A 69595-nucleotide genomic window follows, 5' to 3' on the forward strand; every position below is an offset into this window, starting at 1 on the left:
CTAACCCTAACCCTAACCCTAACCCTAACCCTAACCCTAACCCTAACCCTAACCCTAACCCTAACCCTAACCCTAACCCTAACCCTAACCCTAACCCTAACCCTAACCCTAACCCTAACCCTAACCCTAACCCTAACCCTAACCCTAACCCTAACCCTAACCCTAACCCTAACCCTAACCCTAACCCTAACCCTAACCCTAACCCTAACCCTAACCCTAACCCTAACCCTAACCCTAACCCTAACCCTAACCCTAACCCTAACCCTAACCCTAACCCTAACCCTAACCCTAACCCTAACCCTAACCCTAACCCTAACCCTAACCCTAACCCTAACCCTAACCCTAACCCTAACCCTAACCCTAACCCTAACCCTAACCCTAACCCTAACCCTAACCCTAACCCTAACCCTAACCCTAACCCTAACCCTAACCCTAACCCTAACCCTAACCCTAACCCTAACCCTAACCCTAACCCTAACCCTAACCCTAACCCTAACCCTAACCCTAACCCTAACCCTAACCCTAACCCTAACCCTAACCCTAACCCTAACCCTAACCCTAACCCTAACCCTAACCCTAACCCTAACCCTAACCCTAACCCTAACCCTAACCCTAACCCTAACCCTAACCCTAACCCTAACCCTAACCCTAACCCTAACCCTAACCCTAACCCTAACCCTAACCCTAACCCTAACCCTAACCCTAACCCTAACCCTAACCCTAACCCTAACCCTAACCCTAACCCTAACCCTAACCCTAACCCTAACCCTAACCCTAACCCTAACCCTAACCCTAACCCTAACCCTAACCCTAACCCTAACCCTAACCCTAACCCTAACCCTAACCCTAACCCTAACCCTAACCCTAACCCTAACCCTAACCCTAACCCTAACCCTAACCCTAACCCTAACCCTAACCCTAACCCTAACCCTAACCCTAACCCTAACCCTAACCCTAACCCTAACCCTAACCCTAACCCTAACCCTAACCCTAACCCTAACCCTAACCCTAACCCTAACCCTAACCCTAACCCTAACCCTAACCCTAACCCTAACCCTAACCCTAACCCTAACCCTAACCCTAACCCTAACCCTAACCCTAACCCTAACCCTAACCCTAACCCTAACCCTAACCCTAACCCTAACCCTAACCCTAACCCTAACCCTAACCCTAACCCTAACCCTAACCCTCACCCTCCGTATCAAAATTTTGTTTATGCTAACTTGGCGTTTCAAAAATTTTTCTTACCTGCTGTATCAAAGTTGCATGCCAACTCACACGGCGTTTCAAAAATGTAATACTGTTTACCCGGCGGAACAAAGTTGTCTACTTAACTCTAATTCAACTTGCTTTCATCCAGGACACGATGACACTCTCGTGATCCCAACGTTTTTCCAAACTCTACAGATAGGATTTAAATTTAGCAAGGACAAGCAGAGCACGGGGATAAGCAATTTCAACCCTAACCCTATCATCCTGACAAAATATTGTGAACTACATACAACAAAAAGTGGTAAAGCAAATATAACAACTGTTGTCTACTGGAGAGATTTTTAGAACAAAATTTACCTCTACACCATTTTGTTAAGAGAATTTTTTTATGAGATAGATTTTAAGGTTAATGTGTGGCCTGGAAACCCTTCAAGTTTGTTAATGTTAACTTCCAAATAAGCACTGTACTGCCCATAACAATTTAGTCACTTATTACTTATAGTACTATGAAGAAAATTTTTATAATTGGCAAATACTTGAAGAATGGAGGCCTAATGGTTTTTATTTTACCGGTGGCATACAAAAGGCACCAAGGTGGTACGCAAGAGCATTTGCCTAAAATGTTTTGCGCAGGAAAACTTACCTATACAATAAAATTTGAAATTATTTAGAATCATACATTTAATGGTTTGAAGGTGGTTTTTCACTTATTTTGCCATAATTGTTTGTCGATGAAATGCAGGTGGTTCGCCATAACTGTGCAGGACTTTTTTGTGGCATGTGATATAATTGGTTGGGAACCACCTATCTATAGCAACTAAACCAATATAGAACCTAAGAATAAAAAGGCTGGCCCATACTGTAAAAAGCTTTGACACATTTTAGTTATTGCAATCGTTTTATGATAAAAGTTGTAAACATTATTAAAACTGATGACAGCTTATAGCCAAAACATTTGAAATCAAATCTGAAAATGCTTATTGCTAAATACTGCTCTTCTGGCAAACTTTATTTTTATCGATGTCTCGGCTGTTATGCAGCAGTCTTCATCAGGAGATATAAAATGTAAATTAAGCAATGTGGACAATGTTGTGGCACATAAACAAACAAAGTTTGCCAGAAGAGCAGTTTTCAGCAATAAAATATGCCTGGCAGCGTCAGTAACAATTTACTGGAAATGTTATATCCCAAATCTTACAAACTACACAATTATGTGACATTTTATATTCATAGTTTGCATAATAACTGTTTGATGTATATTGTTATTGCTATACATGTAGTAGCCCATCAATGCAGAGAACAGCTTAAACATGAAATTTTCCCACATTATTTACGTGCTTAATGTTTACTACACTGACCTCACACAAAAACATTCCCTTTTAAGAATTACAGGTGACGATATGTTGTTTTAACATTTACGAATGGAAAAATCAACAACAGAAAACAGCGGTGATTCAAAACATTTTTTTTTCATATTGCTAATAAATATAAAAATAAATGTATTGATGTCATTTATTCTGTAGATCCTTTTCTGCTAAATGTAAATAAGATGGGGGAATCACCAAGTTTGAAAATGAGGTAATATTTTCCAAACCAATGTACGAAATTGATTGAAGATTTGCCACAAAAAGCAAAGGCCTTTTTCAAAACCTAATAGTTTTAGGTTCAAACGTGCAGGTAAAAACTAAAAAAAATATGTTTTTTCCATCTTACCTGAGACTACCATGTATTAAAATGTAAAATATCAGGAAAGCCATAACTGACAATAAATGTACTTATAAAGATAGGTTTGTTAACTTTGTTTACGTTTGCCTGCCTACGGTTTACAACTTAACATAAATTTTCACTTACACTGGGATTTCTCTAGGCGCCAAATTATCGAATGTTAATTGGTTGTGACGTCACGATTTAATCAAGCGTGTTCAACTGCAAACTATGTTAACTGTTGTTTCAAGTTGCGTTTATATTTATTGTGGATAAAGCAATGACTAATGTTTACTAAACTTTTTGACTACTCTTTTCTGCGATGTTTGAAAATGACGAAAAGTGTGTAGGCACTGTGAAACTTTACATAGTGTCAAGTCTACCAAGCCAATTTATCTTTAATTCTCTCCACATACTTGCACAGTGTAATCATTGGGATTAATCATCTCCCAACTTGAAAAGAAACTACAATGATCTGTGGCTGAAACTGCGCGAAAACTCCATCCACAGATTCTCGGATTTCCAGTTGGATTTCCATTGAAGGAGGGATGTTTGTGTTTTATACCCCGAGTATAAATCTTAAACCCATGAGTGCCACCAAGCGATAGTCACTGTTTCTTATTCATTTGTTATTACACGGTCTGCAGTCGTGCAGTGTGACGTGTGATGGTGCTTCAGGCAGCTCAGTTAAATGTGGTGCCGAACGCCACAAATTAGACCACCTGCCCAAATACTGCTGAGTTCGGCTGCAGGCAAACGCTGTGGAAAGTAATTAATAATTCCACCGAATGCACGTAGCCTGCATGTAAATATATATGTACTCTGTTACTCGCACAGGGCAATATCATGTTTTAAAACAAAGGCTAGAAATTTACTATAGCAGCATCCTCAAACTAAAAATAAGATTTCCACCAGATGGAACCAACATCGACAAATATGGAGAACTTTTAACACCAGGGCCACGGGTGACAAAAGTGCATTACTCCGCCATTACGAAGTACACCACCATCAACAATTCAGCGAAAGACCAAAGCTAGCTGAATGCTACTCTGTGGTGTTTTTACAACATCCGCCCATGGACCAATTGGGCATATACGAGGACAAATGGCACAAACACTTAAACGCAAAAATCAACATTCAAAAATTAATTTTACCGTCAGTTACGTGAGCCCCGCCCATTTTATTTCTTTATTAGAATCTTTTTATCGTTGTTTCACCTGATTAACCAATGTATTCCTGTGGTGATAAAAAAAGTAGGTCACTTGTAACATCTGATCAGAGCGTCGTCCAGTATATTAGCACCAGAGGTTTCTACTGTTCGGCCAGTTTTATTGTTTTATCATTTTTAGCATCTACCTATGTCCTTTATTTTGTTTGTTTGTAGAACTGATGATGCTGTAATAAAAAGCGAAACATGTATTCTAAAACCAGAAGCGTGGGCACAAAGTTGTTCTAGTAACATTTAAAATTGGATTGAAGGTTAACTTGTGTCACGTGAAAGTGCTGCTGGTTAGGTAGATTTCATGTAGTAAAACAATTTATTGCCAGCATCCTCACTTGTTCTAGCTACGAGCCGCCACTGGTGTTGGCAATAATTTAGAAATTCTGCTTTACCAAATGTTTGCAACACACGCCTTCCCTTCGAGCTCCCTGGTGCAACTAATGGCGCAACACACTGAAATGCGGGCAAGGCGGGAATAAAAGAAGAACTGATAAGCCATCGGTCAAACCCTTTTTGTTAAGAACGTCGTTAGTAGAATTAACCAGGTCATTGTCTTGTCCAGTAGTTTCTATAGCAAGTCTTGATGTCCCCCCTCTTTCCACATCACCATGACCGTAAAACATATTTCCATACAGAGGAAGAACGACCATTGCAGTTTCCTCGTCACTATTACACTGGCACGCAAACAAACATTTATAAATTAGTGCAGATTTGTATGAAAGGATTGCTGGCACTTTGAACGTAACGTGCCTCCAGTGTAATTACACCCTTGATGTTCCTGCCTGCGCATTGTTGTATTTTCCAGCTGTTCAGTGAGCAAGCTTTAAGCATGGAAGATTTAACAGCTGATCCAAATGCAGTCAAAGTGTTCAAATTGTGACGGACGACCTTGCTTCATTGAAAGACTTCAAATCCGGATTAACAAACCACGTGCTATACAGAGCTTATTCTCCTCTGACCCGTATGTGGTGGAATATAATGGTTATGACTTCATCGTAACCGCGTCAAAGTCCGGTGTCTGCTGGTCAGTAGACAAACGGCGCAAGTGTGCATGAATAATTCCGTGCTTTAAAACTTATAAACCCGAACCTCAAAGTTTAAATAATACAAATTCTTGCTTTGACTCAGCTTGTAGAGTTTCTCAAACTGTGCGCCGTGAAGGGGGCTGCGGTGTTCCACGAAAAGTTTAATTTCGTCATAGGCCACCATTGTCGTCCATTACAGCACTAGTTACGAGCGAACAACGTTCAGAACCAAAAGCATCCCTGAATTAAATCAATACGTTCACCAAACCAGGGCCACCTGTTGTTTCCTTTTCACCTTCACACTCTCACACGATGTTTCAAAAATTTGTTTTCGCTTACCCGTAACAAATTTCCAACCGTTCAAAGCTGCCTTCATCACGTTCATTTTTCCTATCAATCAATTGGGATCATTGCAGGATATCTGGAAGACCTGTATCTTTAGAAGATTTTTCACGCGTGTTACAGAAATCTTAGACAAAATTTTAAAATGTTTGAATTGCAGACTAGTTTTCCTGGACAACCATCAGCCTTAACCGAAGTGAAAAAATATTCATATTTTTCGATAAAAGTTAAATCCGATCAATCAACTTCCATAGAAGGTTGCAACAAAGCTTTGAACATAACCTATCCTGTTTTCATTTTGGTTTCCTTGTTCCATCTTAGGCCACTTATCCAACGTCCTCGGAATGCGCAATATATTATTGAGAAAATGGCAAATTTTCACAAACATAAACTTTTCCCCAACCCGAATTTTTGACTTTAATGAACGCCACAGACCAACAAACCGTGGATTTTAGCGAATACAGTTGCCTGCAATGGGGCCAGGCTCGAAACAAGCCCTACCAAGTCTTAATATTGTGGGGTCCGACACTGATTTAGAAAATGTTCGGCGCATATTAATTGCCTTCACTTTACTTATAGGAGCCTTGGATGCATCGACAGCAGAAGTCGTGCAACAACTGCCTGCTCATGGGATCCACGTTTGGAATGTTCACATACTTGTGATTTTATGATTGTTCGTCTCTCTGGGATTTTTGCGATTAGAATTGGAATATTTTCAATTAAGATTCCCTTAAAACTATACAGTGGATAATATCATCAGCAACGCCAATTATTCTTGAACGATACTGGTAATAATCTTTGGTAACATTTCTGGGTTATTCATTTTATGCAAACTTCCAAGACTTTTCAATTGAGATTTCCTTAAAACTACAGTGGATAATATCATCAGCAACGCCAATTATTCTTGAACGATACTGGTAATGATCTTTGGTAACATTTCTGGGTTATTCATTTCATGCAAACTTCCAAGACTTTTCAATTGAGATTTCCTTAAAACTACAGTGGATAATATCATCAGCAACGCCAATTATTCTTGAACGATACTGGTAATATTCTTTGGTAACATTTCTGGGTTATTCATTTCATGCAAACTTCCAAAACTTTTCAATGCTTTAACATAGGATGCAAGGCTTATACAGAATAGCGCCGCAACGCATCAGCCTAATACATATACTTTTGGGAATTAACGCTAGGCGGGGATCAAAATTGAGGTAATCTGCAGGATTTCCAGCAAAATAACGGTACCTTAACATTCGGAAGACTTGTCGCTACATTAGACTTTGGTCAGAAGCAGAATTCTGCTGCGATTGTCCATGTACTGGCTGATAGTTGGTGAACGGTTGTTGAGAGGTTGATGGCATTTGTGATCGCTCGGGCACAGTCGCATGTGGAGGAAAAAGCATTTTATCATAAGCCAACTGATTAATTTCATAAGCCAAACATCCAGGCAAAACCTGTTAAGTTATTGACAATGCACGGCCGACAATCCAATGCGTTATAAAGCATGCGTGCGACTGCATGAATTATCATTCACGGCCATACGAGGCCGTACGGACTCCGGTTGTGCACCCCTGGTCTAGACAGAGCACGGGTATTTGGACAACCATTATTTGGTTATTTACCTCTACGTTGCATCCGGAGGCTTTATTAAAAACTATGTAACTGCAACTTGATCAGTTGGACTGCGGTTTGCTGCTAAATTGCCGCTATCTATACTCGTACGTACTTTTCCATCTGTTTATATGATCGGTTTAGTAAGCGTGAGGTTATCTGTAATTTAAATACGTCATCACAAGACGTGACACGCAATCGGCGACACAAATAACACTTACCAGCAGTACAGCCTCATCGCAGCAACATTTTCCCTGGAAGTTTTGGTATTTAAAGCGAGAAAACAATTAAGGCCGCGAAACTGAACATTGCGCAACGCTCCGATTATTTCCTTGCATTCGAAACGAAAAGTTGTAATTTTGTCCAATTTGTCACAAATGTTGATATTATATTTATCTATGTCCATTTAATATTTCTATGTAAGGCCGAAAGGTTTGTCTCCAACTGCTGGGCCTGCGGTTATTTTTGTTCCATTTACTCTACACCCGCCTATGTTTCCGTCGCACAGAATTTGTTTTCACGCTTGCGTCATCGTTTCCACCGTGTTCCATGCATGCAGTGTGGTTGGTGACGTCATTTTTCTTGTTGAGTTGCTTCTGTTCAGTGGAGTTATTTCGATGTCATTGCCAGAAAGAGTTTAAATGGCTTAAATTTTAACCTTTGTACCACAAGAAGCACGTACTGTTTAAAATTTGTACTACATTGATTGATATTCCCTGTTACGTAACTAAACTTCATTGTTTCTGTTTCACACAATGGCAGTTGCGGGAAGTGATGATACCTTAATGCAGTATTTTTCAGCCTTTTTGAGCCACGGAACACTATTTTTATCAAAATAATCTTGAGGAACACCAAATTGTTGGAAGTACTGCGCGGCATTAACCAGCAACAGGCTCGCGCAATTACATTCTCATTATTACAAAACGAGTCTTATTGTTTCACAACAATGGAACATTCAAACTGGTGATAATGGATGATTACTTTAATAAAAAAGCGATTTTCGACCCGTGTTCCCCGGAACATCAGTCAAACTAATAAATTTCTTGCAGAACACCTGAGGATCTTTCACAGAGCACTGGTGTTCCGCGGAACACCGGTTGAAAATCACTGCCTTATGGACCAAATAAAATTTCTGTGTAAACATCAACTGAGCTATCTGCATGATCGTTGTTTCGACCTGCTGGCATAGAAATATAACTTGCGATACCGATCGACAGCCTGTCAGGGTACCTTGGTACCAACAGATCCAAATGTGTTTCACCGGTTTGTCCGATTACTAGTTTTATTTGGTTTTTGTGTTTCATTTGCCAAACCCTAACGGAATTTCGAACCGAATCCGGATTAACCAAAGTATTTCAATTAGTTAACAGTATAAGAGTCAACAAAATCTTCAACAAGATTCCACACTACTGTGGAGGATTGCGATCGAATTGATATATTTTGGAGTAAAGGCAAAATAATACTTCCAGAAATCATGTAAGTGAAATGCAATGTTTGATCTATTTTCAAACAATTGTTGTTCCAAAACTTGTAAACCTTCTAAAATCTGTATCTCTAATACTCAAACCGAGAGAATGCGTAATAACATCAACAGCAACAGATGTCGTTGATCGTGATTCTTCTTTGCTTCCAAGTTTGGGGTTCACTTCAACTAAATCCATTGCACTGAGGCACCCGGTCCTCGCTACTTCCTCACTTACGTACATCGCTTCACGATAAGTCAATCCACCAAGGACTGTCACAAATATAATCATATGTAAATATCGGATTGTGATTTCATATCTGTGATCATTTTACTGAAGAAAGTTTTGACAAATATTTTTAACTTTTCCACTTTATTAAATTTGTAAAAATAAAACATGCTATGCAGTAGGTTTTTGAAAACCTTTTGTTTAAAATTGACAAATTAAGATTTACAGCTTAAATGCTTTTCATGCTATGCAGAATGCTTTTGTCTGCAGTTCCCAATGATCATTATGGCACTTTTGCATATATACGATGTATTTATTTTGCAAAAACTTCTAGCAATCTTAAGTAAGAGTACTAGACCATAAATTATATTCATTTAGGGTCAAACATTGATAACATGCGAACATACCTGGTGTCCCAGTCGATCCACATATACCAGGGTCAACTGCATCTATGTCGTAACTCAAATGGATTGGTCGGTTTCCACTATAAAGCCACAAACTGTTATAACTTCTGTAAGTGATGCAATATGTAGTAGAAATAAGAGTGTGAGAATCACCTTGGGTTAATCATGTCAAGCAACTTTTCCATACAATGAGCGATCCCATTTCGATCAATTTCCCGTATACTGCAGTGAGGTATGTTGAATCGCTTCAGAATTGCACTGAAATATATATTACATTAAACCAACTCAAGCGTGACTATTAAGATAACAAGTGCATTGAATACGGGTAATACCCTAGTTAACAAAACTTATGTTCTTGTTCCAACTTACATCTCGCCAGGATCAATGTCTCTGATTGCAAGAAATCCCACATTCGACGAAGCCACGCTGACAAATAAACCAGTGGTTTACCATAGAGATATTATGTACAGGAAAATAATTTATTTGCTTTCATGTAAAAACTTTGCCGTTGCATAGTTAGCCCTGTTTACATGGACGTCTAAACAAAGTGGGTTCGCGGCCCGCTTCCCACCATTATCGGAAAAAGCGTTACGCATCACAGCCCAAGCTAGTTCGGAAGCGGTTTCGGCGAACTAGCTTAATAGGGTTGATTCAGAAGCTAATTGAGCGAACTAGCTTCTTTTTTGCCTATTATCTGATCGAAAATTATGGCGGCAAAGTCACGTTTGGTTAGATTTCCGTCACGAATGCGAGTTAAATGTGAGTAAAAATGTGCTGCGACTTAGACATTCGGAATGAATCACCTGAAGACAATTGACTGCAAAAGAATGCTGATGCTATGATAGAAAGACTATTTTTATGAAGTGTGTGTTGTTGCTATGTTTTTGTGTTTCACAACTTCTTACCTCTAGCACACATACAAAACAATTCAATTAACATATGTGCAAAAAAGCCATAATATTGCAAAGCTGCAGACAGGGTGTGTACACGCACTGTTTCGACCTGTAAGGTCTCATCAGTGCAGCTGTTGAGTGGCACTGTGCTAGCGAAAGGTACCACAAAGTGGAAACTAGTGTGCCTGCTAGTGTGAAAGCTAGCACAGTGCCACTCAACAGCTGCACTGATGAGACCTTACAGGTCGAAACAGTGCGTGTACACACCCTGTCTGCAATTCAATTAACGTTTTCTGAAATAGTGCTTTTAATTAACTATCATGTATGTCCAAAAGCCAGCAAAAATGAGTAGATGAAAAGTATTGAACAAATCTCTCAGTGACAAATTGCAGTAAATCACCACAACCAGCTTTTAGTTACATATAGCACAGACATGGACTGCGAAAATAATAATTTGATTCACGCATAAATTAGGTTTTGTTTCCTCACAAACAAGCATTAGTTTGAAATTGGCAAATGACCTGATGTAAAACAAAAACTACATATCTGGAAGGGTGCAGTCATTCCAAGCACACAATCACCTTTGCGAAAAGGTCGCCCAAATCTTCGGCTTAGAGAATGCTTTGCACCAGGATGTAACAAAAGCAAATACTTTTCTCAAACCGGCATCGTTTTTAATGATCATGAACTACAACAGTCATTTCACTACAAACCCCATTTTGCAAAAACATCATAGCATGTAAATTGAGGCCCGAAGGTCGCTCGTTGTGGTCTGTTACTTCTTCATGGTTCACTGGCGCAAGCTCGCTCGTAAAACCATTTCATGTAAACAGGGCTAATGACACTTAAACGGATAAAATAAACGTAAATATTAATTGGCCTCCACATCTTTAGGTTTGGTTTGTATCATGGTAAAACTGATTAAAGCAATTACGTATTTTGATGACAAAAAAAGAGTAAACAAGTCCTTACCATGGCTTGCACCAATCAAACTGCGGGGTGTCCAATCTCTGTAAAAGCGAAAACTTCGTGTAACCCAACGCCGAATTGTTAACTGTTCCTAAATATCTACATATTACATTCAAGAAAAGTTACCCGACTTTCAAGGTCATGAATAAGAAAATGTAGCGGCATCCCATGAATGTTCCCTGTTGGTGACGTTTTGTGTGTATTGAGATCAGTATGTGCATCCACCCATAACACGCTTAAATTGGGACGCACTGAAGCGTGACCGGATATTGTCCCGATAGCCATGCTGTGGAAAGTTTACTTTAAATCAGGCGAAGTTAAACAAATGCTTAAACTGACCTGTGGTCGCCGCCCAACGTTACACAAATATCACTTGAGCGCAAAACTTTGGCAACAGACTTTGATATCTAAAGAACGCAACATTTCGTGAGAAAAATGAATGAAACAGACAGGGAAATTTACCTCATAATTAAACTGTGCATTTTCATTTAGGTTTTTCAGGTTAGTTTCTTCCACCGTCGAATACACCTTTGTGTCGGTGCGCTGGAGGTTGACATTTCCCCAATCTTTGACCTTCAAACCTGCCAAATAGTTTGGTTCACTAAAATTGACTCACTGATATAACCACAAGGTACTGACCCTCGTGGCTGTGCAGTTTTTCAAATAAGCCAGCATTTCTAATCGCATCGGGTCCAAATTGTACACCGCCATGTTGCTGTGATAACACACACGTGTTAGCGCCTGTATTAAGTACGTCATGTTTGGTCCAACCTGGCCTAAATGCATTGGAGCTCCGATAACTCCAACTTTTACTTGGTTCCTTCTGTTTGCTGCTGAAAAGTTTCTTACAACATAATTCACATTTCCGGCTGCTGATTTTCCTACAATTCTTATAAATAACTTGGTTTGCATTGATTTGGTTTTATCTGTGGTGATTTGCACCTAAACAATATCCTTGACCAGCATCAAACGCGCAAATAGTCTGAATATTACCAGTAAAAAGCAGGAACTCGTGTCCATACACCATAAACATAATAACTCTTAAAGCACAGAGGAAATGCGTCAACCTCTTGCCAGATCTGTTTACAACATTCACAATGGGCTACACGCCTCTACAACCACGCCCAGTAAATTGACCAATCAAAACACACCGACAAAAAAACACAAAACGGTGCCATTTGTCAGCGCAATTTTGAGAAAAAGGGATTCACGCTGTTTAATCTTATGGTGACGTAACACAGCCCCCATAGTTGGGCAATTGTTACATCATATTGATAAAAGGTCAATACTTTTGTATTGCTTCTGTTATGAAGATATAAATATTTAAGTTGCACAAATTAATCGTTTGTTGGTTTAGCACCGTCGACATCGAATTGTTGGGTTCCTACGATTTTAACCAAGATGCTTATTTTGTTTTCAATTTGCAGCTGTAACATGTTAAAATTAAGGTAATTGATCAGAAAACATAACAAACGGTCTAAAATGCCAAACCTCAAATTCGAATTTAAATATGATGCACAACCGACCTCAACAAACGCACAACCTCAACTGTAGACAATGTTTTGCTACGTCATTGTCCTTTAATCACTCCATCATTTTTTTTCATCAAATTTGATATCATGGGCGTCCACCGTCAAATAAAAGGACTGAAAGGCCAGTGGCGTGGCGATCAGCGACCTCCCGTAACTTGAGACGCACAGACAACGAAACATTACATCATGTCATACAAGGTAGTACAGCGGGTACTCTTTCATTTGTTTCTTAATTCTCTTACAGAATTTCCGTTACGCATGATTTACCAGCAGATAGAAACTCAAAAAGTTACTTCAGACTTTTGCAAATTAAAGTTATTTGAATTTAAACCTCACATTATTCTAACCTTGTGACATCTGTTAATTCAAATTGTTTGTAGAATTGTATGTTATTGAGTAATGAGATCTTGCATGACGACTACAATATCAAAACATCAGTTATTTTTTGTCAGGGAATTGCAACCACAAGGGGTCTAAAAAAAGTGTTCAATAAAACATGGCCGTATTTTGAAACAAGGGATAATTATTAGTTTTCCAAAAAATAAACTCAATGCACATCTAAACTTATTTTCCTCCACACCTCAAACATCGAATTTCTCTTGGTGGCATACTACCATTCGAGTACAACATGTTAAAACAACATTTCGATAGCAGTCGGGCATATTTTACATCATTTTGTTGGCTCCTATAAACGTCGCAGATACAACTTTACGTTACTAACATACTGTTTGAGAAATAATTTATTTTAAAACAATTTGCGCAAAACAATTTTCAAGAGCTGTGATAAAAAAATTTGATACTGATTGTTTTGATTATTATGACTTTCCAAATGAAAAAATTAAGAGGTAAAAATGGTTTCTTCATATTACGGCGAAGAATAAGTTGTAAATCAAACAGTACGCACTGCATTTAAATCTCGTGAACCGTTGTGTGTGTAGTGCCACACAATAGTTGCCATTATTCAAGGTGCAACAAAATGAAAGCTATTTCATTTAAAAATTAAATATCTACACGCTCCAGATAAAAATTCCAGTACAATTCAAACTATGTTGGACTTCATAGAAATAACACAAGATGTGGCAAATCTCGAGCGCCACTAATGGTCAAGAATCCGAAGATTTCCAGACACAATCTTGTTTTCGAGGAAGGCTCCCGAAGGAATATCGATTCTCTCACCGTGATTTGCGATAATTATCACCGTCCCCTGTGTAAACAAAGCGTCATGCATGAATGCTTACACCAGAAGACAAGGCAACATAAAGCACTCATAAAGTTTAAACCCATGTAATTGATAAACTGAAGTGTAATGAATTACAACAATGTCGAAAATATCTCTTGTATTAAAGATAAAACATTTACGCTACTACCTTCAGTGTGACGTTGTTCCCGAAAGTGACGTCACCGCTTACGGTTAAATGGTCGAGCTCCAACATGTCAGGTATGTTTTGAAATCTCCCCATGAACTTGTGAATCTAAAAACAAAATTTAAATTTAGATGAAAAAGGTAATGCTTTTGATATTGTGTTTCAAAATAGAGTTTTCATTATAAAAAACTCATTGATGTTTGTATTTTCTCAGTGCTGATATTGGCTTATTATGTGTGTGGTGCCAAAGCATGAATGCATGTCTCATATCTGCAAAATTTTACCTTTGAGAAATGCTCGTCGCCAAGTTTAATAAGAGGGGTTGTTGGGAATTGTCGCTTGTTACTCATCATCATAGAGCCATGTTTGAGCTCATACAGATTACTCATAACAAGGAGTAAATCTGATGTCTTTTTCACAGGAAGAAATCTGCTTCGTGGGACATTGATTCCTTTGTAAACATAATTGTTTGCAATGTACAATTGTTGGTTTGAGTTTCCCACGTACTTAGCATATAAAACTTTACAGCACATAAGAAATGCTTTAAAATTGCTTACCAACTGCGTTTGCAAAGTTTTTAATTCCGGCACCACAAGCTGTTTCCAGTTGTATGACATTTGTTCCATTTTGTAAACGCTGTTCAAGGTTTTGAATTACATGATATTTACAAACAAACCAAGCTTCACTCTCACCTTGTTGTTAATGATCACCTCCATGTTCATTTGGCCCTCATTGACAAGGCTTGCAACAGTTGGCATATGCATCCATAAATTATTTGTGTTAAATATTTTAAACTTAGACACACTTTTGAACTCATCAACATTTTCTTTTGGCACTTGTGCAATTTCAAGTAGTCTTAACTTCCCATTGTAATCAATCAAAGTTCCACCCTGTTATACAACATTGTCATCACAATCCAAAAGTTTAAAAGTAAAAGTTTTCAAACCTTGACATCAGCTCTCGTCTTGTCTGTGACTTCCATCACAAAATCACATGGTTTGCTACCAGGTGCTGGGTTAACCAGCATGTTCAGTATATCTGATGTTTGCAGTCATGGAAATATGCCAGTAACATAAAACCACCATCTAAGTTTGCCTGCTTACTTAAAATGTGCATGGCAACTAGGCAAAATGGTTGAATAGTAATTTAATTTTTAAAAAAATATTAATAGCTGAAAAAAACTGCTTGCTCTGATCAACACATAGAAATAAAACTTCAGAAACATAAAAATAAAAAGGATACGAAGGTCCACTGTAGCCCCGAGATTGTCGATGTTTGATACAAACATGAATTCTTTTCCTTGTTTGACAAATTTATCAAGAAGGCCCGATTTAACAATGCACTCATATACATCACCATGACCTGGTGGGTACCAAGTTTCAAGAGGGTCGTCACATGTTTGTGGAATTGGAAGAAGTGTCTCTTTGTTGATACGTGGGTATCTATTACAATAAATCAAATCATAATGACTTGAAACTTAACCAAACAATATAATTCGAACCTGTTTTGGTTGAAAGTGTGGATTTTTACTTGGCACGATTGATATTTCCGCAGTATCATGTTCGTGTCATCATGAGTATTGAATGAATTCATAAGTACAAGGGGAACATCAGCTTGGTATTGCTTGTTTAACGACTAAAATGCATTTTTTATCACATTAAACAAGCAAGATATATCAAAAAGATCTTGTGAGTTAAACAAAATATATATACCCAAATTTTAAAACATTTATAATTGGGCAATTTACTGCTGTGGCTTAAACATGATAACGCATGTACACCAACAAGTCTACAACTCAGTTTGCCAAACAACAATCAATTTACCTCAATTTGCTGAACAGTCAAATCCAAGAAGGTAAGGCCACTTCGCACAGAAATTAAACTTTTAGGACCAACACATCCCATACTTGTCCCCAAACCTCCATTTAATTTGACAACAACAAGTTTGCTGAGAAGATCTTTCTCAGAGCAAGAAAGTTCAGCACAAGATATGTTATCATATGATTTTATCTGAAAACATCATCACAATCTTAGTCTATTTTGACTGCTAGTTGTAGAATATGCATTAAAGGTGTTTTAAAAGTAGTATTTACCCACGCACAAAACATTAAAGCTCCAAAGTTTGATACCCATAAATAATTGTGTTTGTATTTTCTCAAATTTGCTAATTTTTTTGTTCACACAAAAAACACAATTGCTTCTCACACAAATACATACATATCCTTCAGGAGGTGACTTGATGTCGCTCCAAACTACTGATGGTCCAGTTTTTAATAGAAAGCGCTTGAAAAGTTTTTCAAAGTTTTCAAAATCTCTTTTCACTCCCTGAAAAACCTGATCGTTATGACAAAAAAATGGTAACCAAACTAAAACGCTTACATCACGGTTTTCAGTTTCTGCAGTTTTTCCCAATCTGTCAAGTTCAAGTCTTAGTGCAGATTTTGCATCATTCTTCATGAGTTGTTGGAACTCCATTATGCTTTGTGTACGTTGCATGTGCCCTCCTCTGTTAGGGCTTGATGGAGCGTGTTGATCAGAAAACAAAAGTTCCCAATCAACGTAATTCGTAGAAGATTGTCGTCTTATTCCTAAAAATAACCCTATTTCAGTTTTGTTGCATGCATTTTACAGACATTACCGCAAAATATGAGACAGTACAGGCCTGCATTAAACAATAAATAGTCACAGGTTTAAAAAACATTCTTTTAATTTGTTCTTGATTTGGGTCTCTATAAGCCAGTTGGAGAGCGACGCGCGTGAAGTTAATATCTGGAGAACTTATTTAGTTTCAAAACGTAACGTTAAACGTTTAGCTAATCTTATGTGCAACACTAACATATCAGTCGGCGAATAACGTACAACAAAACTTTGTTTCAAAGTTACTTACCACAACAAATACCTTATCACCCTACTCCCACACCCTATGGCGGTTCCCAATCCCAACAGCACTTACACAATCCCGAAAGTCATTTCAATCTTTAATCGCCTTTTTCGCGTTCCTTACTACGTGACCAATGAAGCGTATACATCTCCTACCGACGTCACACAAGGCGATGGTTGAATGTCACGTAATCCCATGCGTGTCTGGGACAGCTTTCCGCTTGACACCCGTTGAAACGGGTCGTGAAACTTATCAACACCATGATGACAACTTAAATCATAGCAATATTACGCAACCTATCAATGTTCAAAGAGTGCACTTGCGCAGGTTTTTCTGTATATTTGCTTTCGGAAATGTCGATCGGAATCCCATTCAAGATTAAATTTCCATAAAGCGATATAGCAAGCAGAAGCAGCTTACGGGTATTTGGAAATTATCGACATCCTTCTTAATTTAAACTTTGATATTCTACGACATTAAATCCCTTTCAAAATTAAAGAAGGAAAGAAAACTTACAAAAACTAACTGTTAAAAAAACGCGGCAAATAGAGTTGAACTAAATTTGTTTCCTCAATTAAAACTTACCGCTGGAAAGCAGTAACACAAGACTTATTAAAAAGTTCCTGACTGTAGACTTACCGAGCATATTGTGGCAGAAATACGAAATAGCAGCAGAAGGAATCCCGGTTTTGCAATCTCACACGTTTTACGTCGTGATACATGCTTTTATACAGTTCTCTGCTATAAGTTCGACTGCCTGAGGCTATGGACTGGTTGTGGTTGTGACGCGTCTGACTTGTCCAGCAGCCTAGTTACACTACGCGGTGGGAAGTTGTTGACGCTTTTTACACGTATCCAAGTAAACTTTTCACCTAGTTATGACATACGTGGATCGCCCCAAGGCCACCCGTTGTTTTTGTTAGGAATCAACAAAATATCGCCGCCAAAGTTATAAGAATGGAAATATGTATTGGTCTTACAGAAAAATTTGGAAGCGAATTTAATACGTATTGGTCTAAACATAACATGTCCGAAGAACAGTAAGATTTCATTCCTGATGATGCAATGTGTGAATCGCGTATACAGAAATTATGATAAACAAAGCAATCCAATTATTTCCATCGGTTAAAACTAACCAATCAAATCCGTTAGCGTAAGACACGCTTTACTGGAAAAACCAGATTTTCTTCATTAACGTGCCTTCGTCACAGCTTGTTTCGTATTGGACTGTTTTGTGGGCGTGTCTTATATTGACTGAGTGCGAACACTCCCGCACAATAATTGAAATGAAATCTCTGTCACTTATTCGTCTGAGACCAACATATGGTCTAAAATATTAAGCATTGTCTAACAGGGTTGTAAAACCATATTATTCGATGGCGGTTATAATCTCTTGTGCAGTTTCGACAACCTCTAACTTAGTGCTGGTAACTGCAAGAAATTATATATTTTACCAGACAAATATTTCTTTACCTTAAATACTTCCGACATTTAGCGAAATAACAATTGTGTCCAACAGCGGATACGAATCAATAGTAGCGTTGTCATAAAACTGAATACCTGATAAATCGTCGGTGTCAGTTGTGTTGGGAATTACTGTTATCCTATCAGCAGCTTCGCTCAAAGCAGTTTTATGAGCAACACCGTTCACGAGTCGATCTCCACCATTCAAATCCAGCATAGTTTTCTGCCTTGTTTGATCTTGTGGGCTTGAGCAAACAGCAGGAAAGTTTGGAAGCCAATCCAGTCGGTAATCAACCAAGCTGAATGAATTTGGGCAATTATTTTCACACCACAGTGCGAAACTATAACCTATATAACTCAATAAATGTTCGTTTGTTTTGCAATTCTTGATGCGGATAATTAAGTCTCCTTACCAAAGATACTAACGAACCTCATAAACTACTGATGCCGTCTAAACATTTGAGCTGTTTCTGTGTAGATTGCTTATTATCTGGTTCACAATCAGCCAAGTTGTTGACAAAATATTTGACATAAACACAATATTTTGTCAACAAACTTCGTGCTTAGCGTAAAGTAAACCAACACAAAACCATCAACGGACAGTTTAATTGTTATGAATCAACTGGTTCGAAACCCAACAAATAGCGGAAATCGTACAACGTTAATCCTGCCATAGGTTCTTCCTATGAAGCACCGCGGATTAAACACAGTTGTGTGTTTGGGGCGGTAAAATTTCACGATCCTGCTTTCGTCACGGTTGACGCCTTGAAAACAAGCAGTTTGTAGGAGAAATGTCAACATAAAAACTTGACGCCCTTTCTACAAATGACACACAATGCCTTCTATCTGTCCGAAGAATTTTCATGTGAATTGACTGCACGTTATTGTGGTAAGTTTGAAATTTTCCTGCTTATTGGTAACCAGACATCTGTGTATCAGATATTTTTCCTCTGTTTTTGGAATGAATACGGTTTACGGATGTTCACATTAACATCTCCCTACGCAACGCTTCGGCCACGTGAACGCATGCCATTAATCCTTGCACTTGCACCACAGCGGGGTGGGTGGGGGAGGTTCGTGTTGGACGCAGCTTCTATGTATTTGTGGCAATATTGAAACATGATCCGAGCAACCCAAACATATCGCCTGATGTAAGCAACACGTGTTCCGATAAGTCAAACAAAGATGAGACGTTCCATCACCAGTATTTCACACAAACGCTGGAACATGGTCTGCTATTGCGTTCATGCTACTCAACGCTACTGGCACATGGATGTGTATAACACGTTCAAACAGTTACATTTTGCAAGCTGTTGTATTAATGGCACCAAACATATTTGCATTTTAAAACAAATCCGCTATATAATGAGTTCATGAACAATTTTCCTATGTTTCCACCATTCTATGAAAAGTGCAGCATTTACAATATGACGCTTTAGTAACTTCTTCCAAACAAGCAGTAATTCTCTGCCTTCCTTCCACACCCAGCAATACAAAGCTGGCCATCAGGTAGTTGCTTTAACGGTGTGAACGGGATGCACAAACTCTTAGCACCCATAGATGGCGCACCAGGTTCAAGATCTTGATCCCTTAAAACGCAAATAAAACAAGAAACTTGTAAAAGAATTCCCATAGCAACAATTGACGTCACCTCGCGCTGTTCTTCTTGATCAAATCTTCGCACTCTGTTACCATGCAATATGGAGCTTGTATGATCTGAACGTAAGTAAATTATCCACATAGCTTCCGTCTCGCCAACATAAAGTTAACATGTCGGGAAACTTGACTTATTGCCAGCAAAACTACTTGGTCGTGGTCATAGGCGTCGATTTAAGGGTGACTGGGGTGACATGCCACCCCTCACAAACAAACAGGGGTGACAACGCATGTATTGTCACCCCTGGATTTCGTTTAAATTAAAAAGTATTGTCAGAAAAACCACACACATTATACTATGCCTTCGGTAGTTTCAAACGACCTGTATTATTACCGTCACAATCATGACAAACACAAGTGTCTCGTGGATTGTTACGCAAAGCAGCAGTTGTTGTAACATAATGGTGAGAATCGGCATTGTTGTGTAATAGATTTGTTTGTTACTTCATAAATGTTAAATCTGCAATTGACCGAGTGAAACAAAAATGTGCCGCTTTTAGTAAGCTGGTCCGTAATTAAAGTGTTCAAAACTTAGTGCTATAACAACATGGTTCGGTGTAAAAACAAAGTGACACGAAACGGAATTCGCGTCGTTTGCCTATGTTTAAAGCGATACGACTTGTTTTTTGCGTGTTTCTAAAACCTGGAAAAGTCACCCCTAATATATTTTAAAAAACGTTAAAAAATCGACGCCTATGGTCGGGATAATTTGTTTGTCAAGCTCATTGTTTTGTGCTTTTCGATCACACATTCACAGAATTTCGATTAAAAGCAGGATTAAGAATTAAACTAAAATATGAATTTATGGAATCAAATTGTCTTGTAATTAAACAGCAACCACAAAAAAACTGATTTCAGACTAATTTTGTGCTGGGATTTATTTAAAAGAGCCCAACCTTGCCCTCATCTAGTTTCAGTAGGAACTGCTTCCATTCATCCACAGCCACCATGTTGTCGTTTAAATCTTTATCAGCTTTCGCCTTCATAAAAGTAAGAATTAATTTCCTTTTTAACACAGTAACAACAATCACAAACTTTCATCTCCTGTTGAACTCGAACAAGAAGTTCTTGAATATTCCCAACAATGTTACCCTCAGGAACTGTCATTTTTTCTCCATTGTAACGTAACACAAGGACGCATTGTTCCTGTTTGACGTCACGAGGTCCAACTTCAAGACGAATCGGAACCCCCTGTAAAACGAAAACACAATTTATTTTAATGATACTAAAAGTTTTCAAGAAAAAATCTCAGTATTAGAAATACTTGTCAAAACTACTCTAGGGTGGCGATACTCTAGGTAAGTGCATATGCCACGGCATGGTAACTTTGCGTAAACTAAAGGTACATCTACAACAAACATATATCCAAAGTTTTACGGTTCTACGTCAACTAAAAAATGTAGAAAACTGCACGAAAAGTAGCGGCGACCAAAATTCGTGAACCTTTTGCTCTGAGGAGAAAAGGACATCACGCAAGGCGCTCGCGTCGAAAAAATGCATTGTTTAGATAGGAGAAGGCGCCTTATATTGCAAATATCGAATAGTTTCAAAAATAGGAGAATCCACAGATTACGTTACCTCAAAGGTCAGGATAGGGTTTTGCATCACACAAAAATATGTCATTGTGACGTCACAAACCAAAGGCTTATTTGTACCTAATTAACGGAAGACCATAGGGTATAGCAGAAACGACATAACTCTGTACTTCGATAAGATGGGAATGGTGCGTTTCTTTGCTAAGTGACATTAAATGACGTCATTTTGGTTGTGATGTCATAACTTTAACCTCACCTTTCTGTTGATTTTAATTTGATGATTTCAACATTTCTAGTTACAACTATTCTGCGAAAAATACATTAGTGGTTGATTGTGGCGAATTAAATAAATCATTTATGACGCGAACTCGTACGCAACGCCACTGTCGGACAAAAAGTGGTATTATGACAAAATAACAGTGTTGTGTTGCATAATCAGCTAATTTGGTCGGCCTTTCTTGGCGATCAAAATTAATTTAACCTACTCCTATCTTTTGCTGTGAGTGGACAAAACGACAATGCTAAATTGACGGTTTGTCTCTGTCGTGTTTCCAAAAGTTCATGTATCACGTTAGCGATCATAAATGCTCTAACAACAAGAACACCCTGTCCCAGTAACTGTTTAATTATTGCACAACTAAATAAGACATAACGGGTCGAAACAGCGACCATCTGTCTGCAGCTTAAATTAACATAAAATCCGTTTGTTGCACCTGTTCATTTGTTGTCCCCTATTTAATGCAAAACTATACTAAACCAGTTTTACAATGTTTTCCATTCCCACGCATAAGGCTTGCTGCCAACACTCGCACGACCAAGCGCCTTCTATGACGTCACGCAACAATAATCTCGCTTTCGCACGATTTCGTTCGCAGCGGTAAAAATGCGACTTTGACCAGCTGTATCTCAGAAACCAGTCGCCATATCAAGCTACTTTTTCGCAAAAAATGTTTTAAGGTTATGAACATCTCTTGGTTTAATTATTAACATGTTTGACTTTTCTGTGTCCTATGCACTTTAATAAATCGGCATTAATGTTTAGAATGTAAAACTACAAGAAAACATATTGCTTTCCATTCGATCAGTTCATTTAAAAATCAACTTTTTATAAAATTCACAGATATTCAAAAACCTTCAACTCCCAGTGGTTAAATTTCCATCCTGGAGAATAATTCTCTCTTCCATCGACTCTGGTTGCGACTCCAGCAGAGTCTAAAGCACGCTTGTAATCAACACATTTCTTCATTAGGGATTGTTTCTCTGTCTCAGGTAAACCAGCAGTAAGACCACACGGGACGATGATCACCTGCAAAAAAACATCGCCAGTGCTCAGTTGGGTAATGTTCTAAAATAAATAAATCAAATAAATAAATTTTAAAAATATTGAGCTCCTATTATCACCAGTTCTTGTACCTGGACACAGGCTATCTTAGGTGGTAGAACCAATCCCTTATCATCTCCATGCACCATAATCAACACACCTATGGTACGGGTGGTGATTCCCCATGAATTTTGATATGCATAACATTTGTTACCGGCCTAAAAACAAAATATTGCATGAATTATATTTCTGACAACATCACAAGGCAGTAATACAACATGTTGGTTTGTCCTTTAGAGTGGTTTCCAATTTTAACAAACTGATGACGGACTCAACCCAAACAAAATGTTATAACGACCAACCCGAAAAGTGTCAAACTTTTCATGACATATATTTATAATGCTGACCTTGATTAGACAAGAATTTGTTTATGTATTATTCTAATTTGTTTTAATATCAGTGCAACATCCAGAAAGTCACACAGTTTGTTATAGAAATAAACTTCAAGTAAGCTTGCCACGCCACAAGACATTAAAGTAACACAACATTTAAGAGGACCCGTCTAATCATTTAACGCAGTGGTTCCCAAGGTGGGCGTCAAAAAAGTTTGAGAAACACTGATTTAACGCATACTCAGGGTGTTGATTTCAAAAAGTTTGAGAAACACTGATTTAACGCATACTCAGGGTGTTGATTTCAAAAAGTTTGAGAAACACTGATTTAACGCATACTCAGGGCGTCGATTTCAAAAAGTTTGAGAAACACTGATTTAACGCATACTCAGGGTGTTGATTTCAAAAAGTTTGAGAAACACTGATTTAACGCGTACTCAGGGCGTCGATTTCAAAAAGTTTGAGAAACACTGATTTAACGCATACTCAGGGTGTTGATTTCAAAAAGTTTGAGAAACACTGATTTAACGCATACTCAGGGTGTTGATTTCAAAAAGTTTGAGAAACACTGATTTAACGCATACTCAGGGCGTCGATTTCAAAAAGTTTGAGAAACACTGATTTAACGCATACTCAGGGCGTCGATTTCAAAAAGTTTGAGAAACACTGATTTAACGCATACTCAGGGTGTTGATTTCAAAAAGTTTGAGAAACACTGATTTAACACATACTCAGGGTGTCGATTTCAAAAAGTTTGAGAAACACTGATTTAACGCATACTCAGGGTGTTGATTTCAAAAAGTTTGAGAAACACTGATTTAACACATACTCAGGGCGTCGATTTCAAAAAGTTTGAGAAACACTGATTTAACGCATACTCAGGGCGTCGATTTCAAAAAGTTTGAGAAACACTGATTTAACACATACTCAGGGTGTTGATTTCAAAAAGTTTGAGAAACACTGATTTAACACATACTCAGGGTGTCGATTTCAAAAAGTTTGAGAAACACTGATTTAACGCATACTCAGGGCGTCGCTTTTTTTCTGCGTGTCGAACATCTTGAGAAAAATTGTCCTGGGTGTCGAATAGTAAAAATGTCGTATCTGGTAACTAACGCATGAGAACGGACAGGCTTATTTCAATTACAGAATTCTTGTACTTGCATAAGTTTGAAATACACGTTATAATAACGACAAAACAATTAAAAACCTTGCGTGGTGTAGGGTGCTATGTCTCTTTTAGGTGCGATTAAAACAAAAATGGTACTTGTTTCGTAAGAAATGCCACGTGTTCGGTAACAATGCTCCATGTTTGGAAACAATGGTTAATTTTAGGTTTAACGCGCTTATTTGCTGAAAGTTAAAGCAAGTGTTGGCTGGTTTTTGCATGGATTTTGTCGAACAATTTATTGCGGTTGCATTTATTTAGCCATCTAAACAGACAAATTCATTTTGGGTGGGGATCCCAAGCGATGATGCCATTAAGTTTTCAACACTACGCAACCGTTCAGTTAAAAGCTGTTGTTTAATAGTGACCCGAAATACAAATTTCTCCCCAAATAATTGTTCACGGTTTGAAATTAAACAACTTATACTGGCACCAACGTCTTCGAACCACTTTTGCCACCAGCATGTACGTCAAAAAATTGACAAATACATGTCAATAGGGAAATCGTTGGCGTCCAATCTTCGATAAAAGATAACTAGTAAGATCGATGTGAATGTTGCAAGATTGGCGTGACCGATATGTTAGGCTTAATTAAGTTATTATATAGAGACGGACACGGCAAATTAAAGAAATTACGTTATTATAGTAATTCAAATTATGGACTTTTGCAGATAACAATAGCGTTGGTCTGTTAGTGGTACTGTATATCGGTAACTTAACATTTATTCATGTCGCCTGTGTCGAACAGTGGCGTCGCCTGTCGAACACTGAGAATGGTGAAAAAGGCATAAATCGACACCTTGCGCATACTTAAGGGAGATTATCACTAACCATGTTGGGATCCTCAAAACTGATGTCGAACATCTTCGAAAAGTTTTGTCCTAGGTGGTGAGAAGTCGCACCCTGAAAAAGTTATATTTGTGACAAAACAAATAAAAAAGAATTTATTGAACATAAAAATAAAGACAGCCAGTTGTAATTAAATGTGAAGATGGACGTGTTTGTGTTTGAAATATCTTCTGTGTAACATTATTCAACCTCCATTCAAACAACACAATACCTGAATAGCCCTCCCACTAGCTGAAATGTAAGCTTCAACAGTGGTTGTGTAATCACCACCAGCAAACTTCTCCTTTTCAGTCTTTCTGCCTCGAACAACTGGGATTGCAAGATAATCCTCATAAACTTGGGCGTACAACTCCAGTATTTCCATAACCTTCAACAAAAATACTTCAAAACTTTTTATTTCAGCAAAATAATTAGCATCCAAACTTTAACAACAAGATAAAGAAGATTCCACCTCTTTCTGTGCATCTTCTTTGCTCGCAAACGCACTGTGACCTTCTTGCCATAAAAACTCGCGTGTTCTCAGGAATGGTTGAGGGTGTTTGAATTCCCACCTCTGTAAAAACATTTACTACTAGTCATCAGTAACAATGCATGCAATATTTTGTCACTCATGTAACATAAAAGTACTGTAGTTTAAAACGGATTTGGTTAATCTAGACATGCGCCAGATTAACCGTGTTCAGTTGTACATTAAAACCACACAAAATCATCTGAATGTGACCCACTCCATTACAGGGCATAACCTGAAACCTCCAAGCTTGTAGTTGACAGAATTACACAGAAAAACAATTAAAAGATATGAGTCCATACCACAATGTTGCACCATTGGTTGTAACGTATGGGAAGATCTCTATGTGATTGAACCCACTTTGCGTATGCAGGATACATCACAGTTTCACTGGTTGGTCTGACTGCTATTGGTTCTGCAAGGTCAGTTGAACCAGATTTTGTAACCCAAGCAACCTGAAAGCATGTAATCTGATCTTACTCACCCTGTTCTATGACAATGTTATGTAGAGAAACAAGTTTATCAATAGAAATTAATTCCCTGCTTTTTTACCTCTGGTGCGAAATCACTGATATGTTCCTTTTCCCTCTCCAATGCAGCTTGGGAAACAAACATTGGGAAGTAAGCATTCTCAACACCAAGTTTCTTGATTTCAGCATCAAAAAACTCCTACAATCATAAAAATTATATAGGAATTGATGAATTACAAATTCCACTACTGATGCTGGCAACCATGGTAACACCAACCTTAACTTTTTCCCATATACTGTACGACCACGGTCGGAGAATGTAGCAACCACTGATGTCATAGTACTCGATCATTTCAGCTTTGGTTATTACTTGGCTGTACCACTCTGACAGGTCATCTTTTTTGGAAGCTTCAAGACCAAGTCTGCACAAAAGTTTACAAAAAAATCGGTAAAATTCACAAGCAAGTATTTGTGTTTAAATACATTTGGATGTGGCAAATGGTGTCAAGTTTTGTAGAATATTGTAATAAATTAAAAAGGAACCTTTGTTACATAACAATTCATATAATACCTTGTTTGTTTCTTAACAGCTCTCCCATCATCACCTTTCTCATTAACAACAATTGGTTTTGATTTTCCACTTTTCATTTTATCTTTTTTCCCGCCAGATTTTTTAGTTTCCCACCCAGTCGGCTTGTAATCTGTCCCAGTTAGTTGCTTGAATTCCCCTTTCAGTTTTAACAAGATCTGGTGAAAGTAACTATTTACAAGAAGCCTTGGAATTAAAACAAGGCAAATAGATTTTTTAACAAGTTTTAGATTACAGCAGTTTTTATAATTGTCTGTAAACAGAAAAATAACATATAATAAAACATTTAACCATAGCTAACATACAACACACAGTAGATTATCACCAACATTCACAATCAATTAAACCAACCTTTACAGAATCATCTATCTCTGATTTCTCAGCTTTTTCAGATTTTAGTTTTCTTACAACATTTCCTTGTTCTGTAATCTTGTTTGACAATTTTTGTGCTTCTCCACAGTCATCCATTTTGTTTTTAGGTTTAGTCTAAATGCATTATTTGATAAAAACTATTTCCCATTAGGATCACCAAAGCATTAAAACCAGTTCCAATGTGATGCCCTTACATACATTAGGGCTGTGTCAGAATTTAGTGTGGAAGCATCATAATGAGGTTGCAAAGTATTTTATAACCAAAACCTGTTATAAACCTGGTTTTACAACTTTTGATTCTCTCTACAAAACTTTTACAGTTGTTCCAATGATACAGACTTGGTGAGAATAGCTTGTATAATTTTATGTGGGTTTCACAGGAAACTTGTGGAATGTTTATTGGTAAATACATGGTTCTGACACGCCCAAGCCATTAACAATTCTTTAGTGGTCGTTTGTTACAACATTTTCACGTTAGCTCACAACATTACTTTGCAACCATTGGGGGCAGAGTATTTTAGAAGGGCCATGAATTTGTGAAGCCCAACATACTGAAATAAATTGTTACCGTTGTATACAAGCTGTGGGTAGGTCACTGCACAGCTAACAAAAAATTTTGAAAGAGTCCAAAAATTAAAATTACTATTTGTCATTGAAGACAATTGTTCCTGAACAAAACGTAATGGAGCACAACACGGACTTACCTCTGGTTGAGGGTTTGACACTTTCTTCGTCGAAGCAGGTTTGTAATCCTTGCCACTCAACTTCTTATACTCTGTCTTCAAAGCAAGCAATTCCTTAACAGCAGCATCAATCTCTGCCTATAAAGCTAAGTTAAAATCTGCATGGAAGAAAATATTGATGACAACCTTGCTTCCTGATGTTTTCAGTGATCGTACTCTGCCCCCCTGTTCAGATACTTTATCATAAAATGCAACAATTTCTGGTGAATCTGGTTTGTCACCTGAACTGGCTGCAGCTAAAAACGAGACAACGATGTGAAACCTGCCTCAGAACTTGGATTCAACCCACATTCAACAGAACTCACTTTGTTTAGATTGTTTCTTCTTGTGGGAGCTTTGAGAACTGCCACTTTTTGTGGATTTTGACGATTTGTTGTCATTTTTTGCCCCAGATTTTGGCATTTCCTTTGTGTGTCCATCAGGGATGTGAAAGAGGACGCAAGGCGCAGCTTTACTTGAATGAATACTAGTAAAATACAGGAGGTGAAGTCTAATTCGCCATGTTAGAAGTTAAACTGATTATTACAATCCTAATGCACGAACAATCGCAAAACTGCTCCTGACCAGCTATAAATTAAAGGGGGGCGGCACCAGGTGGGTATTTCCCATGACATAACAAACAAAATCCATCATCAATTTATTCCAAAAATTATAAATCCTCAAACGCGTAAAACAATTCGAAACTATTTTGTGTGGCCTTTAACAAATTAATCTAAAAGTATAAAATATTAAAATCTACAAGGCTGACGTAACTGCCACGTGTTGCCGTCACGCGTGAGTGAGCAAAGGCGATCGAGAACACGTGGTTCCGCATCAATGCGCACATAAACGCAAACTCAAAATTAAATAAATGCCAGCTTGTAAGGCATAATAACAACAACTATTGTTGACATAAATCGCTTATAAACAAAAAAAATCGTTTCCACCAAACAAACGACATTATCACCCAAAAACGGACAAACGGCAAAACATCGATTTTATCAAAAACGTTTAAAGCGCAATAATGCAATGAATATTTCTCAAATAAAACATTTCTTAATCATTCTGATCGCATGTTAGGTTACCTTGGTGGTTGGTACGATTGGTCGCAGCGGTAAAAACCCTTTCTTTGAAGTTGAATGATATCCCCGGGTTTAAGTTCAGCCAGGCAAGGGTCACCAATCATGTCGGTTTGTTTCTGCAACATAATATTTACCACCAAGCTGTACTCCCATTTGCCTAACAGCTTGTTTATGTCTTTTTTCTTTGTATAGTTTGCAACAAATGTTTAAGTGTGATTAGGTTGTAGCTTATATCCACCACTGTTACCTTCATAGAAGACGCAACGCAATTACCCTTGAATTATAGTTAATAAAATCCTTGAAGTTATCTTCTTTGCCAAGGACAGGTTTGGTCATGATATGTTCGAAGTATACGCAAGTGGCCGGGATTGGGATGGCTTTCGGCGAGTCAGCCAGCCACGTGACCTTCTGTGTCTTCTTGTAATCTCTGTTGTCCAAGTTCAACTTGGCTGTCACCGAAGTTATCTGCCAAGAGAGTTAGTGATGTCTTCGTTCGTGTTTTTAGGTGATTGTGAAAGCGATATGCGGACTTGTAACAATCACGTAGTCAAGTCCGTTGAAATAAGTTTGGCGCGTTTGAACGTATCATTGCTGGCTGATAATTTTCAACAGCAAATATAAAAAAACATATTTGTTGGAAACCTTTCCGTCTCCATCCTTTGTGATGTCACTTATATGCAAATTTCCCCAATTGATGAAAGTGACGTCAGTGCCGATAACAAAACTTTGAGCATCTTCGCGTTCGATGATGACGTGGGGTCCGTACCATACCGCCTTCTTCCCAATATCTGGGTTCTGTGCGAAACACCGTGAATTCTAATCATGAGAGTTAATATTGTGTGCAGGAAAATGTACTGAAACTTCAGACTTTTGTGTGTTTTTGTGTTCGAATACTTTGTCTGGTGGAATGGAGCATACACAGCATGCATGGATATTGTTGCTGATGCAAAACTTACCTTGGGGTGTTTTGGGGCGTCCGCATGAACTTCCTTTGCATCAACAACGTGAACTGGAACAGCAGACGATTCAAGCAAGGCTGTATATCTTGGGGCGACTGGATCAATTACCTGGAAATAGTTAATGCACTTACAGGAGTAACAAGTTGACCAGCAAACTTCTCATTACATTTTCTGACAGTGTATATTAGTTGAACACAAGTAAATTTACCTTTTTGTTAAAAGCCCAAATCTTATCCCACTCCATTGTAACAATAGACTTGGATGAACCCTGGGCAACGATAAAATTTCTGAGGCCTTCGACAGTCATGCCACGTCTCAATACACCTCTTACTGTTGGAAATCTTGGGTCATCCCTGCAATATTCCATCATACACAATAGAAAAACACATGTAACCACAAATTACCACTTACCAACCATCCACAAGTCCATTGTCAACAAACCAAGTTAGTTTGCGTTTACTCAAAAGCGTGTTTTGCAGATTCAACCGACTGTAAGAGTAAACATTATCTAAACCCTAATATTTCATGATGAGAATTATTCAAGTTAGGTTTTGTGCAATAACCAGATTATCACCTGTACTCCCAAACATAAGGTTTCCGAAGTTGAAGTTTGTTGATGAACCAATAATACTGATCATCACGATCATGATATTCTGTGGTTCTCAGTGCATGCGTTACTCCTTCTACACTATCTACGATTGGGCACGCAAAATCATATGTTGGAAAAATTCTGAAACATACATTATATATACAAACCAAATATGTGGTAACTAACAAATGTTGTCACAAAATGATTTGATGCAAAATCAACAAAAAGTTGTTTACTTAAATTTCCTTCCTGATTTTGGATGGGATTCCCCTTTCCATCTGTACATGACGGGATCCCGGAGACAACCATTGTCTGACTTTGCATCAATCTTTGCTCTGATGCAACATTTCTTCCCATATTCCGATTCATTCTTCATCTCGTTCCACATGTCCAGATTCTTCTCAATTGCTTGAAGTAAAGATTGTTGCAGTTAAAACTGGAGATCTTGGTCTTTGTATCAAACTGGATACAACGCAATGCACAAATTCCTTGCAAGCTGATGATAAAATTTTCACCTAATAAAATTAAATAAATTTTTACAATTGTTTCTATGTTTCGATTCAGTCCTTGTTTCTCGTTCTGCTCTCATAATTTCGGCATCGCTGTCGTCAGCATAAGCATCACCACTTCGAATCAACATCTCCGCAGAATCCATGATTCGTTGAAAATGATCAGAAGTAAATGAAAATATATCTGGTTTAATCCCTAGCATGTCAACGTCTTCCAAGATAACCTAAATAACATACAACGTAAATGAAAAGATTCATTTTTATGAAAGCGAACCTTTTCAAAGTCCTCCTTTTCTTTTGCTGGATTTGTGTCATCAAACCGCATCACCAACTTTCCTTTGAAAGTCACCTATAAAATTGCACCAATATCAGTCACAGCATGTTTGTGTAACTCTGAAAGTATCTGTAGAACCTAGATTGGTGCATTGAATACCATAATGACAAAGTCTACAAATATATATTAAACCATTAAGGAAATGATAAAGAGGTTTACAGATGAGATGTTGTTGTCACTCCATACAAATACTTAGAGGTTGGTGATTATTTAACATTGTGTACGTCTTAACCATGACTCCACAAAAGTTTTGAAACTAGTACTAGGGTTCACAATCAGTGTTAGCAGCAAAAATTATGGACCTGGTAGAACTGGTTGAGAAGAGCTGCTTTAGCATGTCCTATGTGGAGGTAACCACTTGCTTCTGGTGGAAACCTCGTCACAACTTTCCCCATCTCAGCACCTGGGAGCTCAATAAACTTTCCCTCATCTTTTTGCTTGCTGTTGCTGGTGTTTGTAATATCCTGCAATCCATAACATGTTTAACTTACACACTTATATCATATGTTAGTGCTCACAAATAAGTTAATAATGATTAAATTTCTACCAGGCAAAACATTGCAAACGGACATAGACTTACTTTTTGTGTGTTTGATTTTTTAAACTTTGCATTAACAACCTGGAACTGTGGTTGGTTGCTGAGATAATCAAACCATCGTGAAATATGGGGAGTTTCTGATTTTGCCTCTCCGCTTGTAAATGAACTCCACCACTTGTTGCAAACTAAACAACAACATATGAAGTGAACAAAGAGTTAATAGGTTTAAGCATTGCCAGAATAAATCTGAGATACAAAGTGTGTTGCATCTATTAAATCATTGTATGGTGCGATATGTGTGGAATCTATTAAACAACATCACAAAACGCCTAGCCAAAATATTATAAATGAGAGCCAGTTTCCTAAATGTACCACAGCACATTTTAATTAAACAACAACAGTAGCTGTAATGTCATACAACACCAAGGAAGTTATAAAAACCATCTCAAAACACCCAAATATTAGCCCATAATTTCTGGTTACAATGCATGCAATAAATAATTTCCTTCCCTAAATGATAAGTTATCTTTGAAAGTTCTGCTTGCGTTGCGCAACCCTAGGTATCGTTTTTTTTTGCAACTGAAACAAATCAGGGGAGTGGTTTGTCACCAATCAGAAGCTACAGTATCTATGGACATTTACTCCTGGTTCATGTATGAAGTTAAGTTCTATTCTACCAGTGGGCCAACTGAGGGGACAGGTTTCTTAGCGGGCCAGATTATTTGCATCATATACGTATTTGTGGCTTACATGGCAAAGTGTCGGTACACATTAAAGCATTGCAACTGGTTGATCGCCAGTGTAATACACACTTGAATTTTTGGGCACACATGTGCAAACCCTCATCGGACAGTTCAGGATCACTTATTATTTCATAATTAACCCATAAAGTTTACTCGCACTGTTACAAAAGTGATTGGCAGTTTGGCCAGATGAGCACAATACTCATCACTGTTGTAGCATGCAAATGTTGCGACAACGGAAAACCTTTCAAAAGCAAGTGTCGGATGTCAGAAAGTTTTGTTGGTGCTAAAAAAACAGGGTAAGGGAGGCATGTTTTTATCTATAAACTTACTTTAAGTGCTAAATTATGCACATATATCTAGGTATTTGCCTCTTTGACAAGTACATGCATACATGAGTATATGTTTTTACCAAAAATTTCAAGCTATAGTCAGTTTGAAATAATATGCATTGCATTGGGGTTCTGCTATCTAGGAAGGACACTCCATGAAAACAAAACAACCAACTACATTCCAGCAAAACCTGCACATACCTCTTAGTGTTGACCATACAACTATGTCAGCCAGACTGACAGATTTTCCAACCAGATACGTTCGAAGGCTCAATGCATTGTTAAGGGAATTTAGGGCAGAGGTAAAATCCTTGCTTGTTTGTTGTTGCAAAACTCCAGAATTAACAAAACTAATCCAATGATCTACCTCTGTTGCTGCTGCAGGGGAATCCCCAACTATGTTATGTGATTCATTTGAGGCAAGTCTCGCAATGAATCTTGCAACTGGAATGTTGCCTTTAATGATGGAACTATAAAATAAATATTTATTATATATATAATAAAATACACAACTATGCATCTAACATGGCATAACATGCCTGCAAAGCTCTACCTAAAATATTATTTGGTCATGAAAAGTAAGAAACAAAAATATCAATCAAAAATAAATACAGTGTTGTCTTGTTCTAGTGTTGGATTACAAACAGTTAAATAAATGGCCTAAAAATATTTTCAAAGAATATTTTTGTCATAGGTCATCATGAAAGTGAACTCAGCTGACCTTTCTCCAACAACAGACGTTTGTTTCCCTCGTGTTAACGTGAACGAAACATTTTGCTTCATATATTCAATCACTATCAACACTGCTACATCCATAAATACAAAAGTTATTTGTGGTAAAACGGAAAAAAATATAATATTTACCACTTGGCTGGTCACTGTCATTCACTTCAATTTTCAATTCCTTCATGCTTCCTAAACTTGATTTTGCAGCAAATTTTATTCTGTGGTTAAACCTGCATAATGGGATCAACAATCAAGAAGCAAGCAAGAGATTTTCCAAAGTAAACTTAATTCATGCAACACTACAGACAGACTACAGTAACTTCATGATTAAAGAAGGAAAGACTAGACTTGCTTTTATACAAACACATAATTATGATGCAACTTGTTTGTAATGTTGGATGAGACAATTGAAAAGATACAAGAACCATGTTTAGTGAATGATGCAACTTTGCTACAACCATCACCTGTGGGTTAAACAACTTTCTGTGCATTCAGAAAATATCACACATGTGGTGCGTGTTTACCCAGCCGTAATGTGAAACCAACCATGAGAAGGGACTGTTACGTCACAAAATTGGTTTATTGAAAAAGGTGAATGTGTAATAATTGCAGCTGTTGCGTCACAATAAGACAAAACAAACATAAAATTCATGGTTTTAAACATTAAATTTGTCTTTTTTAAGTTGATTGTTTTCTGCCTCTACAAGAGTCTTAATGCAAAAAGTTCATCCAGCAACCGACCCAAGAATGCAAGAAAATCGGCAACAGCATCAGATATCCGAAGGTGGTGGGGGCGGAGTTGGGTTGTGTGGATATATTTTAATGGCAATATCTGTTCTTTTCATAATTGCTACTTTTCCGGTTTCGATCTGGGGTTGCGTCAAAGTTGTACAAGAGTATGAGAGGGCGGTAATCTTCCGACTCGGTCGTTTACTTGGAGGAGCGAAAGGTCCTGGAATATTTTTTATTATACCATGTACCGACAATTACAGCCAGATAGATTTAAGAACGAAGTCCTTCGATGTTCCACCTCAAGAAATTCTTACCAAGGACAGCGTCACCGTTGCCATGGACGCCGTTGTGTATTACCGTGTACGTGACGCAACAATGGCTGTCGCTAACGTGGAGAACGCGGACGGAGCGACGCGCCTTTTGGCTCAAACGACCTTGAGAAATATGTTGGGGACAAAAAGCCTCGCAGAAATTTTAACAGACCGTGATCATATCGCTCATGGGATGTTGGAAATTCTCGACCAAGCTACTGACGTATGGGGAATCACCGTTGAGAGGATAGAAATAAAAGATGTTCGACTTCCTCATCAACTTCAACGAGCGATGGCCGCAGAAGCCGAAGCTACAAGAGAAGCAAAAGCGAAAGTGATTGCTGCCGAGGGGGAGATGCAAGCGTCCATTAAGCTCAAGGAAGCCGCCGATATTCTTTCAGGCTCGCCCAACGCTCTACAACTTAGATATTTACAAACATTAACATCAATCAGCGCTGAAAAAAATTCAACAATTGTGTTCCCGCTTCCAATTGAAATGCTTGCAGCCATGAAAAAGTAATGTAGATGATATATATTGGATGTAGATTCGACAGAAAATAAACATTAAAATTAGTTCGATATTTTGGTTTTTGTGAACTTGTCAAACGCGGTCGCGAATCAATATTTCCAGGGTTTAAAAATGTATCATGTTGCAATCACATGACAAGGCAGAACCGACTTAATGCAAAATGGTGATCTCAGCTATCACATTTTGATTTTTAAAATCATTGGCACCTCAGCCAAGGCATTGCACCCAAGCTGGATCAGTCACTTTTTGTATATCGATACGTGTGATGAGGACTTAATTATGAGCATCTCTGGGTGCCTATGAAAATACAATAAACAACACCGGATCGGTGAACCAAGCCACCCTGGTAGGCTGTCGATCGATACCGTATCTGTAGTAGCTGAGTAAAACTTTTAAATCAATCTTTCAGACAGCTCTTTTAAAGATGTTTTTATTTTTGTCAGAAAAATATATTTCGCCCTGAAAAGGGCATCATCAGTTTCTGCAAAGTGTATAAAACAGCGTAAAATAACGAAGTAGAAGTCTGCCACATTAAGGAAAGTACCTTGATAAAAATTAAAAAAATTAAAAATTAGATAATGCAAATAAAAACCTGGATATGTAAGAAAAGAACTAGTAACTGACTGCCAGTATAATTCCAACAAAAAATATGTCGCCCAAAACCTGACAAAACTCGCGAGCAAGTCCAACATCTAAATGTACACGTCACACGATATACGACGCCAAAAAATGCAACGAACCGTAAAGAGGAAAAAACACTACAAAGAAGGGAACACGAGGTTCGAACTTTTGAGCCTTTAGGCGGACAATGATTGTTGCCAGTGCACGCAATCGTGACGACATAAAACGCTACAGCAAAACACGAAGAGCAATTGAAAACAAACAAGGCACATTGCAAATATACTATTTGCACACAGGTGTGATCATACTCTGCACGTTGATCTGTGCCCGTGTCCTATGCAACCACATATCCTCATATATATCCAAATTCTCTGCAGACGGTTTGTGCACGAATGTCACACTGTAACAGCGTGATAATGAGGGTTTCTGGTGGAAAAGATGAGTATGCTTTGTTTTACTAAAAAAATATGAGTTTTTAAGAAGATGCTTGCGGTGCAATTTGCTGCTTCCTTCGAACTATCGGAAGGGCATCGACTTAGATTTACTTTTGATACAACAATCCCGTAAAATTTCTAAGCAGTTACACTCTTATCACAATCAACGACGTGACAACTTTCGTCGCGATTGGCGGGATTTGCCAGAATACTCAAGAAGGTACCTTTCTAAATACAACATGACTGTCAAATACAAATTTATTGACCGGTACAATTGGCTTGCATTGAAACAAGCAAACCGCTACAATGTTGCACCCAGAAATTGTGGGAAATCAAATACCTCCAAGAACAAAAAGAGCAAAATAAGGTTCAAGCTACGCCAACAAAAACATTTCAATAAACAATTGAAAGATCGGGCAGACCGCATGATTATGAACAAATCAAATTTTGCTTTGGAATCACATGACAAAACTCTTCTGATGCTTGGCCTAAATTTTGTACCTACGCCGAAGTGGAACGAAACCACACAACACACTGAATGGGTTAATGTCATCAGACATATCCGGCGAGTGGAGTGGCAAAGTTTGTACGAAGACGATGGGGAAATGGAAGACACAATTCCTATAAAACTTAAGATACCCAAGCTGAACCGACCTGAAAAAAGTGAACTAAGTGAAGAGGTTCAAACTTATGCAAGTTTGGTATTCGCAAAGGTTCGCAACATGGAAAGAGCTGCCAGGAGTCTATTTGCTAAACATAACAACCTACCTGAACACCTCAGGGAGAGCTTGCACAAATTAGTTAAACTGACCAGGGAAAATAAAATAACTATATGCAGAGCAGATAAAGATGGCAAAATTATCGTACTCAATTTCCAAGACTACATCACCGTAATGTCGAATCAATTCTCTTCCTTCGACATGTTGACGCTGACTCCTGCTAATGTAGGCGAGCGTATAAAGGCTATAAAACACACCTGCGATGACCAACTCATCAAGCTACACAAGCTTGGGGCACTGAGCGATAAAATGCTTTTCAATACGGCTGGAATTAAACACCACGGGGCGGTCTATCGACATGTCTCCGGCCCCACAGCAAAGTTCTTTTCGTGTAGTGACCCTGGATACGCCTATCCCCTATTCAAGACACATAAACTTAGCCCCGAGGAATTGCTACACTGCAAAATTGAAGATATACCGGTAAGACTAGTCCAGGCTTCCAGTAACACCATAACCTCAAGAATTACTGCGTTTCTTGAAAGCATCCTGAATCCAGTTAGTGTGCTCTATTGCAAGGCGACCATCAATGAATATTGCAGAGACAGTAAGCAATATATCTTGAGGAGCTCCATCACTGGAAGCAATCCAATGCCCAACACATCAACATTACTTCACGGCACCACGAACTGTATCATTGTAGCGGGTGATGTGAAAGCTTTGTATCCGAATCTCCCCAGGGCCATTATATCTCAATCATTGAAAGCGGCATTGAAAGGACACTCTAACTTCAACACACAGGCAAGAAATACCCTAATTGAATTATCAATGTTTTGCATAAACAATGCCTTACTGCGTAATGCAGACCACTTTTACAGACAGAAAGAAGGCATCGTAACTGGTGAAAACAACTCTGTATCTATAGCCAACATTGCTGTACATTACATAGTTTGCGGAGCAGCCACTGAAATTGCAAAGGCCCAAATTTTTAGGCGATTTATTGATGATATTGTTTGGGTATCGTTTGGTGCTACAACTACTACTGCCATACGACATAAATTGGCTCAGTGTTTTGCACTAGCTGGGTTACAGCTAACTTTCCGACAGGCCACTACTGCTGAACAACCTTCCTGTGTGGAATTCCTTGATTTGTGCCATGTATCTGATCCGGCGTCACTGGCAGGTTTAAAAACCACTAACTACATAAAACCTACTGCCCTTGATCGGTGCTTCTTAAATGGACGTTCACATCATCCAGTGCACGTATTTAAATCCATCGTCTTCTCAGAAGCTATACGTATGCGCCGGTTAAATGAACATGACGAGGACTACATAGATGCATTAAAGTCGCTACACGACAAAGCAAACAAATCAGGCTTCCCCGTCAAGATGACGCGCGATGTCTTAGCCACAGCCAGTAAATGGAAATCCAGATTTTTCTGTGAAAAAACGGTGGACAAGGCAACGAAGTCGCGCAAACTCATTTGGGCCACGGTTTTCCCAAACATTCTAAGACTGTCGCCCAAGGAAATGCATCTACAGAACAATGCAACTATTGTTTATAGAAGAGGGCAAACTATTTCACAGCAACTGTGTAAATACAGAAACATAGCGCACCAAACAAAACATTCAGAGAGTGGCCAATCTGCTCCGTGTGGTCATTGCGCTTTGTGTGGCCACTATGGCCAACACGAGTCAATGGTAGAAACATCCGACGTTCTGTGCACCCCCACAGGTACAATCAAGTTACATCAGCGGCTAACCTGTCGCGACTTCGGTATTTACGTGGCGTCATGTAAAGAATGTGGGGCTCAGTACGTTGGTCAGACAAAAAACCGCTTCTCCACACGATGGAATATGCACAGATCCACGTGGAATAAGTTTCAATGCCTACCGGATAATGACGCCACAGCATTAGGCAACCACTTCAAAACAAAGCATACTCATCTTTTCCACCAGAAACCCTCATTATCACGCTGTTACAGTGTGACATTCGTGCACAAACCGTCTGCAGAGAATTTGGATATATATGAGGATATGTGGTTGCATAGGACACGGGCACAGATCAACGTGCAGAGTATGATCACACCTGTGTGCAAATAGTATATTTGCAATGTGCCTTGTTTGTTTTCAATTGCTCTTCGTGTTTTGCTGTAGCGTTTTATGTCGTCACGATTGCGTGCACTGGCAACAATCATTGTCCGCCTAAAGGCTCAAAAGTTCGAACCTCGTGTTCCCTTCTTTGTAGTGTTTTTTCCTCTTTACGGTTCGTTGCATTTTTTGGCGTCGTATATCGTGTGACGTGTACATTTAGATGTTGGACTTGCTCGCGAGTTTTGTCAGGTTTTGGGCGACATATTTTTTGTTGGAATTATACTGGCAGTCAGTTACTAGTTCTTTTCTTACATATCCAGGTTTTTATTTGCATTATCTAATTTTTAATTTTTTTAATTTTTATCAAGGTACTTTCCTTAATGTGGCAGACTTCTACTTCGTTATTTTACGCTGTTTTATACACTTTGCAGAAACTGATGATGCCCTTTTCAGGGCGAAATATATTTTTCTGACAAAAATAAAAACATCTTTAAAAGAGCTGTCTGAAAGATTGATTTAAAAGTTTTACTCAGCTACTACTCTGGGTGCCTAATTAGAAGTTTTGTTGCTTGGCGAAATTAGGATCAAAATTTTGCCGAAACGTTTTAAATAAATAAAACAGGTAATTTTTTTCAACAGTTTGTGTCAGTCTCTTTATTTTCAGACCTACATTAAATCCGAAACCTCAATGAAATAAAGACATTAACTTTAAAAGTGAAAACAAGACAATTATTGGCAAAGAAACTTGTGTTTGCAAATCACAACATCGCAGGCCTCTCTAGCCACGCGAAAGCTGCCACAAAGCAAGTGACGAATTAGCATGAAAGTTTCGCTCAATTATTTGCATCCGATGTCATATTATTCGTGTGTTATGTTGTGGTTTCGTGGCATGAACTGTATTTTTATTAACGTCGAATAATACGCCACGAACCCACTTCAACCCATACGGCGAACGCGCTGTTCATTGTATGCACGGAAGACAGCTAAATATCCGGCTAATCATATTCCGTGACACTTCCAGCAACACAGCTGTCTTTTCAAATGAGTCACGGACCAGTCCGAACCCAAACGACCCTGTATGCATTTTCTATATAAGCCACACATCTTTGGGTAAAAGATAGAGTCATTTTAGAGTTATTAAGTCAAGACATTAAGTCGATAATTTTCAAGCCAAACAGACATAAACTTTAGTTCGCGTGGTTTGTAACGTTTTATTGTAATACTCGTGCGACTGTTATTTATGTATTAAACTGACAGATTGACTTTGGGTTAGAGAGTAGCCTTTTTATCAGGAGTCAGATATACGGCAGTGTTAATATTTTGTGTAGACGTTTTAAATAACGCCCTACATATTTTACGTTTTCTTCTCGCAAAATTATGTTTTGTTAAGTACATGCGTCCTTTAAAAAAATACGGTCGATGTTTTGTTGAGTTTTCACCGAAATGTTTCCAGTTCATTTTGAGTGCATGTTTAGTTGTCGATTCACTCGACGAATCATCTCCGACCAAATTCTGTAGTTATTCAACACGAACCACACCCTGGGTAAAAAAGAATTGCACGAACCACACCCTGGGTAAGAATGAATTGCACGAACCACACCCTGGGTAAGAATGAATTGCACGAACCACACCCTGGGTAAGAATGAATTGCACGAACCACACCCTGGGTAAGAATGAATTGCACGAACAACACCCTGGGTAAGAATGAATTGCACGAACCACACCCTGGGTAAGAATGAATTGCACGAACCACACCCTGGGTAAAAAAGAATTGCACGAACCACACCCTGGGTAAGAATGAATTGCACGACCTACACCCTGGGTAAGAATGAATTGCACGAACCACACCCTGGGTAAGAATGAATTGCACGAACCACACCCTGGGTAAGAATGTATTTCAACCGCGGATACAAAATAACGGCAGTGAAGAACGAAATAAACAAATATTTACAAACTACTGCATTTTACAATCAGGATTATCTTCAGTAACACCCCTACTTTCACCACTGGAGGCGTGGGAGAGCTTGGGACTATTTGTGAGCAACTTCAACGGTTGACTTGTCGGTGGCGACACCTAGTGTGAGAACAGTCAGTAAATTGTGAAACGGAAAATACGAAAATACAACTTACGGTTTTGTGGCTTCGAAGTTGCATCGAGCGAAGCGGTTTCTGCCAAGTTGACAACAGAAACGGTTAAAAACGTGGCAAACTTTTTACTCGCAACTTTACTCGCAACATTAACAATTTTTCGCGACCTTTTAACGACACTTAGTGACCCTTTATAGGTTTGTGAAATATAACAGTTAAATGTTGTATTTTGTGCGACATTGACAAACTCTTGCGACACACATAACCATCGTGAGCCTCCTTGCAGTAGTGTGAACCCAGTTTCGGTGCATGACAACCAACAATTATCATGGTTGGTGGCAATTACAACAGATATTCTATTTAGTTAATTCATGAATCAACCTTATATGATGCAAAATTACAATATAAAATAACCTTGTGTCAAACGCATTTATTGTTAAGAATACATGTTTCGCTAAAATAAGCATCTTTAGTTCTAAAATAAAAACGGAAAACAAAAATAATAAAATGCTGAAAAAAAAATGCTAAAAACTGGCCGAACAAATGGGCAACTGGTGATAACGTCCAAGACACTCTGAGTAGCAATGTCTGGTGACCTACTTGCGTGGTGTAGCGCCGCAGCCGCAAGCTTGCGTTGCATGTAGATAAAAACGTTGGGCGTATCACGTGATCGCAGGTTGCCCATTTGTTCGGCCAGTTTTTAGCATTTATTTTTCAGCATTTTATTATTTTTGTTTTCCGTTTTTATTTTAGAACTAAAGATGCTTATTTTAGCGAAACATGTATTCTTAACAATAAATGCGCTTGACACAAGGTTATTTTATATTGTAATTCTGCAAACGTGAAGTTTCCACCTGTGTCACGCACAACAGGTGGCGTTAGAAAAGGTCGATTTCGGAATGAAAATATTGAATGTTGTTATTTGATGCAAGTCTCACCTCGTCTCTGGTTGAAGAATCTGAAAAAAAAAATCTGTTTGTTAAGAGGCACATGTTTTGTAGTGGATTGTTAAAATACCACAAAAACAAGTCAAGTTATTGATAGCTTTATTGAAAATAAGTTCAATGTGACGACTATATTTTCATATATATATCTGATTGTTGAACACATTGTTCGCAAACAATGGTCACCTTTTATATTCTTGGTCATTGCAGCGGCGACCAAGCGTGAAGTTTGGTTTAATTGCTGACGTCTCATCACGAAGGGGCTTGAGAAGCCAACTGGGATATTTGTGAAACCTGATACACGATAAACCGTATAAATACACTCCTCTCATCCAAGTAAAACATTCCTCTCATCCACAAACCTTGCTTGACGAGATGGGGAAGTCCCTCAATTGATAGCTGTGGTGATGAGGAATCTTCATCAGTAAGTTTGCTCTTCTTTGGAGGAGTTTTACGTGGAGCATCCGGAGGAAGAGCTTTTGCTCCTTTCCTGGAAACAAGAAATCCCAGCTGTTTTATGTGAAACTGGTTTTAATTTAAAAGACAAATGCAGTCATTAATGATATTTGTTATTCAGCAACAAAGTGCAACTGCTTAAGTCTCTGACTGAGTTTTAAATCTCTAGTAGTTTTTACTTTAAGCTCAATCTTCTTGATTTTCTTCTAATTTGTTTCTTTTCTTCCAACAATTTGGTTGAGTCTGAAGTTTTTGCATCGCTCGAAAGCTGGAGAAAAACATTAGGTTTTGAGAAATGTAATTTCAGACTGAAGACTGATTATAATAGAGATGAGGAGAACTCAACACGTGTAAATATTGATTTGATAATGATGTAGGGTTGGAAATAAACTGAATGTAAAATTGATTCAAATAACAAAACGTTAACTTCAATTTTGCTGAACCACGAAACATACAAAATAATTTCCTTACAGACGTTCGACTTTTTAATTGAATCCCAAGTTCATTTTTATTTTCCATTTCCTGAAGTTTTGCTTTCAAACAATTCATCTACAATAATAAAATGTGAGATTCACAACTGTCAACACTCACTGAGCTCACAACCTAAAAATATGTTAAAATCCAAACCTCTTTTTCATTCCTTCGTGCATTGTTTGTCATCAAACAAACTTTTGCCGTCATTTGTTCGTTTTGTTTTAAAAGTTTTTCCATCTTATGGGAGGAACTGAACAAAGAAAAAAAAAATTAAAAAACAACGAAGAAATTCCCAAACCTTCGCACCTGTTGACGTCAATTTTTACTCTGGATTCATTCAATTGATTTTGTAATCTTTGTTTTTCTATTTCTAATTTTTCTGCATCTGATTTGAGTTGTTGGATATCCTGAAGCACAGAATTAAGTTTTGAATTTGCCAGGATATTGTTTTCTGTTTCTCGATGTCGAAACCCTTCATTTTCAACTTTGAGTTGTTTTTCTGACATTTCAAGTCGATTAATCTGAAACAGATTTGTTAAAATGTGAAATATTTCATGTAAATAAAAGTTTAAACATTAAACAAACTAAACCTCTTGGTTGAGGTTTTTAAAATCATTCAAAATTTTTTCAGTCTGTTTTTCCATTTCTCTCTTCTTGTTTAAAAATTTCTCCTCCCGTTCTTTGACACAAATCAATAATTTCTCTTCAAAATCTTTTTTTTCATTCAGAAACTTCATTTTTTCCTCCGCCACATTTTGTTCAAGTTCCCCGACCTCAAACAAAACTCACATTTCAACATTTTGAAAGAAACCAACATCAAAACACAATTATACCCCAATAATGCAGAAGGTTAAAACAGTTTTAACTAAAAGTACCAACCAATAAAACTAATTAACAAGCATTAATTGTTATTGTGTTTGAAAGTTGAACGCAACATAGTAAAAATACCTTTCCACATTCTTCATGAAGTCTTTGTTGCAAACTTTCAATAACTTCTCTTAAATTTTCAACCTCAATGTTGTTTTTTTCATACCCAGATTCTAGATGTTGACAATACTCAGTGTGTTTGTTCACCTGTGTTCTTGCCTCAATTAACATGTTTTCCATCGAAGTTGCCTCAATTTTCAAACTCCTGTACTTCTCCTTCCAACAGTCATTTGCGTTCTGAAACATGTGCAAAGTTTTTTATTTTAAATGAATCGAGATGGAGTTTAAGTTGAAAAGTCCCACAGTTAATATTTAAGTCATACACAACACAACATTCCAACCTCAGCATCCACAAGCCTTTCTTCAAGATCCATAACTTGTTCATCAAATTGAAGGATTTTCTGGTCGCGGAATTCAACATCGTTGTCCAGTAACCTCAGCTTGATTTGAAAATTTTCGATTTCCTGAAAAATATTTCAAATATTCACATTTTTTGCAACTAAATATAAAGCAAGTGTTCATGCAACTACAACTTGCACCTGAGGATGCAAAGATGGGCTGTAAAATAGGAATTAATAATTTGGCCCCTGTTTTAAAGCAGGAGTAACCTGTTGTAAGTCTTGTTTTTCTTGCAATAAAATTTCGTTGTCAGCTTCACAGTTGGAAAGTTTTATTTTGTGTTTTTCAGCTTCATGTTCAACAACCTCATTTAAATGTTCCAACTTCTTGGCCATGTTCAGAATCGATTCGTCCTTTTCACTTACCACAGTCTACAAAAGTTTACATTAGATTTGAGGAGGATAATTACCCCACCATGTAACGCATGGCTGACTTGTAACGCATGATTTACCTCCACAATAGAAAGTTCTTTTCGCAATTGGGAGGTCTGCTCGTCACGATGGGAAATCCCCTCTTCCAGAAGCTTAATATTCTCCTCACGTTTTTCAACCTCATTTTCCAATTCTTTATTCTTATTTTCGATGGTTTGGAATTCTTTAAAATACTTAATTCTTTCCTCCTCTGTGTTGTCATGTAGGATTTTCAGGTCTTCGTATTTCAAACTGATCGCTTGAGTTTCCTCACTAGAAGTTTTCGAATGGTTTAAATAATTAATTTAAAATTCATTGATTCAAAACATCTAACAATTGCAAGATGCAAAATTACCTTTCATCCAAGTTTACAATTACACCAACAAACCTTCCATAAACCTACCTTAAATAATCCGTTTGCTTTAAACTGAAATCCAACTTTTCTTCCAGTTCTCTGATTTTATAATCAGCGTTGTTGCACTCGGAGATTTTTTCATCAAAGTTTTGCTGCAACGTTTCTAATTTATCTTGGAATGAAACAACTTGACTAAAAAGTGTTTCATTTTTAAGTTCTTGTTGCTCAGAAACACCTTCAAGCTCTGCTTCCAAAACATTTTTTGTTTTCAATAAGTCACACTTTTGTTGTTTAAGTTTCATGTTTTCTTCATCCAAACCTTTGTTCAAACTCCTCAAGTTTTCCAACTCTTGCAAATATTCAGAAATTTTAACTTCTGTAGAACTATTAAATTCATTGTGGTCGGTCACAAGAGTTTGTAAAGATTCATTTTCCAATCTCAGTTGTTCATTTACGGAACAAAGTTTCTTAATTTCCACAAGCTGGTGTTGGAATTTTGTGTGGGTTGACTCCGAGAGTAAAGAAACCTTCTTTAATTCCTCTTGCTTCTCCTTTAATTTCATTTCCAATTCATGACGAACCTTTTTGTAAAGTTTGTGTCAAGTTCATATTAATGTAATAGTAGGTTTGGACAAATAGAAATTTTACATCAAACCTAAATATATAACAGATATTTCCCATGTCCATATTGGTGTATACATATCTTTACACTTGGCCACTCAATAATATATGAAGGTGAATCTTAAACCAAACCACAAACCTGAGCTGTCTGTTTTTCAGCTAAGCTTGCCGCATCAACATATCCACGCTGTGATTCCTGATACTCCCTTATCCTTACATGGAGTTTGGCAATCTGCTTTTCTGCATCTTTGCATTGAGTTTCCATTCCATCATTTGAAGCCTTTAATCTGTTGGAAGAAAGCTGTACATGAAACAAACCTCAAAGCCTTTTCAAGGTTTAAAGATTACTTTTCAAAAAACCTCATAAAAATTGTAAACCTTGTTCACCCAACGATAGAAACATGAACTTACATAAAAACTTCATTCTTGGCCTCTTCAAGTTTATGATCAACATCGTGTAATTCATTCTGGCAATGAACCTTCTCCTCACTCAAAACTTCTATCTCACACTGATGTTTAAGTTTCATCTCATCCAACATCTTTACTCCATCCTCCAACTTCCTCCTGGACTCCTCCATGTCTTGAAGCTGATCTTCAACTATTTTCTTCAGTTCTTCCTTCTCCATGTTAAGTTCTTGGTTCTTCTGCACAATTTCCTGAGTTACATTTCCTGCCTTACTCAAATCTCTCTCTAATTTGTCGATAGTCGCTTGTAGTTGTTCAATGTTCGTCGATTTTGCTGCTAAACATTCTTCCAACCCATCTAACATGGTGAGATTTTCTTCAAGTTTGTTTGAAAGTTTCTTGTTTTTATCTTCAAGATGAGACGTGGCCAGGATCAACTTTGCTTCATTTGAATCCCCGGAACTTTTGACATCCATCAGTTGTTGTTCCAGATCGCCAATAATAGAAATCTTAGAATCAAGTTCAACTTTCATATTGGCAACAGTCAAATCGTCAGATGTGGATTTTGTTTCATATTTTCTCACTTCAATCATCTTTGCTTCAAAATTTAATTTTTCCAACTCTTCCTCCATATGACAAACCTTTTCTTTCAAATTAAAATTATTTCCTTTACTTTCATTGAGCTGTGTTTGAAGAGATTGAACATCTTCCAGCAATCTCAACTTTGTGTTTTCAAGTTCAATAATAACTTTTTGTTTTTCTTGTAACTTTTGGGAACACTGACTTGTGACAACCGAGGATTTCTCCTCCATTCCCGTTACTTGTTTCTGTAACTCGGCAATCATGCCTTCATGAGTCAACTTCAATGAAGATAGATTTGACTGAAGGTCATTCTGGCTCAAGGTCAAATCTTCCACCTTGAGTTGGAGTCGAAATCGTTCCTTCTCAACTTTATTGTAATCCTCTAACATTCTGTTGCTCCTTTCCATCATTTCATGGTGAGTCGACTCCAGTGAAGTTATTTTATTCCTTGCTTCCTCCAATGAATCATCAACATCTTTCTTCTCCATTTCAATATTGGAAACTTTAAATTCTAAATTGTCAATTTTATCCGTTCCCATGACAACTTCCACCTTCAATCTCCCAAGCTCTCCTTCCAACCCACAAACAACAGCTTCATGTTCTCTTGATTTATTTTCCAATCTTGTTTTCTCGGAAGTGGAGTCATCCAACTTCTCATTTAGTAAAATGACTTTGTATTTTAAACTACTGACCTCTATCGATGACTCAGCATATTCTTGACCAACAGTTTCCAGTTTTTGTAAAAGTTCACATTTTTCATTTGTCAACGTATCAATAACAACGCTATGTTCTTGTTGTTGCAGATTCCAATAACTTAATTCGTCACCTTTTTGCTCCTTCATCTGTTCCAGCAGCATCTTGTCCAGTTGATGAGCTTTCAAATTATCACCAAGTTCACTTTGAAGAATTGATATTTTCCCAACCTTTTCCACCAAACTTGTCTGCAATTTATCTGCTTTTAGCTTTAAACTATCGATGTACGATTGATTTTGTTTTAGAATTGCTTCTTTGTTGCTGGTTTCATCATCAAGAAGCAACTGAATCGTGTGAAATTTTTCATTTATTTCGTGAATATTGCCATGGAGTCTGTTCATTTCCTCTGTCATTTCCTCAACTTCAACTTCTTTGCCTTCGAGTTTTTTCCTCGAATTCTCAGTTTCATCAGCGAGGGAATTTTCAAGGAATTTTACATTCTCGCTCAATTCCCCCTTTGTCATTTCAAGCACTTTGTTTTCTTCAACCAACTTTTCAAGTTTTTTTTCTAAAAGTTCCAACTTCTTGCCAGCCTCACTTAATTCATCATCCTTTCTGTTCCAGTCATCCTGCAGATCACTGACCATCTGTGTTGTCATGGCAACATCATTTTTTAATTGCTTTACTTTTTCATTTGAACTGTTCACATCTCGGTCTCGAACATCTAAGTTTGATAAAAGTTGTGAGATTTTCTGTTGAAAACTTTCGACTTTCTTCTCAAATTCCTCCACGACATTTTTGTGAACTTTTTCCATCTGAGCAAAATTACTTTCTTTTTCACTCAAACATTTCTTTAAATCCTTGACATTTTGTTCCAATCCATTATTTTTATCTTGGGCAGATTCCAAACCTTGGTTGAGGTTATCAATGGTTTCAAAGAATTCCCTTATTTCATTCATCAACTCCTTGTTTTTTGATCCCAGATGAAGATTTTTTTCTTCAGATTTCATACAAATAGTGCTTATTTTATTAAAATCATCATTTAATTTTTCAAACTCAGTACTTTTACTCCCAATTACTTTGCCTAAATGTTGATTTTCTTTTTTCAAACATTCAACTTTATTTTTCAAACATTCAACATTTTGACCGAATTCCATCTTCATCTGATTAAACTTTTCCTCATAATTTTGTTTCATGCCGTCAAATTCTTCTTGTTTTTCTGTGCGTTCTTGTTTTAATTTCTCAGCTTCACGTTGACCATCCTTTAACCCAACTTGCAAGAAGTCTCGCTCAGCCACAACTGCATTGCATTGCTGCCTTAAATTTTCAACATTAAGTTTCAGTTCATCCGACAAACTTTGTTGTTGGTCGAATTCTTGGTTCTTGGAGCACAACAAATCACCCAAGCGTGAGTTTTCCATTGTCATGACAACAAGTCTGTTTCCCAGATCATGCAGTTGTTGATTGAGTGAAGAAATTGTGATGTTGGAACTCTCCAAAACCTCATCTAGTTTCCGTGTGGTTTGAATCAATTCTTGATCTAATTCCTCTACTCGTTTCAACTCAATTCCAACCCTTCCTTGGACTTCCAACAAACTTTCTTCCAATAAAACTTTTTCGTTCTTTAATTTTAAACATTGTTCTCGGAGATGACCGCTGTGTGACGTTTGCTCATCCAATTTGCCCCTCAGTTCATCTATTTCAACATTTTGTTCATCCAACTTTAAAACTAAGTCAGCATGACTAGACTTTAAATCCGTTAATTCTTTTTCAGTAGCAAGCAGATTTTCTTTAGCAAACTGTTCATGGTTTTCGTGATCAACTCGCATTTGAGTAATCCTTTCCTCGCTGCTTTCCAACTTATTCCTCATTTCACCAATACTGGTCCCCACTTCTGTTAGATTCCTTGTTAAAGTTTGTATTCTGGATTCTGCTAACTCATTTTGATTCTTTAACTTTCCACAGATTTCTTTTAACCCGGAAATTACATTTTCCTGCTTTTTAACGGTGGACGACATTTCAGAAATTTGTGACTTATTTTCATTTAGTTGGATACACACTGCTTTCAATTCGTGGGACTTAGAATCCAACTGATTTTGTAGAGTCTGTAAATGTGCCGTAGAATTAGACTTGGTCTTACAGTGATCTGCTTTCTCTTTTTCCAATTCAAGCTTCAACCAATTGGCGTGTTCATTACATTTAGCAACAGTTTCAACATTAATGGCGAGCTTCTCTTTCAGAAGTTCTGTTTCATTTCTTAACAACAGATTTTCCTCTTCAAACTTTTGGCACAACAAATCCTGATTATCCATTTTGGAGGACATTTCATTGTTTTCAATTTCCAATAATGTGCGTTCTTCTTTTAAAGTTTCCAATTCTATTTCCAGTTGAACGATTTCCTCGTTTAAATCTTCTACATCCCCAGAATGAACCAAACTTTGCTTGTTTATCGTTTCTCTCAAATTATCAACAGTTTCTTTATCTTCATCCACCACAGCTTGCAGTGACTTCACCTTCACTTGCAAATCTTTAATTTCCTTTTTAACATTTTCATAATTTTCCAATTTCCCCTTGAATTCCTGTGTGAGTAAATTCACTTTTTCATGGAGTTGATTTCGAACTTCTTGCAAACCATGAACCCGATTGTTTAAGTTTGCATTCTGCTCTGCCAAATTTATATTTTCAGATTCAGATTTTTTTAAGCTTGCACCAAGTTCCTCAGTCATGTTATGAAGTTGTAATTTTGATTTCTCAAATTTTTCTATTTCATTTTTTAAAGTTTTTTGGTCAAAAAACAAGTTTTCCAACTGCAGTTTCAATATGGAGATTTGTTTCTCAGAGTTTAGACAATTATTTTCCATGAGATTCAATTCATTATCTGAGGAAAGTTTTTCTTCATGCAATCCTTTTATTTCATTAATCAGGTCAGAACTACGTGATTCTGTTTCATGTAATTGTACCCTGAGGTTCGGAATTACATTTTTTTCATAATCTTTAATAATTTCATCCTTATCTTCAGAATCCATTTGCAAAATTTCAAACTGACCTTCAAGCTTTTCCAGTTTCAGGCAAGAATTATCAAATTTCTCTTGAAGTAATTCTTTATCTCGTTTCAGACAGAGAATAATTTCCTCCACATTCTTCAGTTTTCCAAGATTTTCTTTCAGCTTTTCCTTCACAACCTCATGTTCTTTACTCAACTGTTGAAGTTTTGAAGCAAATTTTTCTTTCTGTGACTCAGTTTCAACTTCAAAGTTCAGGATAACATTTTCTTTTTGTGAAATTGTTTGAAGTAAAAGTTGATTCTTTCCTTCAAGTCCCACAACTGTTTCTTTAAACTCAACTAATTCTTGCTTCATTTTGCCACAAAACCCAACACATTTAATAAATTCCCTATCTTTTTTTTTGAATTCTTCTTCTTTTTGTTCCAGGAATTTGAGCCTTTCTTCTGACAAATTCTGGACTTTTATTTTCTCAGAAACCAAGGTTTCCTGTTCAAGTTTGAGACTTTCAATGACTTCTGATAAGTTGTGAGCATTATCCTCGCTCGTCAACAACTTTCCTACTAGTGCCCCCTTTTCTTTGTTGTAATTTTCTGTATTTAATTCAAGCTGTTGCTTTACAACCACAATATCAGATTCCAAATCTTGTACTTCTTTCACAGACTGGGAGAGGGAATATTCTGATTTTTCAAAATCCAACAAAGTTTTACTTAATGTAGATTCAAGATTCTTCTTTTCTAATAATATTTTTTCTACCTCTTTGTTCTTCTCTGTTATCGCCCGAAGTTTTTCTTCAAGATTTTGGATGTTTGTTTGGGAGCTTTCAAGTTTAATTTCTATTCCATACTTTTCAGACATCATCATATCAACCTTCTCCTCCAGTTCCACAATAACTTTGTTAAGTTTGGTGACGTGATCGTGAGAAGATGACAACTTACAGCTTACATCATCTAATTCTTTCTGCAGCTCACAAACTTGTTGTTCGTATTTTTTTAATTCACCCTCTTTTAAACCGAGCTCCGCCAGTGCTTTTGAGAGACTTCTTTCAGTTTCCAGACACTGTGACTCTGATAATTTTAACTTTCCATCTACATCAAGGAAACTTTTCTGCAAGTTTTCAAATTTTTCATCCAAGCTGGCTCCGCTATCTTTGAGTTGTTGGGAAACTACCTCCATCTCACGATATTCCCATGTTCTTTCTTCCAACTCAGATGCAAGGGATTCTTTCTGTGAAATAAGGTCATCAACTTGGGCATTGTTTTCATCAAACTTTTGTTTGAGAATATGAATAGTGGATTGCATCTTGGAGGAATCAGATCTCCATTTCTCCTCCTCTTCCCGTCTCTCTTTCACTGCAGCATCCATTGATTCCCTCAACTGCGTGAGTTCAGATCCAAGATTGTCCACTTCCGCTGACTTCTGCTGCTTTGAAATTTCACAGTTGTCGAGCATTTCGTGCAACTTCCTGTTCTCCTCCTGACTTTCCGCAAACAAAATCTTCAAATCCCTATTTTCATCTTCTTGCATCCGGGATACCTGATCCTCCAGATCCTGAACTCTTCCCTCCAGACATTTCCTCTCAATTGAATCCTCCCTTGCTTTCAAAACCACAGACTTGTATTTCTCCTCTAATACAGTTTTTTCTTTCAAGGTCGTTGCAGCTTCAGATTCAAATTGTTTGACCTTCACTTCAAGCTTATCAATCAGACTTTGTAATTCTTCCTCTTTCACTTTGATACTTTTCAGTTCAACACCAAGGTTTTTGTTTTTCTTCTTTGCTTCTTTAAGTGATAACGCTAAATTGTGAAGCTCCTCATCAGATTTAAGCAGTTTTTTCTCCTCAATCTCCATCCTTTGTTCCAGATTATGGATGACTTTATCCTGTGATTCCACCTTCATCTTCAGATCGTTTGTCTCTTGCTGATGTTTAAAGCTAATTTCATCAAATTCTTGTTGAAACTTTATTTTTGTTGCTTCTTGTTTCTCATTGCTTCTGCAATGTTTCACAAAATATTTCAGTCAACATGATTTTGGATGCAAGAGTCAATAAAATATTGATTATTTTTTTAATACTAACATTTAGAAAAATACACATTCGGAAAATCTATAACAAATCGACAGATTCTTTTTAATTTCCAATAATAATACTGGGACACAAAGTTAACAGGTGGTAGATAGGTGTAATAACCCAGTTCCATTCTGTTATAAAACTAACGTCCACACAGTTGATTTAATCAATGTCTGCAACTTGCACCAAAACAAACCTTTTCCCATGTTGCTGAATTTCTCTTTCAGCTTCTTCAATTTCTCTTTTATGGAATTCCTTCAATTTTTCCATATCTTGCTTTGCTTTTTTTAGTTGAAGAATGGTTGATTCATTTTGTTCAATCAACATGTTGTTCTCCTTTGCAAGTTCCAAACACTGCTTCCCTTCTCTCTCCAACTTTGTCTGATCCTCAGAGATATTGTTTTTGAGTGTCTCCAGTTGACGCTCAAGCTGCAACAGAATAAGTTTGTCAAATTTATAATTGGTGTTTGTTCAGAAAACATCAAAGTCACTAAAAGTAAGAGAATAAAAACTTACCTCAAAACACACATTCTTCTTTTGTTTCAACAAATTCTCAGCATTTGATTTTTTGCTCTCAACATTTGACAACTGCAGTCTCACATCCTCAAGTTGGTTTTCTTTGATAGAATGAGAATACATGAATTTGCCTTTTTAACATTAGTTTCAATAAAGCCACTTTTTTAAAAAAATTTGAAAATATAAGGAGGTAAATAATTGTGCAAACACTACTATCTTATACTTTGTGAGATGAAAACAACCACAGAGTAAACACCAACCAAGCAACATGATCGCTTCTTGTGAAGTTTTCTTCAATGCATTCATCTCATCAACTTTTAATATTATCAAACGTTCCGCTTCAGTTACTTTTGATTGAAGGTTGATGAAATTTTTCTTTTCGACTTCCACCATTTTCTCCAGAGCCATGTTTTTATCTTTAAATTGTTCCAGCTCTGCAGTGGTTTCCTTGACAACCACTTGTGATTCCTGCAAAATCTTTTGTTAAATCCATATTGCATTAGAATATTTTCAACTCACATTCAACATCTTGTGAGAAATGCTGAATTTATTTTCTACACTTTGGTGCATTTGCTCCATTTGCAATAATTTCTGTTGAAGCATTTTCATTTCTGCTTCCATTTTGTTTTGTGCAAAGTTTTTTTTCTCAATTTCAGCATAAGATAGATTCAACTCATTTCTGACAGATGAAATTTCTTTTTTGTATCTGAAATAAATGTTATTTGAAGCTTTGGGGCCGAACAGAATATTTACTTGTAAACAACTCCAAATAATACCTTAATTCATTTTCCTCGATTTGTTTTTTCATGGTTTTAATGACAACATTAGCCTGGGAAATTTCGGAACTCAGTAATTTTTCACTTTCCAACAATTTGCTTTGTAATGCTACTTTTATGGACTCAGCATTATGTTTCTCTGACTTCAACTCTTCAGAAAGTTTGTGAATTTTTTTCCCATAATGCGAAACCTTTCAAATAAAAATAAACTCTTATAAGAATTTAAGATTTATGTGAATGAGGAATTATGCATGGGTGAAATACATTCAAAACTGTATCAGTTTAATATAAACCTGATAGGTTTTGGTCGTTGATGTTCTACAAGCATTACCAAAAAAACAAACATTTTGTAACCAAAACTTGCCGGTAAAATATAAAAACATTTTGCGCACTTGGTATTCTGCTTCCTCAAGCTTAATTTGTAATTTTTCATCATTTGTGTTTTTGGTCAAAGAATTTCCGTCCCTAAGTTTAAGTTTCATCTCCAACTCTTTCACTTTCTTGTTTGAATCTAAATATGTTAAAGAATTTAATTAAAATAAGAAAATAAGAAATGGATTTTCACCTTCCAAACTCTGACTTAAGTCACCACAACTCATGCTTTGGGAGAAAGGAATCACAGCATCTCCGGAACCTACAGGAAACACAATTTGCCACTAAATAATGTTGGCAACTTCTCTTTAAACTATTTCAAACATCCATCATACTAATCACCAACCAGGATCAATGTAACAATCATTGTGTTACAATATGTTATGCCCATTTTACATCCTGTAGTCAATATTTCCAGGCAAAAGTAAAAACAAAACACTAGCAAATTGTAACCCCCCTGATTAAAGGGATTTTTTAAATTGATAGAAATTGTAGAAAGGATTCATTGAATGATTAAAAATAATTTAATAAACTTTGCAAAACTTTCGGTGTCAAACCTACATTGAGAATTGAGATACTCAATTGCAAGAGAGTTATTCTGCAAACCTTTCGTTCTGCTATTTGGTAACTTTACATTAAAGATAACTATATAGCTGGGTTAATCTGGATTCAGGATGTAAGTAGGGTTGAACAACTTGTTGCTGCACTCACAATATCAAAACTACTGAAAGCTAACAGTAAAAGACAAACCTGTTGAAGAAATAGGTGATCCTGTCAAAAGGTCAGCAATCGGTTGTTTCGGTTTCAATGGAGTACTTACGGCATCATCTGTAGCCCATGGCATTGAGGGAATGTAACTCCTCTTAACTGGTTTGCTCTAAAACATTTTAAGCACCAATCACAATCTAAACAACTAATCTTAACTTCTTTAAACCACAGACCAAAGTAAGAAATGTTACGTCAACCAAATTATTTAACATTTTGCCATTGCCATGATTACTAACATTACCAATATGGATGCTTCTATACCAACATTTGGGTTTCCCTCACCAATACAATGAGTGTTGCCAATTGAAAATTTAGCATTCATTCATTACAGATCAATATGTATCACTTACATGCATTAATTCAGTGACTTGCTTTTGCAAAGTGTTGCAATTTTTCCTTTCATTTTCAAGCAAAATTTCCATTTCCCTGATTTTGCTTCTTAGGTTTTCGGTATCTTGTTGTGTGTGTTCTTGTTTCACAACCTAAACAAGCATCTTACTAAACACAAAGTTGTTGTTCCTTTTTCACAACCTAAACAAGCATCTTACTAAACACAAAGTTGTTGTTCTTGTTTCACAACCTAAACAAGCATCTTACTAAACACAAAGTTGTTGTTCCTTTTTCACAACCTAAACAAGCATCTTACTAAACACAAAGTTGTTGTTCTTGTTTCACAACCTAAACAAGCATCTTACTAAACACAAAGTTGTTGTTCTTGTTTCACAACCTAAACAAGCATCTTACTAAACACAAAGTTGTTGTTCTTGTTTCACAACCTAAACAAGCATCTTACTAAACACAAAGTTGTTGTTCTTGTTTCACAACCTAAACAAGCATCTTACTAAACACAAAGAATGATGCGTTAACAAACCTTGTTTGATAATGAATCAGCTTGTCTTTGGAATCTTTGAAGTTGGCTTTCCAAGCTTGTTACATGGGAATCTTTGTGTCTGACATCACATGCAAGTTTCTCAATCTGTCAAAAAATAAAACACATTTTTCATTCCCCTATTAGATGCTGCAATACAGCTCATCTGCCAACAATTTTATTTTATTGATGTTTTGGCCACCATACAGCAGCCTTCATCAGGATGTAGAACACAACATGGACAATGTTGAGGCACACAAACTAAAACAATGCTCGAAACGAAGAACGATTGAGGGTAAATCTGGTTTGTTGCCAACATGCCTGGCAGCATCAGTAGTAATTTAAACCTCTATTCAAAAATTACTTTCTGCAATGATTTACCTGCGGCAAAAAGAGAAAACAAGCACAAATAATACTAAAATACCTTTTGTTCAAGTCTAACGCAGGACTCCGCAAGACTGTTGTTTTCTCTTTTCAAACTTGCAATTTCAGATTTTTCATCGTCGATCTTCTTTTTCTACACAAAAATAATACACAACATCTTGTAAGCCAGATCAGAAAGTAAGTTGTATGGAATAAAATGTTTTTACTTCATGAAATCTACCTAACCAGCAGCACTTCTTTCACGTGACTCAAGTTAACCATCAATTCAATTTTAAATGTTACTAGAACAAAGATGCTTTAATAAAAAGCGAAACATGTTTTCTAAAACCAGAAGCGTGGACACAAAGTTTTTCTAGTAACATTTAAAATTAAGTTGTATGGGTTAGTTTTTCGGCTAATGTTGCGTGTACAACCCAGTCTAGATTGGAAAGTTTGTTATTTGCACGGAGAATTTTTTTTCAGCATTCGTTAATTGCGCGAACGATTGCAACGCTTTTCATTTGTTAATGTATTAGCTATTTTTACCTCCCCGATTATTGGTAAATTTTGTAAAATTGACATTTTTTCCAATCTGGAACCCAGCCAATGTTTATTTTTTTTTTGCTTGTTTTACTGACAAAATTTACACAAAGAAAACACAGTGAATAAAATAACCTACTTCAAACGTTAACAAAAACACAAGACAGCAGTTTTCTTCACTCGCCTGTTTGGTAAACGCCGCATCAAGGGATTCGATCTGGAGTTGTTTTTGTTTTGTTTCTTTTCTTAGCTTCTCGTTTTGTTGTTCTATCTCGTTGAACTTTGCCAAAACTTTGTGGCTGAGGCCATCTTTCCATTCTTCGCGCGCCCAACTCATCGCGCAATTATAATAAATACTTACTTATAAATTACCAATAGAAATAACTACCAAACATTTGCAAACATTTGCCCATGTCAACAAAATTTCTCTTGCGGCAACTTTTGATTTACGTTCCTGCAAATCCTGTAATGTGATTGGTCAATAATAACCGCTAGCGGCGCTAAAAACACGCACTATAAAAGTCACATAACTTTGTTTGCGTATTGGAAGTTGTGCATGGCAGCGGTTCTCAACCTTTTAAGTTTGCGGACCGGCAAACTTTCAAAACAAATTTTGCGGACCGGTGGACTTAAAAAATCAACCCAAAATGTAATTACGACGAAATTATGCAATTTAAAAGAAGTATGAAAAATCAATTTGCTGCTATCTGTTTGATATCATACGCGTTACACGCGGTTCTAATGAAGTTTCTGCAAGGCGAAGTAGAGCGTTGACTTCCACACGAAAATTGTTATATATTTGGCGCACAGGCAGGATAGTTGACGCAGACCGGCGGTTGAGAACCACTGGTGTATGGTAATAAGAGCTAACACTATCAAAGTTTGGTTAAAATTTCGCGTTCTTGCATGCTGTCCAACGTTTTATTACTACACAATCACACAAGATGGGCTTTACAGATATTCAGTTGTTTGCTAAGAGATATTTATAAACCGGTGTAAAGCTCTTTCCCAAAGAGACGGATTCACAACCAACCTAACAATAATTCTGTACTTTACAGGAAAACTGAACACAAAACATCACCGAATACAAAAGTGTATTTTCAAATTAAATCATGCAACTGTTTCACAAGAATCCCTGTGATCGCCCACAGTAGATGATTAGGAGGAAACACACAACATTAATATACAAAAAATAATAAGGGTGATGATTCGTTCTGCATCATTGACCACTGAATATCAATTAAAACGTCACCTGTCCGTCATCTTAACACTGCAAGTCTTTTAGAAGCACAAATTAAGAGGTGCTGGGTGATTACACGAACACATGACCAAATACATAATGACAATATAATCACATTCACTTTTGTGTTAACCTGAAAAAACCAATGTTTCACATGCTGAGGAATAATGACTTTGGGATAATATTATGTTGAACGCCACAAGTGCACATAGTGTTTGGGGAATGCTTTCATTGAGATTCTAACAGTGGTTTGTGAAGCTGGTGCTGCTTATCATGTTATAGCTGATTGGACTTTCCAATGATATTCAATTCAGAGGATTGAAAAAGACAAAAACATGATTAAAAATACTGCATTCACTATCTGGCACCACATATACAGGGAGGCCATTAATAAGGACTGATCAAGCGCGACCACTTTCATCTCATCAATTGGTTGATTTACTGATCATCATGTGACCGCAATTGAGAAGGGAAGCAAGCAGTAAAGTGTCAACGATACAATATTTAAACAAGGTTAATATTGATTGTAATGACAGAAAATATAAAACGTGATTTGAAATTATTTCTTTTGTTCAGCAGTTAGAAATCCATGAAAGATTATGAAATAAAGTTATATCTGCTGAGATATTTTGCTGCAAAGCCACTGATGAAAGTTTGTTAAATGACATAAAATACTGAACAGCTGATTACATAATATTCACACGTTAAACGTTGGTTGGTGTAATGTTTGGATGGGACAGGTTGTATGACTTGCAGCAAAGTCATCAATAAGTTGATAAAACAACGAACAAAATCTCCAATTCATTTGTTCATTTCCTCCCGAATAACTAAGAACAAACAAATTATCTTCATATCAGAATCAAGATTTAAGTCTGTCTACCTTTTATAATTTCCTCTTTCACTTTCTGGATTTCTGATCTCATTTCTGATATTATTTCCTAAACAAACAAATGAGATGAAAAAATAAAGAATTAAAATAAATAGTTAAACAAACCTGTTTTAATTGATCCAAGTCACCTCCGCCCCCAGATTTCCTAATAGAAAATTAAATGAAGTCACAAGGACAGATATATGCTCAGTAGATTATCTATCTACTGTAGATATAACTAAAAACACGGAATTTTACAAAAACAATTATCTTTAAAATTAGGAAGGTACCACCATGCATAGGGATATCAACTGAATGCATTGTTAACAATATTATGTCATAACATAATAGCTAAGTTGTACTTTTTAAAAAGAATGTTTATAATTTTTCCACTGCATACAAATCATCGACATTTAAAGAAAGCCCTTTCTTACTAAAGAAAAAACAACCAGTAAAACGCATGCTTTCTGTAATCACTAAAATTTGTGGAACAAAATATTGCGATTATAAATAAAGGGATTTTAGTGTTTTCAACTCACGGGGCGACATAAGAAGATCGCCGAGAAGAAGCGGGTGATGGGTTTTGTAATCTATATTTTCATTGCAATGAATTATTTGTAAGTTATTACCACATTTATACAGGTAAGTTACCTCGATCCAGTAGAAGGTGAATTGCTCGTTGAATTATTATTCGCTTTCTGCCACGGACGTTTGGTTTCCACTGTGTTTGCTGCAAACATTTTACATCAAGAAAAGTCCTTCTTTGTAACCTTACTTAAAACATCCAACTTACTGGCAGGTGCAGCAGGTTTAGGTGCTGGTGCGCTGTTTGTTGCAGGTTTAGCCCCACCCCCACCTCCACCTCCGTCCTACAAACACAACAAACAACCAACTATTCACAAGCATCCAAATGAACACAGTTTTCACAAAAAGCTTGAAATTATAATCACACAAAACAAAGTTTAACCAAGAAACTTGTGACAAACCCCATTCTGTTGTTGAGCGCGTCGTCTCCTGAAAATAAACAAAAATTAAACTGATTGTTGATTGATTCACAAAATAATCCTGCTCACTGCATCTTTTTTTGAAGTTCTCCCATCAGGTCAAGTCCTCCACCTCCACCTCCTCCGCTACTGCTGCCACCTCCGCCACCACCACCACCAGTAGATGGCGCTTCATCTGTGACCTGTGGACAAAATCATATTGACTGTTTGAGGAATTCAAATAATGCATGTCATGGTAAATATGCAATTATACAACCAGTAATTATTATCAGTTGTGCAAGAGGAGGAAATTTAACCCTTCAACACGATTCAGCAAAAGCAAGTTCACAAAACAGACCTCTAACAAACAGCCTCTGACTAGAATAGCACAATATGCACAGTGGTTTCGAACCACCATTTATGCATTGATGGAAACACTGGAGGTTAATTACGGCAGCTTCCTGTTTATGCAGGCGACTTAAGACAGTCTACATGTAAGTAATTAGATCCTGTATGCATTGCAGCATGGGATAGAACACAATGCATGCAGAAGTGAGGACCAAGCAAAACTTGACGTTACAAGTGAGACACAAACGCAATCACTATTACTAGAAAGTAGACAATCATTAACTTTTTGTAACTAATCAGACAGATATTGTACATTATCCATCTGCGAAGGTTATCCATTCAGTTTCAATCATTAAAAAAATAAAGTTTATGTTCAACATTAACAATAAAATTATCCCCTTAACCTTATAAAGCATCATTAGTTTGTTCATTCAAGGAAGCATCAGACTATTGTGACAACACAAGCAGAGGAAGTGATTGGCACATTACCTACTATGACATCATAATCACAAACACCATTGCAAATCTATAAATGCCATGTGGGCTGTTTCAATGCAATATAAAAGCATTCGAAAAACTAATTTCACCAAAATAAAAGTTACACAGATTTTTTGGCACAAATTCAGCATAATTAAAATAAAAGGGCATACATTGAACAACCATTCATACAAACTGAAATGGGAGAATCTGAATAAAAAGATATCACGAAATCAACTTTTGCACACAATTGTGAAATATGAATAGACTTACTACAGCTTTCTTCAGTTTAGCTCCCGCCAAAGCAGCAGCAAGACCTCCACCAGAGGGTGCTGGAGGGGCACTACCACCACCGCTACTAGGAGGTGGTGGAGGAATGCCCCCAGATGGTGGGGGAGGGGGTATTCCCCCAGATGGCGGTGGTGGAATTCCCCCAGATGGTGGGGGTGGGGGAATTCCCCCAGATGGTGGGGGTGGTGGGATTCCCCCTGACGATGGTGGAGGTGGGGGTGCAGCTAAATTGCACATGTGGTTGAATGGTACAATTATCGCAAAATTAAAAACTTATAATTTCAATTCATTTAAAAGAAGTTTTAATATGTTAATGACATACTGCAGTGTAACTTTAGACAACAAATACTAGTTTGTAAGACAAAAATTTACCGCTTGCCGCCCTCTCCCTTTCTTGTCTGTCCCTCTCCTGCCTCTCCCTCTCTTGTCTTTCCCTCTCTTGCCTCTCCCTCTCTTGACGCTCACGCTCCTGCTTTTCCCGCTCCATTCGTTCTTGTTGTTCCTTCTCTCTTCTAAAACATGATTATGAATATTTTGTGGCAACAAGTAGAATATTATAACATCAATAATGATTGCATGAAACAAAAAGAGGAATCACAGAAATATGCAGAACAACATCAGTTAATTTTATGCACAATCTTATGGATGCATGTGACTCAGGTTTATCCACAGAAATTTGTAGATTTATGCAACATACCAATATTTATCTGTGTTGGATTGAAAAGTACGCGCACTGTAAGGTTACTACCTCTAATGAAACAAAATCCTTGACTGTTTAATATCAATCAAATGACCAATTTTGGCCTAAAACACTTGTTATGGTTGTAAATAAAACTAGCAACAAAACTCATCTAAGTTGCATTTGCACACCTTTGAGCTATGTTGCACACACTTATACATAGTGTTGCTTGTTGCACTTTATAAATGCTTATTCTCTTTACAGGTATGTAACATGGTAGCTACATGAAAACCCATAATACAATCGTGCATAACAGACATGACTCATAATGCCAACATTGAAAGATGATGCATGAACAAACTGTTATCGCAAACCTTTTTGCTTCCAGCTCTGCGGGTGTAGGACCAGCTGGTGCTCCTGCAAATAAAAGCAAAATTATTAATTTGTTAATATCTGCCAAAACTGGTTTATACAAAGGCTTAATAACAAAATAAAATAATTTATGCAGCAAGTTTTACAAGTTGCATAAAACAAATGAGATGGCTGTGACTACTGTACTGATATGACTTCCACAAACTAAACTAGAAGCTAACAAACAGTCCAAAGTTTCAAGCAATAAGAACAAGATTGAATCAAAAGAAAGGTGACAGCCACAAAACCTCGATGCAGGATTTCATCATGTGCTGGAAGCAAAGGAACTCGTAAACTGAGCTCTCTCATAACGTTGATCATGATTGGTCGAGATGGTAGGTCATCTGACAGACTGCTTACATTCGAGAGGGAAGCAGATCGCGATGGCATTGGAGACACCGCAGGGGTCGGTGGTGGAGCAGTGACACCCAGTAAGTTGTTTTTACTCATGCACGGTTGAGACACTCGTCTCTCCATGGCAGTAGTTTTGTCCATTTTATGTTGTTTGTTAATAATTGACTCCATGAGGAGTTTGGCAAGTGGGGGGGATTGGGGGGATTTCCCTTTCAATGGGGACGACGAACGTGAGCCTGGGAGAGAATGGGTTTGGTGCCTGTTTGCATTTCTTGCCACTGGAGGTCTCCCCTCTCGTCTTTCTGAAGTTTTTAGGGTTTTAGAATTGTTTATCCGGATGTTGGGAAACATATTTGATTGGTCAGAAACATCTTTAACAATGACATTCGGTGTCGTTTCTTGATGCAAACCCTCACTAGTTGCCACAAGAGAGGGTGGTTTCTCATCGGAGGGTCTTACTTGCAAATTTTGAAAGCTTGGAAGAAAATTTGCAAATTGTTGGCTCATGTGCAAGGCTGGGGGTGAAGCTAGGACAGAATCATTGAGAGAAAGATTCAAGGAATCACAGAAATCAGATAACAAAAGTGGAGGATTCTTGTTGGATGACGTAAAGGTTCCGGTGTGACTCCTACGTCGCAGTTTGGGGGAAGCTGAAGAATTGTTGGAATAAAAAAACATAGAAATTTACAATGCATATTTTCAACGTTACAAAACACTTTTAACTGGACTTGAATTTATTTGTATACACGCCAAATCATTTGCTACGTTATTGCAATGCATTAGTTGCTAATGTGCAATATTACCAACTAAACAAAAATAACTATTTTTATAAATTAGTTTGCATCTTGTCTTAAATATAATCTACCCTGAGTTTGTGACAAATTGTAAACAAAATTGTCAGCAAAAGTTCAGTTTTATCAAAAGTCACTTACAAAGTTTGATAGAAGCTGTTGATCTGACTGCCATTCCATGTCTCTCAGTCATATTTCTACATTACATTAACCACAGACCAGGGAAACAATTTCATCACAGAATGAAGACAGTAAATTCTGAACCAACAGTTCAATTGAGATTGCAAAGAAGAAGAATTGAAGTAGAAGAAGTGTTCAAGTGAGAATGGATTTAACGAAGCAATTACTTTTCAACACCTTTGTCAACTGACTGACTGATCAACTCAACACACAGTAACAATCATGTGGGCCTCTCTTCTAATTCGTTACAAATGACAACATGGCAAAATTACCAGTTATTAAAATTGTTAATATTACCCAAGATCTTATGTAATTTGGCTACAATGACCCAATAATTCAGAATGACAAGATCAGTTCAGGCCCATAAAGGTTTTTGCAGTTTACAAGGTTATACATATTAATTGCTAATCCAAACCACAGAAACAAGAGCAATGCAAACATAGTTGGAAGATGTCCGCAAACATACATCACCTACCTCCCCCCCTCAACAAACTAAGAGCTTTCTCCATTGAATTTGCGAAGGTATTGGCTTCATCTGGGTTCGCAAAGTTAAGTCCATATACTGTCCTCACACCATCTCTCCATTGATGGAATGTTGGGGTGGCTTTGTTGTATTTTAGTTGCGGCAGAACAGCACAATTTATCACCACCTGGTAACAAATAATGATCCGTCTTTACTTTTGTTGTTAAACCCCAATGGAAATGTAATAAATTACTAAAAAAGTGAAAGTTCAATAATGTCCAAGTTAATATGTTTAAATTTATATTTTATTGGAAAACATGATAAAATAGGATACAGTTCTGGTTTCTAATAACAATGTCAACATTCCAGAACAACCAACCTCAAAATTTTAATTATAAAGGTGAAATTATTGTGATGCTAAAAGCAAGGTTTGTAAAAAGAATTGAACCAAGAAATGCTGGTGGTTTTGTACCTCTCCACCATTGTCCTTTCGCGCGACAACCCTGAAAGTATTTTCACCCTGGTGGTGGTAGACGCAAGCACCAGACAAGCCAGGGGATCGACCCGCGGTTTTCCATTTCCTCTCTGAATCATCGTAAATCATCACAGAAGCTTTACAAGACTTGCACATTGGTACCTCACTGAAAACATGCATTTTGTTAGTATTCGTTAATTACCAAAACAAAAAATTACAATTCTAAAAAAACAAAACAAGAATGCAAAACTAACCTCATGTTTCTGCTTTTGTATACTTCCACTAATCCAAGAATTCTACATTACCCGAATAAAAATTAAATCTTGACATGCAAAAATTATGCTGCAAAACAAAGAATTATATTAATATGTATGCAATGTAGAAGACCCAGATTGTAACAAATGGCTCTGAGGATTTCGAACTTTACCGTCAAACCGTGCAAAAAAAAATTATTATTATTATTTGGAAAACATTACTTTGTCCATGAACTTAAAGTTTATTTAAATAAAAACCTGACAAATAATACAAACTATCCTTTAAGGCCAAGTCTTCTCTAAAAACAAAAGTTTTTATGAGCTTCGTGTTTATGTTTTTAATTTGATCTTATTTATGTTTATAATCACTCAAAATATTCAATCACTCAAAATTCAACAAAATCCATCGAAAAATGCAACAACTATGTAAGTTGTTTTTGAATTGTTACAAAATTAATGGCAAAAAAACCTGCAAACTATCGTTTCCATAAATAGACAACTGGACAAAATTAACAGTACAACGCCTTCCTTGTATAACATCCAATGAGACCTCCGCTATTATCGGGACAGTAATATGCCACTGCAAAGTAAGTTTAATTAGCGTGCGTTACTTTCTTTTTTTTGTAATCTTGGCGTTTTAACATGAAACTTGAGGAAATTGTAAGAGTTTATTAAATTAATAATTCTGTGCAGAGAGTATGGCTTTTTTTTGCACAAGATAAACATTGTTATTTGGGTTGGGAAAGTAACATTTTGAAATGATGAGCTTCTGTGGATATACGCCTTTACACAGAATTTGCCTTTACGACACAAAATTGCCTTTACGATGCACACAAATTGTGAACGTGGAGTGTGTACGCTACCCACACACATTGGACAGACGGGACAAACACTGCGAAAAATGAACAGTCACAAAAACGATGCCCGACACAATAACACTGGAAAGACAGTGGGGCCACTACAATGAACCCAATCACGACATAGGCCTACGGGTAATGGTTTTGCAAAAAGTTGAAGGAAAAATCAAGGCAAAGGAAACGCCCGAAACAACACCACATTGGCCTCTACAACTCCATCAGCGCTGGCTTTAACAGAGATTGGGGGTTCATGAGCCACTGAAGATGCAACAAACTTATCGTTTTTTTTCCTGTTGTGCGTTTGTTGTTTGCATCGCATTGTGTTTATTTACACCTGATGAAGCTAATGGTACTCGCGTAAGCTTGTGTTTAAAAAAATAAAAGACAGTCTTCTTAAAGAATGGAAACCATTTACCGTCACCTATTGAGGGGATCTACTGCATGTTTCTTTTTTATTGGCCATCGTGTGTCCACCGTGTTTACTGGAATCATAAAACCTATTTAGTAACGCGCCATTGACAAAAATTCCGCCCGTTACATATACTTTCATGTTGCGTAAAACTTTTATGACCGTAACAATGAACTGTTTATGCTGTAACACAAAGGAATTGTTCACTTACAAAACTTTTTCTTGACTTAAAGTTATTTATTGATGTTAATGTTGGACAGTTTTAATCTGTGGGAGGAAACATGGAGATAGTCGCCTTAATTCAACACATTAGATGACTTAATATTGAAAAACTATTTACCTGAAGGTGATGGAGGTTACGACTCTGCAGTGGATTACCGTCGCATCTTCGTTGTTTTTATTTGCTTTTCTTGTTGCTTGTTACTTGTGGTTGAGTTTAAAGAGAAGGAAGAAATTTTGGGTAGGTTTTTATACAAAGGAGGCTGATATTAATTGCACCATAAACTTTTGTGATTATGTTTATTTATTAAACTTTTCCTTGGCCCATGGCTTTGTTGTTTAGTGACATTGAGATGCTGCGTTTAAATTCAACCAAATATAAAAGTTGCTTGATTGTGACGACACACAGAAATCAAAGTAGCGGAGTGTAAAATTTTACCCATTTATCACCAAAATTGTTGTGTAGCACCATGCTGTCCGGTTGCCACTAAAACCACAGAAGACACATTGGTACGTCATCACGTTATCGGTTGGATGTCGACCTTGGGCAGGTCACGAAGGTGATGTTTACATCAAATTAATAGGTAAGTGACGTGCATTGCAATGGTGGTTGCTGACTGCTTGTTGTTCGGTTCACATTCACCCACGCGCAAACAAATATTTTTCAGGTACGAAAGGACAAAGTCGTACGTTTCTCATAAACGGGGAAGTCCATTCTCGACTCAACGAAGCAGAAACGCACATGCACTTGCACGCCACCCAGTGGCCTCTAGGTGACATCTTGCACGTGGTCGTCGTATGCGAATGTTCAGTGCGGAAAAAGCGGTGGTTTTTGAGTAGTGTAACCGTGCAGCCGGTCACCTATGGTGGATGCCAGAACAAGGTAAGTGACGTTATATATTACGTGCACCCTGTGATGACGATTCATTTACGTGTGCGGTAGAAATGGTACTTTCCCTATCACGAGTGGATTGAGGTGTTCTTGGAACCGGTGAAGGTGACCTTGAGTTGTGTTCACCCCGACAGCGACATCAGCCGGCGGATTATTCTTGGATGGTTGTCAAGAAGTTTGTCAGGTGATCAACATTTCAAAAATCGATCGTAAACTTTTTTGTTAATGAAGGAATTTTATGGTTTGTAAATGTTGCACGAGTTTTGCTTAAAAATTTCATCTTGTACTAAATATCAAAAACTCTTTTAATATTGAAGTGATTCTTTTTCCGGCAATTTTCGGCCACAAATTCATGTTTATTGCAGCATTGCTTTACCAAGTTCAATATTTCAATACCATTCATTCTTTCATACAGAATACCATCTTTGGACCTCCCAGTGTTTCTCGTTAAAATATTCAAACTTTTCTCGGCCGTTTCGATTTCTGTGCTCGTCCTGCCACATCATAACATCAATCAGTGTGACCTTACTGGTTAACTGGTTGATACCACATCTCGGGCCGGTTGTACTTGGGGTATACACGTCATCGATTGCGTCACTTCCGGTTTATGCCGGAGAAATGTATTTGCGAGGTCTGGGGAAATCCCCACAGCTTGTGTATGAGGATGCAGATTGGTACCAGGGTGGGTTGGGTAAAAGTAACAATCTGGTCATTGTATTTAAACTACAACTTTACAGGACAGCTCCCGGAAAAACCAAGTGAGTTGAAGCCTCACAGCGCCCTCCCGTGTCATATATCAAGCAAAGGTAAATAGATAAAAAAAAAACTAAAGCTGGAATAACAAACATGGAAGATCCGCGTTTCAACACCGGATACTGCAGGGGTTTTTCACAAATTTTCTTCCAGATGACAAAGACAGATTGGAAGAATATAAAAAGTTTATAAATATCCAAAACGACGAAAACGAGTTTTGGGATTGGATGGCTGCAGGTGCGTTTCCATGGTAACGAGGGATGGAACATTTATCGCGCGCGGATTTTACTTTAGGTGCTGATCACGTGACCGAATGGACAGCTCAGGATATCGATCTGCTTCAAACCCAACCCAATCGCGACAACATTGATACGAAACAATCAAATAACAATCCGAGTTCAAGAGAGCCTGGAGTAAGTTATTGTGACGTAACAATGTCGACATGTTGTTACGTTTTCTTCTGTGCAGAGATTTCGGCGGGCGGTTGGTAAAGTCGGGCATTCAATGGCAGTCATAAAAAGGAGAATGTCACGGTTGAGTAAGTTTGAATTGCAATTACACACGAGAACAGAAAACAACACAAATATCGCCTAACTTGTGTACGTTTACTCACAGGACCGGAGGATAGCAGGGTTAACTTGGAACAGAATGAATCGACGCCGTTCGTCTTCCCATCATTCGAATCAATTATTCAACCAACCCATAAGGAAGACGCCGAAGTTCTTGAACTAAACATCGCTGACGTCATTAAAAATGTGATGCAAGTCGACGTCGGAAAGGATGGATTCTTTGTTAATCCCACGTCAGTGTGGAAGGTGACGTAACAAATAACTCATAATGCCTTTTGTTCTAAGGATATCTTATTTGTTCCGAAAGATAAAAACTGAGGATACAGGTTTGTTTGCACAAACTTTCTGTTGGTTTAAAATAGTTTTGCAAACAATTTCAATAGTGACATTGTGCGCGCTGATTAGGTCGATAGTTCATTCTCAATCGATTCATTGAACATGGGAAGGCTCGACTTTAAGCGATTCAAAACAATGGAATCGATGCCAGTTTCTGAATTCGATAAATTGAGGTAAACCACGTGATACATTTGCCCTCCCCTCCCACAATTCCATATAATTGTCGGAAAAATTCTTCTTGTAGAAAAGGTCGTCGTGCTTTGCTGCTCTCTGGCGGCGAAAGTCAACCGACGAAAGCTTCTGGTGAGTAGTGAAGCGGAACGATAGTGATGAAATTGATGATGAATTAGTTGTGTTTGTAGCTGGAGCCATCGCTGAACTAATGAGCCGAAATATCCTGAAAGAAGTTTCTGTGATAGAAAAACCCAAATCGCTGGAGAATTTGACACGGGAAGAAATTGAACTGGTAAAAACTTTTCATCAAATTATAGTAGTTTTGATATACAATGTTACGTCACAAAGGTTGGCATGATTTATTTTGACCTTGCCACTGGAGGGCAACAATGGACCAAACCCGGTATACCTGATGACGCGTATTTGACGTCACACGAAAACATTTTTGTACATGAATCAATGTTGAAGAATTTTCCTGAACCTTTACCTAAACAAAGGGTGGGTGGAACTGTGACGTTATGTTTTCGTGTATGACGTAACAACAAAAGAGGTTACTTTAGATATTTTCGATGATGCTGTTTCCCGAATACGCGGCGAAACTCACTCAAGCTTATCGTGACATGAAGTCACATAGAGATATGTTCACATCGGTTGGTGAATTGTTTTCGATATTCGGTGAAAGTGAAAAAGGTTCGGAATTATTCGTCAGGTTTTGTATCGTGGTCTCGACCAGCGAAACAGGAAGGAAGGTGACATCACTTCATTTGTGTCGTCATAATCAGGTAATCTACATACTCATGT

At 37.4% G+C, this 69595-nt stretch overlaps 6 protein-coding genes and 1 pseudogene across 10 annotated transcripts in view; 2 read left to right on the plus strand and 5 right to left on the minus strand.

Moving 5' to 3' along the window:
* Positions 1 to 8528: 8528 nt before the first annotated feature.
* On the minus strand, positions 8529 to 12408 carry LOC145890708 (arginase-1-like). Its single transcript, XM_082981849.1, has 10 exons — positions 11845 to 12408; positions 11713 to 11788; positions 11536 to 11654; positions 11413 to 11480; positions 11200 to 11359; positions 11077 to 11114; positions 9581 to 9637; positions 9365 to 9469; positions 9215 to 9291; positions 8529 to 8851 (listed from the first exon to the last, which is right to left on the minus strand). Exons 1-10 carry the CDS (start codon positions 11983 to 11985, stop codon positions 8622 to 8624), a joined length of 1071 nt encoding a protein of 356 aa, XP_082837975.1. The 5' UTR covers positions 11986 to 12408; the 3' UTR covers positions 8529 to 8621.
* A 921-nt stretch (positions 12409 to 13329) lies between these two features.
* LOC145890707 (UTP--glucose-1-phosphate uridylyltransferase-like) lies at positions 13330 to 18641 on the minus strand. 3 transcript variants are annotated; one of them, XM_082981845.1, is made up of 12 exons: positions 18410 to 18641; positions 16348 to 16556; positions 16186 to 16293; positions 15793 to 15978; positions 15471 to 15604; positions 15212 to 15411; positions 14916 to 15007; positions 14662 to 14859; positions 14527 to 14605; positions 14254 to 14420; positions 13973 to 14077; positions 13330 to 13809 (listed from the first exon to the last, which is right to left on the minus strand). In XM_082981845.1, the coding sequence occupies exons 1-12, from the start codon at positions 18528 to 18530 to the stop codon at positions 13702 to 13704; spliced, it is 1707 nt and encodes a 568-aa protein (XP_082837971.1). In that variant the 5' UTR covers positions 18531 to 18641; the 3' UTR covers positions 13330 to 13701. The 3 variants fall into 3 exon arrangements, with proteins under 3 accessions (XP_082837971.1, XP_082837972.1, XP_082837974.1); XM_082981846.1 differs by lacking the exon at positions 18410 to 18641 and adding an exon at positions 17489 to 17629; XM_082981848.1 differs by lacking the exon at positions 18410 to 18641 and adding an exon at positions 16856 to 17000.
* Positions 18642 to 19593: 952 nt separating this feature from the next.
* LOC145889832 (bifunctional glutamate/proline--tRNA ligase-like) lies at positions 19594 to 33956 on the minus strand. Of its 3 annotated transcripts, none has more exons than XM_082980869.1 (32): positions 33846 to 33956; positions 33703 to 33787; positions 33183 to 33451; positions 31949 to 32091; positions 31671 to 31832; positions 31309 to 31383; positions 31066 to 31258; positions 30762 to 30933; positions 30511 to 30666; positions 30348 to 30425; positions 30145 to 30289; positions 29934 to 30044; positions 29620 to 29772; positions 29251 to 29442; positions 28981 to 29093; positions 28222 to 28382; positions 28040 to 28152; positions 27878 to 27994; positions 27153 to 27287; positions 26784 to 26959; positions 26490 to 26634; positions 26295 to 26411; positions 26045 to 26197; positions 25686 to 25787; positions 25446 to 25601; positions 25217 to 25288; positions 22918 to 23043; positions 22637 to 22810; positions 21005 to 21160; positions 20866 to 20949; positions 19965 to 20029; positions 19594 to 19902 (listed from the first exon to the last, which is right to left on the minus strand). In XM_082980869.1, exons 1-32 carry the CDS (start codon positions 33889 to 33891, stop codon positions 19749 to 19751), a joined length of 4299 nt encoding a protein of 1432 aa, XP_082836995.1. In that variant the 5' UTR covers positions 33892 to 33956; the 3' UTR covers positions 19594 to 19748. The 3 variants fall into 3 exon arrangements, with proteins under 3 accessions (XP_082836995.1, XP_082836997.1, XP_082836996.1); XM_082980871.1 differs by having other exon boundaries at positions 33703 to 33784; positions 33846 to 33934; XM_082980870.1 differs by having other exon boundaries at positions 19595 to 19902; positions 28043 to 28152.
* A 439-nt stretch (positions 33957 to 34395) lies between these two features.
* On the plus strand, positions 34396 to 35280 carry LOC145888479 (stomatin pseudogene; annotated as a pseudogene).
* A 5750-nt stretch (positions 35281 to 41030) lies between these two features.
* Positions 41031 to 57108, minus strand: LOC145889333 (uncharacterized). The gene is made up of 30 exons (XM_082980271.1): positions 56956 to 57108; positions 56293 to 56385; positions 55872 to 55976; positions 55351 to 55482; positions 54983 to 55109; positions 54426 to 54494; positions 54253 to 54371; positions 53861 to 54051; positions 53604 to 53790; positions 53345 to 53552; positions 53085 to 53185; positions 52765 to 52997; positions 46230 to 52493; positions 45958 to 46105; positions 45517 to 45778; positions 45246 to 45441; positions 44884 to 45115; positions 44642 to 44803; positions 44375 to 44497; positions 44055 to 44270; positions 43697 to 43879; positions 43413 to 43627; positions 43260 to 43356; positions 43104 to 43181; positions 42812 to 42900; positions 42539 to 42666; positions 42363 to 42470; positions 42171 to 42190; positions 41275 to 41313; positions 41031 to 41218 (listed from the first exon to the last, which is right to left on the minus strand). Exons 1-30 carry the CDS (start codon positions 57106 to 57108, stop codon positions 41099 to 41101), a joined length of 10398 nt encoding a protein of 3465 aa, XP_082836397.1. The 3' UTR covers positions 41031 to 41098.
* A 740-nt stretch (positions 57109 to 57848) lies between these two features.
* Positions 57849 to 64675, minus strand: LOC145889334 (uncharacterized). Its single transcript, XM_082980272.1, has 14 exons — positions 64586 to 64675; positions 64329 to 64497; positions 63869 to 64043; positions 62032 to 62074; positions 61351 to 61490; positions 60961 to 61202; positions 59953 to 60065; positions 59866 to 59893; positions 59673 to 59748; positions 59531 to 59609; positions 59419 to 59469; positions 59006 to 59045; positions 58892 to 58949; positions 57849 to 58838 (listed from the first exon to the last, which is right to left on the minus strand). The coding sequence occupies exons 1-14, from the start codon at positions 64588 to 64590 to the stop codon at positions 58813 to 58815; spliced, it is 1245 nt and encodes a 414-aa protein (XP_082836398.1). The 5' UTR covers positions 64591 to 64675; the 3' UTR covers positions 57849 to 58812.
* A 1525-nt stretch (positions 64676 to 66200) lies between these two features.
* The window catches only part of LOC145888986 (uncharacterized), a 10113-nt gene continuing 6718 nt past the window's right edge, over positions 66201 to 69595 (plus strand). The window contains exons 1-15 of the mRNA XM_082979854.1: positions 66201 to 66311; positions 66537 to 66654; positions 66739 to 66953; positions 67014 to 67146; positions 67378 to 67644; positions 67700 to 67768; positions 67869 to 67952; positions 68010 to 68128; positions 68184 to 68253; positions 68331 to 68530; positions 68690 to 68793; positions 68865 to 68923; positions 68983 to 69086; positions 69143 to 69292; positions 69355 to 69543. Of these exons, the coding sequence (XP_082835980.1) occupies positions 66201 to 66311; positions 66537 to 66654; positions 66739 to 66953; positions 67014 to 67146; positions 67378 to 67644; positions 67700 to 67768; positions 67869 to 67952; positions 68010 to 68128; positions 68184 to 68253; positions 68331 to 68530; positions 68690 to 68793; positions 68865 to 68923; positions 68983 to 69086; positions 69143 to 69292; positions 69355 to 69543 (1992 nt within the window). The remainder of the gene's footprint in view (positions 66312 to 66536; positions 66655 to 66738; positions 66954 to 67013; positions 67147 to 67377; positions 67645 to 67699; positions 67769 to 67868; positions 67953 to 68009; positions 68129 to 68183; positions 68254 to 68330; positions 68531 to 68689; positions 68794 to 68864; positions 68924 to 68982; positions 69087 to 69142; positions 69293 to 69354; positions 69544 to 69595) is intronic.

Source organism: Ascidia mentula, chromosome 2, assembly GCF_947561715.1.
Source record: "Ascidia mentula chromosome 2, kaAscMent1.1, whole genome shotgun sequence".
Classification (NCBI taxonomy): Eukaryota; Metazoa; Chordata; class Ascidiacea; order Phlebobranchia; family Ascidiidae; genus Ascidia; species Ascidia mentula.

What these genes read in the sequence shown, in the direction of transcription:
- LOC145890708 (XM_082981849.1), bottom strand. Translation starts at nt 11,985, where the DNA reads ATGCAAACCAAGTTATTTATAAGAATTGTAGGAAAATCAGCAGCCGGA. An exon ending in TTCATGACCTTGAAAGTCGG is followed by an intron (nt 11,115 to 11,199) that starts GTAACTTTTCTT and finishes TCGCTTTTACAG; the next exon opens with AGATTGGACACCCCGCAGTT. An exon ending in GACATTGATCCTGGCGAGAT is followed by an intron (nt 9,470 to 9,580) that starts GTAAGTTGGAAC and finishes TATATATTTCAG; the next exon opens with TGCAATTCTGAAGCGATTCA.
- LOC145890707 (XM_082981845.1), bottom strand. Translation starts at nt 18,530, where the DNA reads ATGCTGGATTTGAATGGTGGAGATCGACTCGTGAACGGTGTTGCTCAT. An exon ending in TGACTGTTCAGCAAATTGAG is followed by an intron (nt 15,605 to 15,792) that starts GTAAATTGATTG and finishes AATGCATTTTAG; the next exon opens with TCGTTAAACAAGCAATACCA. An exon ending in AGGTGATCATTAACAACAAG is followed by an intron (nt 14,606 to 14,661) that starts GTGAGAGTGAAG and finishes AACCTTGAACAG; the next exon opens with CGTTTACAAAATGGAACAAA.
- LOC145889832 (XM_082980869.1), bottom strand. Translation starts at nt 33,891, where the DNA reads ATGAAGGAATTGAAAATTGAAGTGAATGACAGTGACCAGCCAAGTG. An exon ending in ACGCCCCAAAACACCCCAAG is followed by an intron (nt 29,773 to 29,933) that starts GTAAGTTTTGCA and finishes TGTTTCGCACAG; the next exon opens with AACCCAGATATTGGGAAGAA. An exon ending in CTAAGATAGCCTGTGTCCAG is followed by an intron (nt 22,811 to 22,917) that starts GTACAAGAACTG and finishes GTTTTTTTGCAG; the next exon opens with GTGATCATCGTCCCGTGTGG.
- LOC145889333 (XM_082980271.1), bottom strand. Translation starts at nt 57,108, where the DNA reads ATGAGTTGGGCGCGCGAAGAATGGAAAGATGGCCTCAGCCACAAAGTT. An exon ending in TTGAGGAAGCAGAATACCAA is followed by an intron (nt 54,052 to 54,252) that starts GTGCGCAAAATG and finishes TTTATTTGAAAG; the next exon opens with GTTTCGCATTATGGGAAAAA. An exon ending in ATTCAGCAACATGGGAAAAG is followed by an intron (nt 52,494 to 52,764) that starts GTTTGTTTTGGT and finishes GAAACATTGCAG; the next exon opens with AAGCAATGAGAAACAAGAAG.
- LOC145889334 (XM_082980272.1), bottom strand. An exon ending in TAGTTTGTTGAGGGGGGGAG is followed by an intron (nt 62,075 to 63,868) that starts GTAGGTGATGTA and finishes TTTTATTTGCAG; the next exon opens with GAGCACCAGCTGGTCCTACA. An exon ending in TCACCTTCTACTGGATCGAG is followed by an intron (nt 59,470 to 59,530) that starts GTAACTTACCTG and finishes ATGAAAATATAG; the next exon opens with ATTACAAAACCCATCACCCG.